Below are 70,865 nucleotides of genomic sequence, written 5' to 3'. Positions count from 1 at the left end.
TTTGTAGCAGTTACAGGACAGTAACCAGTCCCAGTAAAGTGAATCTAAACCAGTTAGTGGACAGTAACAAGTCCCAGTAAGGTGAATCTAAACCAGTTAGTGGACATTAACCAGTCCCAGTAAGGTGAATCTGTAGTGATTAGTGGACAGTAACCAGTCCCAGTAAGGTGAATTTGTAGTGGTTAGTGGACAGTAACAAGTCCCAGTAAGGTGAATCTAAACCAGTTAGTGGACAGTAACCAGTCCCAGTAAGGTGAATTTGTAGCAGTTACAGGACAGTAACCAGTCCCAGTAAAGTGAATCTAAACCAGTTAGTGGACAGTAACCAGTCCCAGTAAGGTGAATCTGTAGTGGTTAGTGGACAGTAACCAGTCCCAGTAAGGTGAATTTGTAGCAGTTACAGGACAGTAACCAGTCCCAGTAAAGTGAATCTAAACCAGTTAGTGGACAGTAACAAGTCCCAGTAAGGTGAATCTAAACCAGTTAGTGGACATTAACCAGTCCCAGTAAGGTGAATCTGTAGTGATTAGTGGACAGTAACCAGTCCCAGTAAGGTGAATTTGTAGTGGTTAGTGGACAGTAACAAGTCCCAGTAAGGTGAATCTAAACCAGTTAGTGGACAGTAACCAGTCCCAGTAAGGTGAATCTGTAGTGGTTAGTGGACAGTAACCAGTCCCAGTAAGGTGAATCTAAACCAGTTAGTGGACAGTAACCAGTTCCAGTAAGGTGAATCTGTAGTGATTAGTGGACAGTAACCAGTCCCAGTAAGGTGAATCTGTAGTGGTTAGTGGACAGTAACCAGTCCCAGTAAGGTGAATCTAAAACAGTTAGTGGACAGTAACGAGTCCCAGTAAGGTGAATCTGTAGTGGTTAGTGGACAGTAACCAGTCCCAGTAAGGTGATTCTAAACCAGTTAGTGGACAGTAACCAGTCCCAGTAAGGTGAATCTTAACCAGTTAGTGGAAAGTAACCAGTCCCAGATAGGTGAATCTGTAGTGGTTAGTGGACTGTAACCAGTCCCAGTAAGGTGAATCTAAACCAGTTAGTGGACAGTCACCAGTCCCAGTAAGGTGAATCTGTAGTGGTTAGTGGACAGTAACAAGTCCCAGTAAGGTTAATCTAAACCAGTTAGTGGACAGTAACCAGTCCCAGTAAGGTGAATCTAAACCAGTTAGTGGACAGTAACCAGTCCCAGTAAGGTGAATCTGTATTTGTTAGTGGACAGTAACCAGTCCCAGTAAGGTGAATCTAACCCAGTTAGTGGACAGTAACCAGTCCAAGTAAGGTGAATCTGTAGCAGTTACAGGACAGTAACCAGTCCCAGTAAGGTGAATCTAAACCAGTTTGTGGACAGTAACCAGTCCCAGTCAGGTGAATATGTAGCAGTTACAGGACAGTAACCAGTCCCAGTAAGGTGAATCTGTAGTGGTTAGTGGACATTAACCAGTCCCAGTAAGGTGAATCTGTAGCAGTTACAGGAAAGTAACCATTCCCAGTAAGGTGAATCTGTAGTGGTTAGTGGACAGTAACCAATCCCAGTAAGGTGAATCTGTAGTGGTTAGTGGACAGTAACCAGTCCCAGTAAGGTGAATCTAAACCAGTTAGTGGACAGTAACCAGTCCCAGTAAGGTGAATCTGTAGTGGTTAGTGGACAGTAACAAGTCCCAGTAAGGTGAATCTAAACCAGTTAGTGGACAGTAACCAGTCCCAGTAAGGTGAATCTAAACCAGTTAGTGGACAGTAACCAGTCCCAGTAAGGTGAATCTGTAGTGGTTAGTGGAAAGTAAGCAGTCCCAGTAAGTTGAATCTGTAGTGGTTAGTGGAAAGTAACCAGTCCCAGTAAGGTGAATCTGTAGTGGTCAGTGGACAGTAACAAGTCCCAGACAGGTGAATCTAAACCAGTTAGTGGACAGTAACCAGTCCCAGTAAGTTCAATCTGTAGTGGTTAGTGGACAGGAACCAGTCCCAGTAAGGTGAATCTGTAGTGGATAATGGAAAGTAACCAGTCCAAGTAAGGTGAATCTGTAGTGGTCAGTGGACAGTAACCAGTCCCAGTAAGGTGAATCTAAACCTGTTAGTGGACAGTAACGAGTCCCAGTAAGGTGAATCTAAACCAGTTAGTGGACAGTAACCAGTCCCAGTCAAGTGAATATGTAGCAGTTACAGGACAGTAACAAGTCCCAGTAAGGTGAATCTAAACCAGTTAGTGGACATTAACCAGTCCCAGTAAGGTGAATCTGTATTGATTAGTGGACAGTAACCAGTCCCAGTAAGGTGAATCTGTAGTGGTTAGTGGACAGTAACCAGTCCCAGTAAGGTGAATCTAAACCAGTTAGTGGACAGTGACCAGTCCCAGTAAGGTGAATCTGTAGTGGTTAGTGGACAGTAACCAGTCCCAGTAAGGTGAATCTAAACCAGTTAGTGGACAGTAACCAGTCCCAGTAAGGTGAATCTGTAGTGGTTAGTGGACAGTAACCAGTCCCAGCAAGGTGAATCTAAACATGTCAGTGGACAGTAACCAGTCCCAGTAAGGTGAATCTGTAGTGGTTAGTGGACAGTAACCAGTCCCAGTAAGGTGACTCTAAACCAGTTAGTGGATAGTAACCAGTCCAAGTAAGGTGAATCTGTAGCAGTTACAGGACAGTAACCAGTCCCAGTAAGGTGAATCTAAACCAGTTAGTGGACAGTAACCAGTCCCAGTCAGGTGAATATGTAGCAGTTACAGGACAGTAACAAGTCACAGTAAGGTGAATCTAAACCAGTTAGTGGACATTAACCAGTCCCAGTAAGGTGAATCTGTAGTGATTAGTGGACAGTAACCAGTCCCAGTAAAGTGAATCTAAACCAGTTAGTGGACAGTAACCAGTCCCAGTAAGGTGAATTTGTAGCAGTTACAGGACAGTAACCAGTCCCAGTAAAGTGAATCTAAACCAGTTAGTGGACAGTAACCAGTCCCAGTAAGGTGAATCTGTAGTGGTTAGTGGACAGTAACCAGTCCCAGTAAGGTGAATTTGTAGCAGTTACAGGACAGTAACCAGTCCCAGTAAAGTGAATCTAAACCAGTTAGTGGACAGTAACAAGTCCCAGTAAGGTGAATCTAAACCAGTTAGTGGACATTAACCAGTCCCAGTAAGGTGAATCTGTAGTGATTAGTGGACAGTAACCAGTCCCAGTAAGGTGAATTTGTAGTGGTTAGTGGACAGTAACAAGTCCCAGTAAGGTGAATCTAAACCAGTTAGTGGACAGTAACCAGTCCCAGTAAGGTGAATCTGTAGTGGTTAGTGGACAGTAACCAGTCCCAGTAAGGTGAATCTAAACCAGTTAGTGGACAGTAACCAGTCCCAGTAAGGTGAATCTGTAGTGGTTAGTGGACAGTAACCAGTCCCAGTAAGGTGACTCTAAACCAGTTTGTGGACAGTAACCAGTTCCAGTAAGGTGAATCTATAGTGGTTAGTGGACAGTAACCAGTCCCAGTAAGGTGAATCTGTAGTGGTTAGTGGACAGTAACCAGTCCAGTAAGGTGACTCTAAACCGGTTAGTGGACAGTAACCAGTCCCAGTAAGGTGAATCTGTAGTGGTTAGTGGACAGTAACCAGTCCCAGTAAGGTGAATCTGTAGTGGTTAGTGGACAGTAACCAGTCCCAGTAAGGTGAATCTAAACCAGTTAGTGGACAGTAACCAGTCCAAGTAAGGTGAATCTGTAGCAGTTACAGGACAGTAACCAGTCCCAGTAAGGTGAATCTAAACCAGTTAGTGGACAGTAACCAGTCCCAGTAAGGTGAATCTGTAGTGGTTAGTGGACAGTAACCAGTCCCAGTAAGGTGAATCTAAACCAGTTAGTGGACAGTAACCAGTCCCAGTAAGGTGAATCTGTAGTGGTTAGTGGACAGTAACCAGTCCCAGCAAGGTGAATCTAAACATGCCAGTGGACAGTAACGAGTCCCAGTAAGGTGAATAAGTAGTGGTTAGTGGACAGTAACCAGTCCCAGTAAGGTGAATCTAAACCAGTTAGTGGACAGTAACCAGTCCAAGTAAGGTGAATCTGTAGCAGTTACAGGACAGTAACCAGTCCCAGTAAAGTGAATCTAAACCAGTTAGTGGACAGTAACCAGTCCAAGTAAGGTGAATCTGTAGCAGTTACAGGACAGTAACCAGTCCCAGTAAGGTGAATCTAAACCAGTTAGTGGACAGTAACCAGTCCCAGTCAGGTGAATATGTAGCAGTTACAGGACAGTTACCAGTCCCAGTAAGGTGAATCTGTAGTGGTTAGTGGACATTAACCAGTCCCAGTAAGGTGAATCTGTAGCAGTTACAGGAAAGTAAACATTCCCAGTAAGGTGAATCTGTAGTGGTTAGTGGACAGTAACCAGTCCCAGTAAGGTGAATCTGTAGTGGTTAGTGGACAGTAACCAGTCCCAACAAGGTGAATCTAAACATGTCAGTGGACAGTAACCAGTCCCAGTAAGGTGAATCTGTAGTGGTTAGTGGACAGTAACCAGTCCCAGTAAGGTGACTCTAAACCAGTTAGTGGACAGTAACCAGTCCCAGTAAGGTGAATCTGTATTGGTTAGTGGACAGTAACCAGTCCCAGTAAGGTGAATCTGTAGCAGTTACAGGACAGTAACCAGTCCCAGTAAGGTGAATCTGTAGTGGTTAGTGGACAGTAACCAGTCCCAGTAAGGTGAATCTAAACCAGTTAGTGGACAGTACCCAGTCCCAGTAAGGTGAATCTCTAGTGGTTAGTGGACATTAACCAGTCCCAGTAAGGTGAATCTGTAGTGATTAGTGGACAGTAACCAGTCCCAGTAAGGTGAATCTCTAGTGGTTAGTGGACATTAACCAGTCCCAGTAAGGTGAATCTGTAGTGATTAGTGGACAGTAACCAGTCCCATTAAGGTGAATCTAAACCAGTTAGTGGACACTAACTAGTCCAAGTAAGGTGAATCTGTAGCAGTTACAGGACAGTAACCAGTCCCAGTAAAGTGAATCTAAACCAGTTAGTGGACAGTAACCAGTCCCAGTAAGGTGAATCTGTAGTGGTTAGTGGACAGTAACCAGTCCCAGTAAGGTGAATCTAAACCAGTTAGTGGACAGTAACCAGTTCCAGTAAGGGGAATCTGTAGTGGTTAGTGGACAGTAACCAGTCCCAGTAAGGTGAATCTAAACCAGTTAGTGCACAGTAACCAGTCCCAGTAAGGTGAATCTGTAGTGGTTAGTGGACAGTAACAAGTCCCAGACAGGTGAATCTAAACCAGTTAGTGGACAGTAACCAGTCCCAGTAAGTTCAATCTGAAGTGGTTAGTGGACAGGAACCAGTCCCAGTAAGGTGAATCTGTAGTGGATAGTGGAAAGTAACCAGTCCCAGTAAGGTGAATCTGTAGTGGTCAGTGGACAGTAACCAGTCCCAGTAAGGTGAATCTAAACCTGTTAGTGGACAGTAACCAGTCCCAGTAAGGTGAATCTAAACCAGTTAGTGGACAGTAACCAGTCCAAGTAAGGTGAATCTGTAGAAGTTACAGGACAGTAACCAGTCCCAGTAAGGTGAATCTAAACCAGTTAGTGGACAGTAACGAGTCCCGGTCAGTTTGAATATGTAGGAGTTACAGGACAGTAACCAGTCCCAGTAAGGTGAATCTAAACCAGTTAGTGGACAGTAACCAGTCCCAGTAAGGTGAATCTGTAGTGGTTAGTGGACATTAACCAGTCCCAGTAAGGTGAATCTGTAGTGATTAGTGGACAGTAACCAGTCCCAGTAAGGTGAATCTGTAGTGGTTAGTGGACAGTAACCAGTCCCAGTAAGGTGAATCTAAACCAGTTAGTGGACAGTAACCAGTCCCAGTAAGGTGAATCTGTAGTGGTTAGTGGACAGTAACCAGTCCCAGTAAGGTGAATCTAAACCAGTTAGTGGACAGTAACCAGTCCCAGTAAGGTGAATCTTTAGTGGTTAGTGGACAGTAACCAGTCCCAACAAGGTGAATCTAAACATGTCAGTGGACAGTAACCAGTCCCAGTAAGGTGAATCTGTAGTGGTTAGTTGACAGTAACCAGTCCCAGTAAGGTGACTCTAAACCAGTTAGTGGACAGTAACCAGTCCCAGTAAGGTGAATCTGTAGTGGTTAGTGGACAGTAACCAGTCCCAGTAAGGTGAATCTGTAGCAGTTACAGGACAGTAACCAGTCCCAGTAAGGTGAATCTAAACCAGTTAGTGGACAGTAACCAGTCCCAGTAAGGTGAATCTCTAGTGGTTAGTGGACATTAACCAGTCCCAGTAAGGTGAATCTGTAGTGATTAGTGGACAGTAACCAGTCCCAGTAAGGTGAATCTCTAGTGGTTAGTGGACATTAACCAGTCCCAGTAGAGTGAATCTGTAGTGATTAGTGGACAGTAACCAGTCCCATTAAGGTGAATCTAAACCAGTTAGTGGACACTAACTAGTCCAAGTAAGGTGAATCTGTAGCAGTTACAGGACAGTAACCAGTCCCAGTAAAGTGAATCTAAACCAGTTAGTGGACATCAACCATTCCCAGTAAGGTGAATCTGTAGCGGTTACAGGACAGTAACCAGTCCCAGTAAGGTGAATCTAAACCTGTTAGTGGACAGTAACCAGTCCCAGTAAGGTGAATCTGTAGTGGTTAGTGGACAGTAACCAGTCCCAGTAAGGTGAATCTAAACATGTTAGTGGACAGTAACCAGTCCCAGTAAAGGTAATCTGTAGTGGTTAGTGGACAGTAACCAGTCCCAGTAAGGTGAATCTAAACCAGTTAGTGGACAGTAACCAGTCCCAGTAAGGTGAATCTGTAGTGGTTAATTGGACAGTAACCAGTCACAGTAAGGTAAATCTGTAGTGGTTAGTGGAAAGTAACCAGTCCCAGTAAGGTGTATCTGTAGTGGTTAGCTGACAGTAACCAGTCCCAGACAGGTGAATCTAAACCAGTTAGTGGACAGTAACCAGTCCCAGTAAGGTGAATATGTAGTGGTTAGTGGACAGTAACCAGTCCCAGTAAGGTGAATCTAAACCAGTTAGTGGACAGTAACCAGTTCCAGTAAGGTGAATCTGTAGTGGTTAGTGGACAGTAACCAGTCCCAGTAAGGTGACTCTAAACCAGTTTGTGGACAGTAACCAGTCCCAGTAAGGTGAATCTATAGTGGTTAGTGGACAGTAACCAGTCCCAGTAAGGTGAATCTGTAGTGGTTAGTGGACAGTAACCAGTCCAGTAAGGTGACTCTAAACCGGTTAGTGGACAGTAACCAGTCCCAGTAAGGTGAATCTGTAGTGGTTAGTGGACAGTAACCAGTCCCAGTAAGGTGAATCTGTAGTGGTTAGTGGACAGTAACCAGTCCCAGTAAGGTGAATCTAAACCAGTTAGTGGACAGTAACCAGTCCAAGTAAGGTGAATCTGTAGCAGTTACAGGACAGTAACCAGTCCCAGTAAGGTGAATCTAAACCAGTTAGTGGACAGTAACCAGTCCCAGTAAGGTGAATCTGTAGTGGTTAGTGGACAGTAACCAGTCCCAGTAAGGTGAATCTAAACCAGTTAGTGGACAGTAACCAGTCCCAGTAAGGTGAATCTGTAGTGGTTAGTGGACAGTAACCAGTCCCAGCAAGGTGAATCTAAACATGTCAGTGGACAGTAACGAGTCCCAGTAAGGTGAATAAGTAGTGGTTAGTGGACAGTAACCAGTCCCAGTAAGGTGAATCTAAACCAGTTAGTGGACAGTAACCAGTCCAAGTAAGGTGAATCTGTAGCAGTTACAGGACAGTAACCAGTCCCAGTAAAGTGAATCTAAACCAGTTAGTGGACAGTAACCAGTCCAAGTAAGGTGAATCTGTAGCAGTTACAGGACAGTAACCAGTCCCAGTAAGGTGAATCTAAACCAGTTAGTGGACAGTAACCAGTCCCAGTCAGGTGAATATGTAGCAGTTACAGGACAGTTACCAGTCCCAGTAAGGTGAATCTGTAGTGGTTAGTGGACATTAACCAGTCCCAGTAAGGTGAATCTGTAGCAGTTACAGGAAAGTAAACATTCCCAGTAAGGTGAATCTGTAGTGGTTAGTGGACAGTAACCAGTCCCAGTAAGGTGAATCTGTAGTGGTTAGTGGACAGTAACCAGTCCCAACAAGGTGAATCTAAACATGTCAGTGGACAGTAACCAGTCCCAGTAAGGTGAATCTGTAGTGGTTAGTGGACAGTAACCAGTCCCAGTAAGGTGACTCTAAACCAGTTAGTGGACAGTAACCAGTCCCAGTAAGGTGAATCTGTATTGGTTAGTGGACAGTAACCAGTCCCAGTAAGGTGAATCTGTAGCAGTTACAGGACAGTAACCAGTCCCAGTAAGGTGAATCTGTAGTGGTTAGTGGACAGTAACCAGTCCCAGTAAGGTGAATCTAAACCAGTTAGTGGACAGTACCCAGTCCCAGTAAGGTGAATCTCTAGTGGTTAGTGGACATTAACCAGTCCCAGTAAGGTGAATCTGTAGTGATTAGTGGACAGTAACCAGTCCCAGTAAGGTGAATCTCTAGTGGTTAGTGGACATTAACCAGTCCCAGTAAGGTGAATCTGTAGTGATTAGTGGACAGTAACCAGTCCCATTAAGGTGAATCTAAACCAGTTAGTGGACACTAACTAGTCCAAGTAAGGTGAATCTGTAGCAGTTACAGGACAGTAACCAGTCCCAGTAAAGTGAATCTAAACCAGTTAGTGGACAGTAACCAGTCCCAGTAAGGTGAATCTGTAGTGGTTAGTGGACAGTAACCAGTCCCAGTAAGGTGAATCTAAACCAGTTAGTGGACAGTAACCAGTTCCAGTAAGGGGAATCTGTAGTGGTTAGTGGACAGTAACCAGTCCCAGTAAGGTGAATCTAAACCAGTTAGTGCACAGTAACCAGTCCCAGTAAGGTGAATCTGTAGTGGTTAGTGGACAGTAACAAGTCCCAGACAGGTGAATCTAAACCAGTTAGTGGACAGTAACCAGTCCCAGTAAGTTCAATCTGAAGTGGTTAGTGGACAGGAACCAGTCCCAGTAAGGTGAATCTGTAGTGGATAGTGGAAAGTAACCAGTCCCAGTAAGGTGAATCTGTAGTGGTCAGTGGACAGTAACCAGTCCCAGTAAGGTGAATCTAAACCTGTTAGTGGACAGTAACCAGTCCCAGTAAGGTGAATCTAAACCAGTTAGTGGACATTAACCAGTCCCAGTAAGGTGAATCTGTAGTGATTAGTGGACAGTAACCAGTCCCAGTAAAGTGAATCTAAACCAGTTAGTGGACAGTAACCAGTCCCAGTAAGGTGAATTTGTAGCAGTTACAGGACAGTAACCAGTCCCAGTAAAGTGAATCTAAACCAGTTAGTGGACAGTAACCAGTCCCAGTAAGGTGAATCTGTAGTGGTTAGTGGACAGTAACCAGTCCCAGTAAGGTGAATTTGTAGCAGTTACAGGACAGTAACCAGTCCCAGTAAAGTGAATCTAAACCAGTTAGTGGACAGTAACAAGTCCCAGTAAGGTGAATCTAAACCAGTTAGTGGACATTAACCAGTCCCAGTAAGGTGAATCTGTAGTGATTAGTGGACAGTAACCAGTCCCAGTAAGGTGAATTTGTAGTGGTTAGTGGACAGTAACAAGTCCCAGTAAGGTGAATCTAAACCAGTTAGTGGACAGTAACCAGTCCCAGTAAGGTGAATCTGTAGTGGTTAGTGGACAGTAACCAGTCCCAGTAAGGTGAATCTAAACCAGTTAGTGGACAGTAACCAGTCCCAGTAAGGTGAATCTGTAGTGGTTAGTGGACAGTAACCAGTCCCAGTAAGGTGACTCTAAACCAGTTTGTGGACAGTAACCAGTTCCAGTAAGGTGAATCTATAGTGGTTAGTGGACAGTAACCAGTCCCAGTAAGGTGAATCTGTAGTGGTTAGTGGACAGTAACCAGTCCAGTAAGGTGACTCTAAACCGGTTAGTGGACAGTAACCAGTCCCAGTAAGGTGAATCTGTAGTGGTTAGTGGACAGTAACCAGTCCCAGTAAGGTGAATCTGTAGTGGTTAGTGGACAGTAACCAGTCCCAGTAAGGTGAATCTAAACCAGTTAGTGGACAGTAACCAGTCCAAGTAAGGTGAATCTGTAGCAGTTACAGGACAGTAACCAGTCCCAGTAAGGTGAATCTAAACCAGTTAGTGGACAGTAACCAGTCCCAGTAAGGTGAATCTGTAGTGGTTAGTGGACAGTAACCAGTCCCAGTATGGTGAATCTAAACCAGTTAGTGGACAGTAACCAGTCCCAGTAAGGTGAATCTGTAGTGGTTAGTGGACAGTAACCAGTCCCAGCAAGGTGAATCTAAACATGTCAGTGGACAGTAACGAGTCCCAGTAAGGTGAATAAGTAGTGGTTAGTGGACAGTAACCAGTCCCAGTAAGGTGAATCTAAACCAGTTAGTGGACAGTAACCAGTCCAAGTAAGGTGAATCTGTAGCAGTTACAGGACAGTAACCAGTCCCAGTAAAGTGAATCTAAACCAGTTAGTGGACAGTAACCAGTCCAAGTAAGGTGAATCTGTAGCAGTTACAGGACAGTAACCAGTCCCAGTAAGGTGAATCTAAACCAGTTAGTGGACAGTAACCAGTCCCAGTCAGGTGAATATGTAGCAGTTACAGGACAGTTACCAGTCCCAGTAAGGTGAATCTGTAGTGGTTAGTGGACATTAACCAGTCCCAGTAAGGTGAATCTGTAGCAGTTACAGGAAAGTAAACATTCCCAGTAAGGTGAATCTGTAGTGGTTAGTGGACAGTAACCAGTCCCAGTAAGGTGAATCTGTAGTGGTTAGTGGACAGTAACCAGTCCCAACAAGGTGAATCTAAACATGTCAGTGGACAGTAACCAGTCCCAGTAAGGTGAATCTGTAGTGGTTAGTGGACAGTAACCAGTCCCAGTAAGGTGACTCTAAACCAGTTAGTGGACAGTAACCAGTCCCAGTAAGGTGAATCTGTATTGGTTAGTGGACAGTAACCAGTCCCAGTAAGGTGAATCTGTAGCAGTTACAGGACAGTAACCAGTCCCAGTAAGGTGAATCTGTAGTGGTTAGTGGACAGTAACCAGTCCCAGTAAGGTGAATCTAAACCAGTTAGTGGACAGTACCCAGTCCCAGTAAGGTGAATCTCTAGTGGTTAGTGGACATTAACCAGTCCCAGTAAGGTGAATCTGTAGTGATTAGTGGACAGTAACCAGTCCCAGTAAGGTGAATCTCTAGTGGTTAGTGGACATTAACCAGTCCCAGTAAGGTGAATCTGTAGTGATTAGTGGACAGTAACCAGTCCCATTAAGGTGAATCTAAACCAGTTAGTGGACACTAACTAGTCCAAGTAAGGTGAATCTGTAGCAGTTACAGGACAGTAACCAGTCCCAGTAAAGTGAATCTAAACCAGTTAGTGGACAGTAACCAGTCCCAGTAAGGTGAATCTGTAGTGGTTAGTGGACAGTAACCAGTCCCAGTAAGGTGAATCTAAACCAGTTAGTGGACAGTAACCAGTTCCAGTAAGGGGAATCTGTAGTGGTTAGTGGACAGTAACCAGTCCCAGTAAGGTGAATCTAAACCAGTTAGTGCACAGTAACCAGTCCCAGTAAGGTGAATCTGTAGTGGTTAGTGGACAGTAACAAGTCCCAGACAGGTGAATCTAAACCAGTTAGTGGACAGTAACCAGTCCCAGTAAGTTCAATCTGAAGTGGTTGGTGGACAGGAACCAGTCCCAGTAAGGTGAATCTGTAGTGGATAGTGGAAAGTAACCAGTCCCAGTAAGGTGAATCTGTAGTGGTCAGTGGACAGTAACCAGTCCCAGTAAGGTGAATCTAAACCTGTTAGTGGACAGTAACCAGTCCCAGTAAGGTGAATCTAAACCAGTTAGTGGACAGTAACCAGTCCAAGTAAGGTGAATCTGTAGAAGTTACAGGACAGTAACCAGTCCCAGTAAGGTGAATCTAAACCAGTTAGTGGACAGTAACGAGTCCCGGTCAGTTTGAATATGTAGGAGTTACAGGACAGTAACCAGTCCCAGTAAGGTGAATCTAAACCAGTTAGTGGACAGTAACCAGTCCCAGTAAGGTGAATCTGTAGTGGTTAGTGGACATTAACCAGTCCCAGTAAGGTGAATCTGTAGTGATTAGTGGACAGTAACCAGTCCCAGTAAGGTGAATCTGTAGTGGTTAGTGGACAGTAACCAGTCCCAGTAAGGTGAATCTAAACCAATTAGTGGACAGTAACCAGTCCCAGTAAGGTGAATCTGTAGTGGTTAGTGGACAGTAACCAGTCCCAGTAAGGTGAATCTAAACCAGTTAGTGGACAGTAACCAGTCCCAGTAAGGTGAATCTTTAGTGGTTAGTGGACAGTAACCAGTCCCAACAAGGTGAATCTAAACATGTCAGTGGACAGTAACCAGTCCCAGTAAGGTGAATCTGTAGTGGTTAGTTGACAGTAACCAGTCCCAGTAAGGTGACTCTAAACCAGTTAGTGGACAGTAACCAGTCCCAGTAAGGTGAATCTGTAGTGGTTAGTGGACAGTAACCAGTCCCAGTAAGGTGAATCTGTAGCAGTTACAGGACAGTAACCAGTCCCAGTAAGGTGAATCTAAACCAGTTAGTGGACAGTAACCAGTCCCAGTAAGGTGAATCTCTAGTGGTTAGTGGACATTAACCAGTCCCAGTAAGGTGAATCTGTAGTGATTAGTGGACAGTAACCAGTCCCAGTAAGGTGAATCTCTAGTGGTTAGTGGACATTAACCAGTCCCAGTAGAGTGAATCTGTAGTGATTAGTGGACAGTAACCAGTCCCATTAAGGTGAATCTAAACCAGTTAGTGGACACTAACTAGTCCAAGTAAGGTGAATCTGTAGCAGTTACAGGACAGTAACCAGTCCCAGTAAAGTGAATCTAAACCAGTTAGTGGACATCAACCATTCTCAGTAAGGTGAATCTGTAGCAGTTACAGGACAGTAACCAGTCCCAGTAAGGTGAATCTAAACCAGTTAGTGGACAGTAACCAGTCCCAGTAAGGTGAATCTGTAGTGGTTAGTGGACAGTAACCAGTCCCAGTAAGGTGAATCTAAACATGTTAGTGGACAGTAACCAGTCCCAGTAAAGGTAATCTGTAGTGGTTAGTGGACAGTAACCAGTCCCAGTAAGGTGAATCTAAACCAGTTAGTGGACAGTAACCAGTCCCAGTAAGGTGAATCTGTAGTGGTTAATTGGACAGTAACCAGTCACAGTAAGGTAAATCTGTAGTGGTTAGTGGAAAGTAACCAGTCCCAGTAAGGTGTATCTGTAGTGGTTAGCTGACAGTAACCAGTCCCAGACAGGTGAATCTAAACCAGTTAGTGGACAGTAACCAGTCCCAGTAAGGTGAATATGTAGTGGTTAGTGGACAGTAACCAGTCCCAGTAAGGTGAATCTAAACCAGTTAGTGGACAGTAACCAGTTCCAGTAAGGTGAATCTGTAGTGGTTAGTGGACAGTAACCAGTCCCAGTAAGGTGACTCTAAACCAGTTTGTGGACAGTAACCAGTTCCAGTAAGGTGAATCTATAGTGGTTAGTGGACAGTAACCAGTCCCAGTAAGGTGAATCTGTAGTGGTTAGTGGACAGTAACCAGTCCAGTAAGGTGACTCTAAACCGGTTAGTGGACAGTAACCAGTCCCAGTAAGGTGAATCTGTAGTGGTTAGTGGACAGTAACCAGTCCCAGTAAGGTGAATCTGTAGTGGTTAGTGGACAGTAACCAGTCCCAGTAAGGTGAATCTAAACCAGTTAGTGGACAGTAACCAGTCCAAGTAAGGTGAATCTGTAGCAGTTACAGGACAGTAACCAGTCCCAGTAAGGTGAATCTAAACCAGTTAGTGGACAGTAACCAGTCCCAGTAAGGTGAATCTGTAGTGGTTAGTGGACAGTAACCAGTCCCAGTAAGGTGAATCTAAACCAGTTAGTGGACAGTAACCAGTCCCAGTAAGGTGAATCTGTAGTGGTTAGTGGACAGTAACCAGTCCCAGCAAGGTGAATCTAAACATGTCAGTGGACAGTAACGAGTCCCAGTAAGGTGAATAAGTAGTGGTTAGTGGACAGTAACCAGTCCCAGTAAGGTGAATCTAAACCAGTTAGTGGACAGTAACCAGTCCAAGTAAGGTGAATCTGTAGCAGTTACAGGACAGTAACCAGTCCCAGTAAAGTGAATCTAAACCAGTTAGTGGACAGTAACCAGTCCAAGTAAGGTGAATCTGTAGCAGTTACAGGACAGTAACCAGTCCCAGTAAGGTGAATCTAAACCAGTTAGTGGACAGTAACCAGTCCCAGTCAGGTGAATATGTAGCAGTTACAGGACAGTTACCAGTCCCAGTAAGGTGAATCTGTAGTGGTTAGTGGACATTAACCAGTCCCAGTAAGGTGAATCTGTAGCAGTTACAGGAAAGTAAACATTCCCAGTAAGGTGAATCTGTAGTGGTTAGTGGACAGTAACCAGTCCCAGTAAGGTGAATCTGTAGTGGTTAGTGGACAGTAACCAGTCCCAGCAAGGTGAATCTAAACATGTCAGTGGACAGTAACCAGTCCCAGTAAGGTGAATCTGTAGTGGTTAGTGGACAGTAACCAGTCCCAGTAAGGTGACTCTAAACCAGTTAGTGGACAGTAACCAGTCCCAGTAAGGTGAATCTGTATTGGTTAGTGGACAGTAACCAGTCCCAGTAAGGTGAATCTGTAGCAGTTACAGGACAGTAACCAGTCCCAGTAAGGTGAATCTGTAGTGGTTAGTGGACAGTAACCAGTCCCAGTAAGGTGAATCTAAACCAGTTAGTGGACAGTACCCAGTCCCAGTAAGGTGAATCTCTAGTGGTTAGTGGACATTAACCAGTCCCAGTAAGGTGAATCTGTAGTGATTAGTGGACAGTAACCAGTCCCAGTAAGGTGAATCTCTAGTGGTTAGTGGACATTAACCAGTCCCAGTAAGGTGAATCTGTAGTGATTAGTGGACAGTAACCAGTCCCATTAAGGTGAATCTAAACCAGTTAGTGGACACTAACTAGTCCAAGTAAGGTGAATCTGTAGCAGTTACAGGACAGTAACCAGTCCCAGTAAAGTGAATCTAAACCAGTTAGTGGACAGTAACCAGTCCCAGTAAGGTGAATCTGTAGTGGTTAGTGGACAGTAACCAGTCCCAGTAAGGTGAATCTAAACCAGTTAGTGGACAGTAACCAGTTCCAGTAAGGGGAATCTGTAGTGGTTAGTGGACAGTAACCAGTCCCAGTAAGGTGAATCTAAACCAGTTAGTGCACAGTAACCAGTCCCAGTAAGGTGAATCTGTAGTGGTTAGTGGACAGTAACAAGTCCCAGACAGGTGAATCTAAACCAGTTAGTGGACAGTAACCAGTCCCAGTAAGTTCAATCTGAAGTGGTTAGTGGACAGGAACCAGTCCCAGTAAGGTGAATCTGTAGTGGATAGTGGAAAGTAACCAGTCCCAGTAAGGTGAATCTGTAGTGGTCAGTGGACAGTAACCAGTCCCAGTAAGGTGAATCTAAACCTGTTAGTGGACAGTAACCAGTCCCAGTAAGGTGAATCTAAACCAGTTAGTGGACAGTAACCAGTCCAAGTAAGGTGAATCTGTAGAAGTTACAGGACAGTAACCAGTCCCAGTAAGGTGAATCTAAACCAGTTAGTGGACAGTAACGAGTCCCGGTCAGTTTGAATATGTAGGAGTTACAGGACAGTAACCAGTCCCAGTAAGGTGAATCTAAACCAGTTAGTGGACAGTAACCAGTCCCAGTAAGGTGAATCTGTAGTGGTTAGTGGACATTAACCAGTCCCAGTAAGGTGAATCTGTAGTGATTAGTGGACAGTAACCAGTCCCAGTAAGGTGAATCTGTAGTGGTTAGTGGACAGTAACCAGTCCCAGTAAGGTGAATCTAAACCAGTTAGTGGACAGTAACCAGTCCCAGTAAGGTGAATCTGTAGTGGTTAGTGGACAGTAACCAGTCCCAGTAAGGTGAATCTAAACCAGTTAGTGGACAGTAACCAGTCCCAGTAAGGTGAATCTGTAGTGGTTAGTGGACAGTAACCAGTCCCAGTAAGGTGAATCTGTAGTGGTTAGTGGACAGTAACCAGTCCCAGTAAGGTGAATCTGTAGTGGTTGGTGGACAGTAACCAGTCCCAGTAAGGTGAATCTGAAGCTGTTAGTGGACAGTAACCAGTCCCAGTAAGGTGAATCTAGAACGTTAGTGGACAGTAACCAGTCCCAGTAAGGTGAATCTGTAGTGGTTAGTGGACAGTAACCAGTCCCAGTAAGGTGAATCTAAACCAGTTAGTGGACAGTAACCAGTCCCGGTAAGGTGAATATGTAGCAGTTACAGGACAGTAACCAGTCCCAGTAAGGTGAATCTAAACCGGTTAGTGGACAGTAACCAGTCCCAGTAAGGTGAATCTGTAGTGGTTAGTGGACAGTAACCAGTCCCAGTAAGGTGAATCTGTAGTGGTTGGTGGACAGTAACCAGTCCCAGTAAGGTGAATCTGTAGTGGTTAGTGGACAGTAACCAGTCCCAGTAAGGTGAATCTAAACCGTTAGTGGACAGTAACCAGTCCCAGTAAGGTGAATCTGTAGTGGTTAGTGGACAGTAACCAGTCCCAGTAAGGTGAATCTAAACCAGTTAGTGGACAGTAACCAGTCCCAGTAAGGTGAATCTTTAGTGGTTAGTGGACAGTAACCAGTCCCAACAAGGTGAATCTAAACATGTCAGTGGACAGTAACCAGTCCCAGTAAGGTGAATCTGTAGTGGTTAGTTGACAGTAACCAGTCCCAGTAAGGTGACTCTAAACCAGTTAGTGGACAGTAACCAGTCCCAGTAAGGTGAATCTGTAGTGGTTAGTGGACAGTAACCAGTCCCAGTAAGGTGAATCTGTAGCAGTTACAGGACAGTAACCAGTCCCAGTAAGGTGAATCTAAACCAGTTAGTGGACAGTAACCAGTCCCAGTAAGGTGAATCTCTAGTGGTTAGTGGACATTAACCAGTCCCAGTAAGGTGAATCTGTAGTGGTTAGTGGACAGTAACCAGTCCCAGTAAGGTGAATCTCTAGTGGTTAGTGGACATTAACCAGTCCCAGTAGAGTGAATCTGTAGTGATTAGTGGACAGTAACCAGTCCCATTAAGGTGAATCTAAACCAGTTAGTGGACACTAACTAGTCCAAGTAAGGTGAATCTGTAGCAGTTACAGGACAGTAACCAGTCCCAGTAAAGTGAATCTAAACCAGTTAGTGGACATCAACCATTCTCAGTAAGGTGAATCTGTAGCAGTTACAGGACAGTAACCAGTCCCAGTAAGGTGAATCTAAACCAGTTAGTGGACAGTAACCAGTCCCAGTAAGGTGAATCTGTAGTGGTTAGTGGACAGTAACCAGTCCCAGTAAGGTGAATCTAAACATGTTAGTGGACAGTAACCAGTCCCAGTAAAGGTAATCTGTAGTGGTTAGTGGACAGTAACCAGTCCCAGTAAGGTGAATCTAAACCAGTTAGTGGACAGTAACCAGTCCCAGTAAGGTGAATCTGTAGTGGTTAATTGGACAGTAACCAGTCACAGTAAGGTAAATCTGTAGTGGTTAGTGGAAAGTAACCAGTCCCAGTAAGGTGTATCTGTAGTGGTTAGCTGACAGTAACCAGTCCCAGACAGGTGAATCTAAACCAGTTAGTGGACAGTAACCAGTCCCAGTAAGGTGAATATGTAGTGGTTAGTGGACAGTAACCAGTCCCAGTAAGGTGAATCTAAACCAGTTAGTGGACAGTAACCAGTTCCAGTAAGGGGAATCTGTAGTGGTTAGTGGACAGTAACCAGTCCCAGTAAGGTGAATCTAAACCAGTTAGTGCACAGTAACCAGTCCCAGTAAGGTGAATCTGTAGTGGTTAGTGGACAGTAACAAGTCCCAGACAGGTGAATCTAAACCAGTTAGTGGACAGTAACCAGTCCCAGTAAGTTCAATCTGAAGTGGTTAGTGGACAGGAACCAGTCCCAGTAAGGTGAATCTGTAGTGGTCAGTTGACAGTAACCAGTCCCAGTAAGGTGAATCTAAACCTGTTAGTGGACAGTAACCAGTCCCAGTAAGTTGAATCTAAACCAGTTAGTGGACAGTAACCAGTCCAAGTAAGGTGAATCTGTAGTGGTTAGTGGACAGTAACCAGTCCCAGTAAGGTGAATCTAAACCAGTTAGTGGACAGTAACCAGTCCCAGTAAGGTGAATCTGTAGTGGTTAGTGGACAGTAACCAGTCCCAGTAAGGTGAATCTAAACCAGTTAGTGGACAGTAACCAGTCCCAGTAAGGTGAATCTGTAGTGGTTAGTGGACAGTAACCAGTCCCAACAAGGTAAATCTAAACATGTCAGTGGACAGTAACCAGTCCCAGTAACGGTGAATCTGTAGTGGTTAGTGGACAGTAACCAGTCCCAGTAAGGTGACTCTAAACCAGTTAGTGGACAGTAACCAGTCCCAGTAAGGTGAATCTGTAGTGGTTAGTGGACAGTAACCAGTCCCAGTAAGGTGAATCTGTAGCAGTTACAGGACAGTAACCAGTCCCAGTAAGGTGAATCTAAACCAGTTAGTGGACAGTAACCAGTCCCAGTAAGGTGAATCTCTAGTGGTTAGTGGACATTAACCAGTCCCAGTAAGGTGAATCTGTAGTGATTAGTGGACAGTAACCAGTCCCAGTAAGGTGAATCTCTACTGGTTAGTGGACATTAACCAGTCCCAGTAAGGTGAATCTGTAGTGATTAGTGGACAGTAACCAGTCCCATTAAGGTGAATCTAAACCAGTTAGTGGACACTAACTAGTCCAAGTAAGGTGAATCTGTAGCAGTTACAGGACAGTAACCAGTCCCAGTAAAGTGAATCTAAACCAGTTAGTGGACAGTAACCAGTCCCAGTAAGGTGAATCTGTAGCAGTTACAGGACAGTAACCAGTCCCAGTAAGGTGAATCTAAACCAGTTAGTGGACAGTAACCAGTCCCAGTAAGGTGAATCTGTAGTGGTTAGTGGACATTAACCAGTCCCAGTAAGGTGAATCTGTAGTGATTAGTGGACAGTAACCAGTCCCAGTAAGGTGAATCTGTAGTGGTTAGTGGACAGTAACCAGTCCCAGTAAGGTGAATCTAAACCAGTTAGTGGACAGTAACCAGTCCCAGTAAGGTGAATCTGTAGTGGTTTGTGGACAGTAACCAGTCCCAGTAAGGTGAATCTAAACATGTTAGTGGACAGTAACCAGTCCCAGTAAAGGTAATCTGTAGTGGTTAGTGGACAGTAACCAGTCCCAGTAAGGTGAATATGTAGTGGTTAGTGGACAGTAACCAGTCCCAGTAAGGTGAATCTGTAGTGGTTAGTGGAAAGTAACCAGTCCCAGTAAGGTGAATCTGTAGTGGTCAGTGGACAGTAACCAGTCCCAGAAAGGTGAATCTAAACCTGTTGGTGGACAGTAACCAGTCCCAGTAAGGTGAATCTAAACCAGTTAGTGGACAGTAACCAGTCCCAGTAAGGTGAATATGTAGTGGTTAGTGGACAGTAACCAGTCCCAGTAAGTGAATCTAAAACAGTTAGTGGACAGTAACCAGTCCCAGTAAGGTGAATCTGTAGTGGTTAGTGGACAGTAACCAGTCCCAGTAAGATGAATCTGTAGCAGTTACAGGACAGTAACCAGTCCCAGTAAGGTGAATCTAAACCAGTTTTTGGACAGTAACCAGTCCCAGTAAGGTGAATCTGTAGTGGTTAGTGGACATTAACCAGTCCCAGTAAGGGGAATCTGTAGTGATTAGTGGACAGTAACCAGTCCCAGTAAGGTGAATTTATGGTGGTTAGTGGACAGTAACCTGTCCCAGTAAGGTGAATCTAAACATGTTAGTGGACAGTAACCAGTCCCATTAAGGTGAATCTAAACCAGTTAGTGGACACTAACTAGTCCAAGTAAGGTGAATCTGTAGCAGTTACAGGACAGTAACCAGTCCCAGTAAAGTGAATCTAAACCAGTTAGTGGACAGTAACCAGTCCCAGTAAGGTGAATCTGTAGCAGTTACAGGACAGTAACCAGTCCCAGTAAGGTGAATCTAAACCAGTTAGTGGACAGTAACCAGTCCCAGTAATGTGAATCTGTAGTGGTTAGTGGACATTAACCAGTCCCAGTAAGGTGAATCTGTAGTGATTAGTGGACAGTAACCAGTCCCAGTAAGGTGAATCTGTAGTGGTTATTGGACAGTAACCAGTCCCAGTAAGGTGAATCTAAACCAGTTAGTGGACAGTAACCAGTCCCAGTAAGGTGAATCTGTAGTGGTTTGTGGACAGTAACCAGTCCCAGTAAGGTGAATCTAAACATGTTAGTGGACAGTAACCAGTCCCAGTAAAGGTAATCTGTAGTGGTTAGTGGACAGTAACCAGTCCCAGTAAGGTGAATATGTAGTGGTTAGTGGACAGTAACCAGTCCCAGTAAGGTGAATCTGTAGTGGTTAGTGGAAAGTAACCAGTCCCAGTAAGGTGAATCTGTAGTGGTCAGTGGACAGTAACCAGTCCCAGAAAGGTGAATCTAAACCTGTTAGTGGACAGTAACCAGTCCCAGTAAGGTGAATCTAAACCAGTTAGTGGACAGTAACCAGTCCCAGTAAGGTGAATATGTAGTGGTTAGTGGACAGTAACCAGTCCCAGTAAGTGAATCTAAAACAGTTAGTGGACAGTAACCAGTCCCAGTAAGGTGAATCTGTAGTGGTTAGTGGACAGTAACCAGTCCCAGTAAGATGAATCTGTAGCAGTTACAGGACAGTAACCAGTCCCAGTAAGGTGAATCTAAACCAGTTTTTGGACAGTAACCAGTCCCAGTAAGGTGAATCTGTAGTGGTTAGTGGACATTAACCAGTCCCAGTAAGGGGAATCTGTAGTGATTAGTGGACAGTAACCAGTCCCAGTAAGGTGAATTTATGGTGGTTAGTGGACAGTAACCTGTCCCAGTAAGGTGAATCTAAACATGTTAGTGGACAGTAACCAGTCCCAGTAAAGTGAATCTGTAGTGGTTAGTGGACAGTAACCAGTCCCAGTAAGGTGAATCTGTAGTGGTTAGTGGACAGTAACCAGTCCCAGTAAGGTGAATCTAAACCAGTTAGTGGACAGTAACCAGTCCAAGTAAGGTGAATCTGTAGCAGTTACAGGACAGTAACCAGTCCCAGTAAGGTGAATCTAAACCAGTTAGTGGACAGTAACCAGTCCCAGTAAGGTGAATCTGTAGCAGTTACAGGACAGTGACCAGTCCCAGTAAGGTGAATCTAAACCAGTTTGTGGACAGTAACCAGTCCCAGTAAGGTGAATCTGTAGTGGTTAGTGGACATTAACCAGTCCCAGTAAGGTGAATCTGTAGTGATTAGTGGACAGTAACCAGTCCCAGTAAGGTGAATCTGTGGTGGTTAGTGGACAGTAACCTGTCCCAGTAAGGTGAATCTAAACATGTTAATGGACAGTAACCAGTCCCAGTAAAGTGAATCTGTAGTGGTTAGTGGACAGTAACCAGTCCCAGTAAGGTGAATCTAAACCAGTTAGTGGACAGTAACCAGTCCCAGTAAGGTGAATCTGTAGTGGTTAGTGGACAGTAACCAGTCCCAGTAAGGTTAATCTGTAGTGGTTAGTGGAAAGTAACCAGTCCCAGTAAGGTGTATCTGTAGTGGTTAGCGGACAGTAACCAGTCCCAGACAGGTGAATCTAAACCAGTTAGTGGACAGTAACCAGTCCCATTAAGGTGAATATGTAGTGGTTAGTGGACAGTAACCAGTCCCAGTAAGGTGAATCTAAACCAGTTAGTGGACAGTAACCAGTTCCAGTAAGGGATCTGTAGTGGTTAGTGGACAGTAACCAGTCCCAGTGGTAATCTAAACCAGTTAGTGCACAGTAACCAGTCCCAGTAAGGTGAATCTGTAGTGGTTAGTGGACAGTAACAAGTCCCAGACAGGTGAATCTAAACCAGTTAGTGGACAGTAACCAGTCCCAGTAAGTTCAATCTGAAGTGGTTAGTGGACAGGAACCAGTCCCAGTAAGGTGAATCTGTAGTGGATAGTGGAAAGTAACCAGTCCCAGTAAGGTGAATCTGTAGTGGTCAGTGGACAGTAACCAGTCCCAGTAAGGTGAATCTAAACCTGTTAGTGGACAGTAACCAGTCCCAGTAAGGTGAATCTAAACCAGTTAGTGGACAGTAACCAGTCCAAGTAAGGTGAATCTGTAGAAGTTACAGGACAGTAACCAGTCCCAGTAAGGTGAATCTAAACCAGTTAGTGGACTGTAACCAGTCCCAGTAAGGTGAATCTGTAGTGGTTAGTGGACATTAACCAGTCCCAGTAAGGTGAATCTGTAGTGATTAGTGGACAGTAACCAGTCCCAGTAAGGTGAATCTGTAGTGGTTAGTGGACAGTAACCAGTCCCAGTAAGGTGAATCTAAACCAGTTAGTGGACAGTAACCAGTCCCAGTAAGGTGAATCTGTAGTGGTTAGTGGACAGTAACCAGTCCCAGTAAGGTGAATCTAAACCAGTTAGTGGACAGTAACCAGTCCCAGTAAGGTGAATCTGTAGTGGTTAGTGGACAGTAACCAGTCCCAACAAGGTGAATCTAAACATGTCAGTGGACAGTAACCAGTCCCAGTAAGGTGAATCTGTAGTGGTTAGTGGACAGTAACCAGTCCCAGTAAGGTGACTCTAAACCAGTTAGTGGACAGTAACCAGTCCCAGTAAGGTGAATCTGTAGTGGTTAGTGGACAGTAACCAGTCCCAGTAAGGTGAATCTGTAGCAGTTACAGGACAGTAACCAGTCCCAGTAAGGTGAATCTAAACCAGTTAGTGGACAGTAACCAGTCCCAGTAAGGTGAATCTCTAGTGGTTAGTGGACATTAACCAGTCCCAGTAAGGTGGATCTGTAGTGATTAGTGGACAGTAACCAGTCCCAGTAAGGTGAATCTCTAGTGGTTAGTGGACATTAACCAGTCCCAGTAAGGTGAATCTGTAGTGATTAGTGGACAGTAAACAGTCCCATTAAGGTGAATCTAAACCAGTTAGTGGACACTAACTAGTCCAAGAATAATCTGCAAACCAGTTGTGGACAGTAACCAGTCCCAGTAAGGTGAATCTGTTCCCAGTAAGGTGAATCTGTAGCAGTTACAGGACAGTAACCAGTCCCAGTAAGGTGAATCTAAACCAGTTAGTGGACAGTAACCAGTCCCAGTAAGGTGAATCTGTAGTGGTTAGTGGACATTAACCAGTCCCAGTAAGGTGAATCTGTAGTGATTAGTGGACAGTAACCAGTCCCAGTAAGGTGAATCTGTAGTGGTTAGTGGACAGTAACCAGTCCCAGTAAGGTGAATCTAAACCAGTTAGTGGACAGTAACCAGTCCCAGTAAGGTGAATCTGTAGTGGTTAGTGGACAGTAACCAGTCCCAGTAAGGTGAATCTAAACATGTTAGTGGACAGTAACCAGTCCCAGTAAAGGTAATCTGTAGTGGTTAGTGGACAGTAACCAGTCCCAGTAAGGTGAATATGTAGTGGTTAGTGGACAGTAACCAGTCCCAGTAAGGTGAATCTGTAGTGGTTAGTGGAACGTAACCAGTCCCAGTAAGGTGAATCTGTAGTGGTCAGTGGACAGTAACCAGTCCCAGAAAGGTGAATCTAAACCTGTTAGTGGACAGTAACCAGTCCCAGTAAGGTGAATCTAAACCAGTTAGTGGACAGTAACCAGTCCCAGTAAGGTGAATCTGTAGTGGTTAGTGGACAGTAACCAGTCCCAGTAAGGTGAATCTGTAGCAGTTACAGGACAGTTACCAGTCCCAGTAAGGTGAATCTAAACCAGTTAGTGGACAGTAACCAGTCCCAGTAAGGTGAATCTGTAGTGATTAGTGGACAGTAACCAGTCCCAGTAAGGTGAATATGTAGTGGTTAGTGGACAGTAACCAGTCCCAGTAAGTGAATCTAAAACAGTTAGTGGACAGTAACCAGTCCCAGTAAGGTGAATCTGTAGTGGTTAGTGGACAGTAACCAGTCCCAGTAAGATGAATCTGTAGCAGTTACAGGACAGTAACCAGTCCCAGTAAGGTGAATCTAAACCAGTTTTTGGACAGTAACCAGTCCCAGTAAGGTGAATCTGTAGTGGTTAGTGGACATTAACCAGTCCCAGTAAGGGGAATCTGTAGTGATTAGTGGACAGTAACCAGTCCCAGTAAGGTGAATCTGTGGTGGTTAGTGGACAGTAACCTGTCCCAGTAAGGTGAATCTAAACATGTTAGTGGACAGTAACCAGTCCCAGTAAAGTGAATCTGTAGTGGTTAGTGGACAGTAACCAGAACCAGTAAGGTGAATCTGTAGTGGTTAGTGGACAGTAACCAGTCCCAGTAAGGTGAATCTAAACCAGTTAGTGGACAGTAACCAGTCCAAGTTAGGTGAATCTGTAGCAGTTACAGGACAGTAACCAGTCCCAGTAAGGTGAATCTAAACCACTTAGTGCACAGTAAAAAGTCCCAGTAAGGTGAATCTGTAGCAGTTACAGGACAGTAACCAGTCCCAGTAAGGTGAATCTAAACTAGTTTGTGGACAGTAACCAGTCCCAGTAAGGTGAATCTGTAGTGGTTAGTGGACATTAACCAGTCCCAGTAAGGTGAATCTGTAGTGATTAGTGGACAGTAACCAGTCCCAGTAAGGTGAATCTGTGGTGGTTAGTGGACAGTAACCTGTCCCAGTAAGGTGAATCTAAACATGTTAATGGACAGTAACCAGTCCCAGTAAAGTGAATCTGTAGTGGTTAGTGGACAGTAACCAGTCCCAGTAAGGTGAATCTAAACCAGTTAGTGGACAGTAACCAGTCCCAGTAAGGTGAATCTGTAGTGGTTAGTGGACAGTAACCAGTCCCAGTAAGGTTAATCTAAACCAGTTAGTGGACAGTAACCAGTTCCAGTAAGGGGAATCTGTAGTGTTTAGTGGACAGTAACCAGTCCCAGTAAGGTGAATCTAAACCTGTTAGTGGACAGTAACCAGTCCCAGTAAGGTGAATCTAAACCAGTTAGTGGACAGTAACCAGTCCAAGTAAGGTGAATCTGTAGAAGTTACAGGACAGTAACCAGTCCCAGTAAGGTGAATCAAAACCAGTTAGTGGACAGTAACGAGTCCCGGTCAGGTGAATATGTAGCAGTTACAGGACAGTAACCAGTCCCAGTAAGGTGAATCTGTAGTGGTTAGTGGACATTAACCAGTCCCAGTAAGGTGAATCTGTAGTGATTAGTGGACAGTAACCAGTCCCAGTAAGGTGAATCTGTAGTGGTTAGTGGACAGTAACCAGTCCCAGTAAGGTGAATCTAAACCAGTTAGTGGACAGTAACCAGTCCCAGTAAGGTGAATCTGTAGTGGTTAGTGGACAGTAACCAGTCCCAGTAAGGTGAATCTAAACCAGTTAGTGGACAGTAACCAGTCCCAGTAAGGTGAATCTGTAGTGGTTAGTTGACAGTAACCAGTCCCAACAAGGTGAATCTAAACATGTCAGTGGACAGTAACCAGTCCCAGTAAGGTGAATCTGTAGTGGTTAGTGGACAGTAACCAGTCCCAGTAAGGTGACTCTAAACCAGTTAGTGGACAGTAACCAGTCCCAGTAAGGTGAATCTGTAGTGGTTAGTGGACAGTAACCAGTCCCAGTAAGGTGAATCTGTAGCAGTTACAGGACAGTAACCAGTCCCAGTAAGGTGAATTTAAACCAGTTAGTGGACAGTAACCAGTCCCAGTAAGGTGAATCTCTAGTGGTTAGTGGACATTAACCAGTCCCAGTAAGGTGAATCTGTAGTGATTAGTGGACAGTAACCAGTCCCAGTAAGGTGAATCTCTAGTGGTTAGTGGACATTAACCAGTCCCAGTAAGGTGAATCTGTAGTGATTAGTGGACAGTAACCAGTCCCATTAAGGTGAATCTAAACCAGTTAGTGGACACTAACTAGTCCAAGTAAGGTGAATCTGTAGCAGTTACAGGACAGTAACCAGTCCCAGTAAAGTGAATCTAAACCAGTTAGTGGACAGTAACCAGTCCCAGTAAGGTGAATCTGTAGCAGTTACAGGACAGTAACCAGTCCCAGTAAGGTGAATCTAAACCAGTTAGTGGACAGTAACCAGTCACAGTAAGGTGAATCTGTAGTGGTTAGTGGACATTACCCAGTCCCAGTAAGGTGAATCTGTAGTGATTAGTGGACAGTAACCTGTCCCAGTAAGGTGAATCTGTAGTGGTTAGTGGACAGTAACCAGTCCCAGTAAGGTGAATCTAAACATGTTAGTGGACAGTAACCAGTCCCAGTAAAGGTAATCTGTAGTGGTTAGTGGACAGTAACCAGTCCCAGTAAGGTGAATCTAAACCAGTTAGTGGACAGTAACCAGTCCCAGTAAGGTGAATATGTAGTGGTTAGTGGACAGAAACCAGTACCAGTAAGGTGAATCTAAACCTGTTAGTGGACAGCAACCAGTCCCAGTAAGGTGAATCTAAACCACTTAGTGGACAGTAACCAGTCCCAGTAAGGTGAATCTGTAGTGGTTAGTGGACAGTAACCAGTCCCAGTAAGGTTAATCTGTAGTGGTTAGTGGACAGTAACCAGTCCCAGTAAGGTGTATCTGTAGTGGTTAGCGGACGTGCAACGGTGAACTACAGTTAGTGGACAGTAACCAGTCCCAGTAAGGTTAATATGTAGTGGTTAGTGGACAGTAACCTGTCCCAGTAAGGTGAATCTAAACCAGTTAGTGGACAGTAACCAGTTCCAGTAAGGGGAATCTGTAGTGGTTAGTGGACAGTAACCAGTCCCAGTAAGGTGAATCTAAACCAGTTAGTGCACAGTAACCAGTCCCAGTAAGGTGAATCTGTAGTGGTTAGTGGACAGTAACAAGTCCCAGACAGGTGAATCTAAACCAGTTAGTGGACAGTAACCAGTCCCATTAAGTTCAATCTGAAGTGGTTAGTGGACAGGAACCAGTCCCAGTAAGGTTAATCTGTAGTGGATAGTGGAAAGTAACCAGTCCCAGTAAGGTGAATCTGTAGTGGTCAGTTGACAGTAACCAGTCCCAGTAAGGTGAATCTAAACCTGTTAGTGGACAGTAACCAGTCCCAGTAAGTTGAATCTAAACCAGTTAGTGGACAGTAACCAGTCCAAGTAAGGTGAATCTGTAGAAGTTACAGGACAGTAACCAGTCCCAGTAAGGTGAATCTAAACCAGTTAGTGGACAGTAACGAGTCCCGGTCAGGTGAATATGTAGCAGTTACAGGACAGTAACCAGTCCCAGTAAGGTGAATCTAAACCAGTTAGTGGACAGTAACCAGTCCCAGTAAGGTGAATCTGTAGTGGTTAGTGGACAGTAACCAGTCCCAGTAAGGTGAATCTAAACCAGTTAGTGGACAGTAACCAGTCCCAGTAAGGTGAATCTGTAGTGGTTAGTGGACAGTAACCAGTCCCAGTAAGGTGAATCTAAACCAGTTAGTGGACAGTAACCAGTCCCAGTAAGGTGAATCTGTAGTGGTTAGTGGACAGTAACCAGTCCCAACAAGGTGAATCTAAACATGTCAGTGGACAGTAACCAGTCCCAGTAACGGTGAATCTGTAGTGGTTAGTGGACAGTAACCAGTCCCAGTAAGGTGACTCTAAACCAGTTATTGGACAGTAACCAGTCCCAGTAAGGTGAATCTGTAGTGGTTAGTGGACAGTAACCAGTCCCAGTAAGGTGAATCTGTAGCAGTTACAGGACAGTAACCAGTCCCAGTAAGGTGAATCTAAACCAGTTAGTGGACAGTAACCAGTCCCAGTAAGGTGAATCTCTAGTGGTTAGTGGACATTAACCAGTCCCAGTAAGGTGAATCTGTAGTGATTAGTGGACAGTAACCAGTCCCAGTAAGGTGAATCTCTACTGGTTAGTGGACATTAACCAGTCCCATTAAGGTGAATCTGTAGTGATTAGTGGACAGTAACCAGTCCCATTAAGGTGAATCTAAACCAGTTAGTGGACACTAACTAGTCCAAGTAAGGTGAATCTGTAGCAGTTACAGGACAGTAACCAGTCCCAGTAAAGTGAATCTAAACCAGTTAGTGGACAGTAACCAGTCCCAGTAAGGTGAATCTGTAGCAGTTACAGGACAGTAACCAGTCCCAGTAAGGTCAATCTAAACCAGTTAGTGGACAGTAACCAGTCCCAGTAAGGTGAATCTGTAGTGATTAGTGGACTGTAACCAGTCCCAGTAAGGTGAATCTGTAGTGGTTAGTGGATAGTAACCAGTCCCAGTAAGATGAATCTGTAGCAGTTACAGGACAGTAACCAGTCCCAGTAAGGTGAATCTAAACCAGTTTTTGGACAGTAACCAGTCCCAGTAAGGTGAATCTGTAGTGGTTAGTGGACATTAACCAGTCCCAGTAAGGGGAATCTGTATTGATTAGTGGACAGTAACCAGTCCCAGTAAGGTGAATCTGTGGTGGTTAGTGGACAGTAACCTGTCCCAGTAAGGTGAATCTAAACATGTTAGTGGACAGTAACCAGTCCCAGTAAAGTGAATCTGTAGTGGTTAGTGGACAGTAACCAGTAACATTAAGGTGAATCTAAACCAGTTAGAGGACAGTAATCAGTCCCAGTAAGGTGAATCTGTAGTGGTTAGTGGACAGTAACCAGTCCCAATAAGGTTAATCTGTAGTGGTTAGTGGAAAGTAACCAGTCCCAGTAAGGTGTATCTGAAGTGGTTAGCGGACAATAACCAGTCCCAGACAGGTGAATCTAAACAAGTTAGTGGACAGTAACCAGTCCCAGTAAGGTGAATATGTAGTGGTTAGTGGACAGTAACCAGTCCCAGTAAGGTGAATCTAAACCAGTTAGTGGACAGTAACCAGTTCCAGTAAGGAGAATCTGTAGTGGTTAGTGGACAGTAACCAGTCCCAGTAAGGTGAATCTGTAGTGGTTAGTGGACAGTAACAAGTCTCAGACAAGTGAATCTAAACCAGTTAGTGGACAGTAACCAGTCCCAGTAAGGTGAATCTGTAGTGGTTAGTGGACAGAAACCAGACCCAGTAAGGTGAAACTAAACCAGTTAGTGGACAGTAACGCGTCCCGGTCAGGTGAATATGTAGCAGTTACAGGACAGTAACCAGTCCCAGTAAGGTGAATCTAAACCAGTTAGTGGACAGTAACCAGTCCCAGCAAGGTGAATCTGTAGTGGTTAGTGGACAGTAACCAGTCCCAGTAAGGTGAATCTAAACCAGTTAGTGGACAGTAACCAGTCCCAGTAAGGTGAATCTGTAGTGGTTAGTGGACAGTAACCAGTCCCAGTAAGGTGAATCTAAACCAGTTAGTGGACAGTAACCAGTCCCAGTAAGGTGAATCTGTAGTGGTTAGTGGACAGTAACCAGTCCCAGTAAGGTGAATCTGTAGTGGTTAGTGGACAGTAACCAGTCCCAGTAAGGTGAATCTAAACCAGTTAGTGGACAGTAACCAGTCCCAGTAAGGTGAATCTGTAGTGGTTAGTGGACAGTAACCAGTCCCAACAAGGTGAATCTAAACATGTCAGTGGACAGTAACCAGTCCCAGTAACGGTGAATCTATAGTGGTTAGTGGACAGTAACCAGTCCCAGTAATGTGACTCTAAACCAGTTAGTGGACAGTAACCAGTCCCAGTAAGGTGAATCTGTAGTGGTTAGTGGACAGTAACCAGTCCCAGTAAGGTGAATCTGTAGCAGTTACAGGACAGTAACCAGTCCCAGTAAGGTGAATCTAAACCAGTTAGTGGACAGTAACCAGTCCCAGTAAGGTGAATCTCTACTGGTTAGTGGACATTAACCAGTCCCAGTAAGGTGAATCTGTAGTGATTAGTGGACAGTAACCAGTCCCATTAAGGTGAATCTAAACCAGTTAGTGGACACTAACTAGTCCAAGTAAGGTGAATCTGTAGCAGTTACAGGACAGTAAACAGTCCCAGTAAAGTGAATCTAAACCAGTTAGTGGACAGTAACCAGTCCCAGTAAGGTGAATCTATAGCAGTTACAGGACAGTAACCAGTCCCAGTAAGGTCAATCTAAACCAGTTAGTGGACAGTAACCAGTCCCAGTAAGGTGAATCTGTAGTGATTATTGGACAGTAACCAGTCCCAGTAAGGTGAATCTGTAGTGGTTAGTGGACAGTAACCAGTCCCAGTAAGATGAATCTGTAGCAGTTACAGGACAGTAACCAGTCCCAGTAAGGTGAATCTAAACCAGTTTTTGGACAGTAACCAGTCCCAGTAAGGTGAATCTGTAGTGGTTAGTGGACATTAACCAGTCCCAGTAAGGGGAATCTGTAGTGATTAGTGGACAGTAACCAGTCCCAGTAAGGTGAATCTGTGGTGGTTAGTGGACAGTAACCTGTCCCAGTAAGGTGAATCTAAACATGTTAGTGGACAGTAACCAGTCCCAGTAAAGTGAATCTGTAGTGGTTAGTGGACAGTAACCAGTCCCAGTAAGGTGAATCTAAACCAGTTAGAGGACAGTAATCAGTCCCAGTAAGGTGAATCTGTAGTGGTTAGTGGACAGTAACCAGTCCCAATAAGGTTAATCTGTAGTGGTTAGTGGAAAGTAACCAGTCCCAGTAAGGTGTATCTGAAGTGGTTAGCGGACAATAACCAGTCCCAGACAGGTGAATCTAAACAAGTTAGTGGACAGTAACCAGTCCCAGTAAGGTGAATATGTAGTGGTTAGTGGACAGTAACCAGTCCCAGTAAGGTGAATCTAAACCAGTTAGTGGACAGTAACCAGTTCCAGTAAGGAGAATCTGTAGTGGTTAGTGGACAGTAACCAGTCCCAGTAAGGTGAATCTAAACCAGTTAGTGGACAGTAACCAGTCCCAGTAAGGTGAATCTGTAGTGGTTAGTGGACAGTAACAAGTCTCAGACAAGTGAATCTAAACCAGTTAGTGGACAGTAACCAGTCCCAGTAAGGTGAATCTGTAGTGGTTAGTGGACAGAAACCAGACCCAGTAAGGTGAATCTGTAGTGGTTAGTGGACAGTAACATGTCCCAGTAAGGTGAATATGTAGTGGTTAGTGGAAAGTAACCAGTCACAGTAAGGTGAATCTGTAGTGGTTAGTGGACAGTAACCAGTCCCAGTAAGGTGAATCTGTAGTGGTTAGCGGAAAGTAAGCAGTCCCAGTAAGGTGAATCTGTAGTGGTTAGTGGAAAGTAACCAGTCCCAGTAAGGTGAATATGTAGTGGTTAGTGGACAGTAACATGTCCCAGTAAGGTGCATCTAAAGATGTTAGTGGACAGTAACCAGTCCCAGTAAGGTGAATCTAAACCTGTTAGTGGACAGTAACCAGTCCCAGTAATGTGAATCTAAACCTGTTAGTGGACAGTAACCAGTCCCAGTAAGGTGAATCTAAACCTGTTAGTGGACAGTATCCAGTCCCAGTAAGGTGAATCTAAACCTGTTAGTGGACAGTAACCAGTCCCAGTAAGCTGAATCTAAACCTGTTAGTGGACAGTAACCAGTCCAAGTAAGGTGAATCTAAACCTGTTAGTTGACAGTAACCAGTACCAGTAAGGTTAATCTAAACCAGTTAGTGGACAGTAACCAGTCCCAGTAAGGTGAATCTGTAGTGGTTAGTGGACATTAACCAGTCCCAGTAAGGTGAATCTGTAGTGATTAGTGGACAGTAACCAGTCCCAGTAAGGTGAATCTCTAGTGGTTAGTGGACAGTAACCAGTCCCAGTAAGGTGAATCTGTAGTGGTTAGTGGACAGTAACCAGTCCCAGTAAGGTGAATCTAAACCAGTAAGTGGACAGTAACCAGTCCCAGGAAGGTGAATCTGTAGTGGTTAGTGGACAGTAACCAGTCCCAGTAAGGTGAATCTGTAGTGGTTAGTGGACAGTAACATGTCCCAGTAAGGTGCATCTAAAGATGTTAGTGGACAGTAACCAGTCCCAGTAAGGTGAATCTAAACCTGTTAGTGGACAGTAACCAGTCCCAGTAAGGTGAATCTAAACCTGTTAGTGGACAGTAACCAGTCCCAGTAAGGTGAATCTAAACCTGCTAGTGGACAGTATCCAGTCCCAGTAAGGTGAATCTAAACCTGTTAGTGGACAGTAACCAGTCCCAGTAAGCTGAATCTAAACCTGTTAGTGGACAGTAACCAGTCCCAGTAAGGTGAATCTAAACCTGTTAGTTGACAGTAACCAGTCCCAGTAAGGTGAATCTAAACCAGTTAGTGGACAGTAACCAGTCCCAGTAAGGTGAATATGTAGCAGTTACAGGACAGTAACCAGTCCCAGTAAGGTGAATCTAAACCAGTTAGTGGACAGTAACCAGTCCCAGTAAGGTGAATCTGTAGTGGTTAGTGGACATTAACCAGTCCCAGTAAGGGGAATCTGTAGTGATTAGTGGACAGTAACCAGTCCCAGTAAGTTGAATCTGTGGTGGTTAGTGGACAGTAACCTGTCCCAGTAAGGTGAATCTAAACATGTTAGTGGACAGTAACCAGTCCCAGTAAAGTGAATCTATAGTGGTTAGTGGACAGTAACCAGTCCCAGTAAGGTGAATCTAAACCAGTTAGAGGACAGTAATCAGTCCCAGTAAGGTGAATCTGTAGTGGTTAGTGGACAGTAACCAGTCCCAATAAGGTTAATCTGTAGTGGTTAGTGGAAAGTAACCATACCCAGTAAGGTGTATCTGAAGTGGTTAGCGGACAGTAACCAGTCCCAGACAGGTGAATCTAAACAAGTTAGTGGACAGTAACCAGTCCCAGTAAGGTGAATCTGTAGTGGTTAGTGGACATTAACCAGTCCCAGTAAGGTGAATCTGTAGTGATTAGTGGACAGTAACCAGTCCCAGTAAGGTGAATCTGTAGTGGTTAGTTGACAGTAACCAGTCCCAGGAAGGTGAATCTAAACCAGTTAGTGGACAGTAACCAGTCCCAGTAAGGTGAATCTGTAGTGGTTAGTGGACAGTAACCAGTCCCAGTAAGGTGAATCTGTAGTGGTTAGTGGACAGTAACCAGTACCAGTAAGGTGAATCTAAACCTGTTAGTGGACAGTAACCAGTCCCAGTAAGGTGAATCTAAACCTGTTAGTGGACAGTAACCAGTCCCAGTAAGGTGAATCTAAACCTGCTAGTGGACAGTAACCAGTCCCAGTAAGGTGAATCTAAACCTGTTAGTGGACAGTAACCAGTCCCAGTAAGCTGAATCTAAACCTGTTAGTGGACAGTAACCAGTCCCAGTAAGGTGAATCTAAACCTGTTAGTTGACAGTAACCAGTCCCAGTAAGGTGAATCTAAACCAGTTAGTGGACAGTAACCAGTCCCAGTAAGGTGAATATGGCAGTTAGGACGTACGTCCCAGTAAGGTGAAACTAAACCAGTTATTGGACAGTAACCAGTCCCAGTAAGGTGAATATGTAGTGGTTAGTGGACAGTAACCAGTCCCAGTAAGGTGAATCTGTAGTGGTTAGTGGAACGTAACCAGTCCCAGTAAGGTGAATCTGTAGTGGTCAGTGGACAGTAACCAGTCCCAGAAAGGTGAATCTAAACCTGTTAGTGGACAGTAACCAGTCCCAGTAAGGTGAATCTAAACCAGTTAGTGGACAGTAACCAGTCCCAGTAAGGTGAATCTGTAGTGGTTAGTGGACAGTAACCAGTCCCAGTAAGGTGAATCTGTAGCAGTTACAGGGCAGTAACCAGTCCCAGTAAGGTGAATCTGTAGTGGTTAGCGGAAAGTAAGCAGTCCCAGTAAGGTGAATCTGTAGTGGTTAGTGGAAAGTAACCAGTCCCAGTAAGGTGAATCTGTAGTGGTTAGTGGACAGTAACATGTCCCAGTAAGGTGCATCTAAAGATGTTAGTGGACAGTAACCAGTCCCAGTAAGGTGAATCTAAACCTGTTAGTGGACAGTAACCAGTCCCAGTAAGGTGAATCTAAACCTGTTAGTGGACAGTAACCAGTCCCAGTAAGGTGAATCTAAACCTGTTAGTGGACAGTAACATGTCCCAGTAAGGTGAATCTAAACCTGTTAGTGGACAGTATCCAGTCCCAGTAAGGTGAATCTAAACCTGTTAGTGGACAGTAACCAGTCCCAGTAAGCTGAATCTAAACCTGTTAGTGGACAGTAACCAGTCCTAGTAAGGTGAATCTAAACCTGTTAGTTGACAGTAACCAGTCCCAGTAAGATTAATCTAAACCAGTTAGTGGACAGTAACCAGTCCCAGTAAGGTGAATCTGTAGTGGTTAGTGGACATTAACCAGTCCCAGTAAGGTGAATCTGTAGTGATTAGTGGACAGTAACCAGTCCCAGTAAGGTGAATCTGTAGTGGTTAGTTGACAGTAACCAGTCCCAGGAAGGTGAATCTAAACCAGTTAGTGGACAGTAACCAGTCCCAGTAAGGTGAATCTGTAGTGGTTAGTGGACAGTAACCAGTCCCAGTAAGGTGAATCTGTAGTGGTTAGTGGACAGTAACCAGTCCCAGTAAGGTGAATCTAAACCAGTTAGTGGACAGTAACCAGTCCCAGTAAGGTGAATCTGTAGTGGTTAGTGGACAGTAACCAGTCCCAGTAAGGTGAATCTGTAGTGGTTAGTGGACAGTAACATGTCCCAGTAAGGTGCATCTAAAGATGTTAGTGGACAGTAACCAGTCCCAGTAAGGTGAATCTAAACCTGTTAGTGGACAGTAACCAGTCCCAGTAAGGTGAATCTAAACCTGTTAGTGGACAGTAACCAGTCCCAGTTATGTGAATCTAAACCTGCTAGTGGACAGTATCCAGTCCCAGTAAGGTGAATCTAAACCTGTTAGTGGACAGTAACCAGTCCCAGTAAGCTGAATCTAAACCTGTTAGTGGACAGTAACCAGTCCCAGTAAGGTGAATCTAAACCTGTTAGTTGACAGTAACCAGTCCCAGTAAGGTGAATCTAAACCAGTTAGTGGACAGTAACCAGTCCCAGTAAGGTGAATATGTAGCAGTTACAGGACAGTAACCAGTCCCAGTAAGGTGAAACTAAACCAGTTATTGGACAGTAACCAGTCCCAGTAAGGTGAATATGTAGTGGTTAGTGGACAGTAACCAGTCCCAGTAAGGTGAATCTGTAGTGGTTAGTGGAACGTAACCAGTCCCAGTAAGGTGAATCTGTAGTGGTCAGTGGACAGTAACCAGTCCCAGAAAGGTGAATCTAAACCTGTTAGTGGACAGTAACCAGTCCCAGTAAGGTGAATCTAAACCAGTTAGTGGACAGTAACCAGTCCCAGTAAGGTGAATCTGTAGTGGTTAGTGGACAGTAACCAGTCCCAGTAAGGTGAATCTGTAGCAGTTACAGGACAGTAACCAGTCCCAGTAAGGTGAATCTAAACCAGTTAGTGGACAGTAACCAGTCCCAGTAAGGTGAATCTGTAGTGATTAGTGGACAGTAACTAGTCCCAGTAAGGTGAATATGTAGTGCTTAGTGGACAGTAACCAGTCCCAGTAAGTGAATCTAAAACAGTTAGTGGACAGTAACCAGTCCCAGTAAGGTGAATCTGTAGTGGTTAGTGGACAGTAACCAGTCCCAGTAAGATGGATCTGTAGCAGTTACAGGACAATAACCAGTCCCAGTAAGGTGAATCTAAACCAGTTTTTGGACAGTAACCAGTCCCAGTAAGGTGAATCTGTAGTGGTTAGTGGACATTAACCAGTCCCAGTAAGGGGAATCTGTAGTGATTAGTGGACAGTAACCAGTCCCAGTAAGGTGAATCTGTGGTGGTTAGTGGACAGTAACCTGTCCCAGTAAGGTGAATCTAAACATGTTAGTGGACAGTAACCAGTCCCAGTAAGGTGAATCTGTAGCGGTTAGTGGACAGTAACCAGAACCAGTAAGGTGAATCTGTAGTGGTTAGTGGACAGTAACCAGTCCCAGTAAGGTGAATCTAAACCAGTTAGTGGACAGTAACCAGTCCAAGTAAGGTGAATCTGTAGCAGTTACAGGACAGTAACCAGTCCCAGTAAGGTGAATCTAAACCAGTTAGTGCACAGTAAAAAGTCCCAGTAAGGTGAATCTGTAGCAGTTACAGGACAGTAACCAGTCCCAGTAAGGTGAATCTAAACTAGTTTGTGGACAGTAACCAGTCCCAGTAAGGTGAATCTGTAGCGGTTAGTGGACATTAACCAGTCCCAGGAAGGTGAATCTGTAGTGATTAGTGGACAGTAACCAGTCCCAGTAAGGTGAATCTGTGGTGGTTAGTGGACAGTAACCTGTCCCAGTAAGGTGAATCTAAACATGTTAATGGACAGTAACCAGTCCCAGTAAAGTGAATCTGTAGTGGTTGGTGGACAGTAACCAGTCCCAGTAAGGTGAATCTAAACCAGTTAGTGGACAGTAACCAGTCCCAGTAAAGTGAATCTGTAGTGGTTAGTGGACAGTAACCAGTCACAGTAAGGTTAATCTAAACCAGTTAGTGGACAGTAACCAGTTCCAGTAAGGGGAATCTGTAGTGTTTAGTGGACAGTAACCAGTCCCAGTAAGGTGAATCTAAACCAGTTAGTGCACAGTAACCAGTCCCAGTAAGGTGAATCTGTAGTGGTTAGTGGACAGTAACAAGTCCCAGACAGGTGAATCTAAACCAGTTAGTGGACAGTAACCAGTCCCAGTAAGGTCAATCTGAAGTGGTTAGTGGACAGGAACCAGTCCCAGTAAGGTGAATCTGTAGTGGATAGTGGAAAGTAACCAGTCCCAGTAAGGTGAATCTGTAGTGGTCAGTGGACAGTAACCAGTCCCAGTAAGGTGAATCTAAACCTGTTAGTGGACAGTAACCAGTCCCAGTAAGGTGAATCTAAACCAGTTAGTGGACAGTAACCAGTCCCAGTAAGGTGAATCTGTAGAAGTTACAGGACAGTAACCAGTCCCAGTAAGGTGAATCTAAACCAGTTAGTGGACAGTAACGAGTCCCGGTCAGGTGAATATGTAGCAGTTACAGGACAGTAACCAGTCCCAGTAAGGTGAATCTAAACCAGTTAGTGGACAGTAACCAGTCCCAGTAAGGTGAATCTAAACCAGTTAGTGAACAGTAACCAGTCCCAGTAAGGTGAATCTGTAGTGGTTAGTGGACAGTAACCAGTCCCAGTAAGGTGAATCTGTAGTGGTTAGTGGACAGTAACCAGTCCCAGTAAGGTGAATCTGTAGCAGTTACAGGACAGTAACCAGTCCCAGTAAGGTGAATCTAAACCAGTTAGTGGACAGTAACCAGTCCCAGTAAGGTGAATCTGTAGTGATTAGTGGACAGTAACCAGTATCAGTAAGGTGAATATGTAGTGGTTAGTGGACAGTAACCAGTCCCAGTAAGTGAATCTAAAACAGTTAGTGGACAGTACCCAGTCCCAGTAAGGTGAATCTGTAGTGGTTAGTGGACAGTAACCAGTCCCAGTAAGATGAATCTGTAGCAGTTACAGGACAGTAACCAGTCCCAGTAAGGTGAATCTAAACCAGTTTTTGGACAGTAACCAGTCCCAGTAAGGTGAATCTGTAGTGGTTAGTGGACATTAACCAGTCCCAGTAAGGGGAATCTGTAGTGATTAGTGGACAGTAACCAGTCCCAGTAAGGTGAATCTGTGGTGGTTAGTGGACAGTAACCTGTCCCAGTAAGGTGAATCTAAACATGTTAGTGGACACTAACCAGTCCCAGTAAAGTGAATCTGTAGTGGTTAGTGGACAGTAACCAGAACCAGTAAGGTGAATCTGTAGTGGTTAGTGGACAGTAACCAGTCCCAGTAAGGTGAATCTAAACCAGTTAGTGGACAGTAACCAGTCCAAGTAAGGTGAATCTGTAGCAGTTACAGGACAGTAACCAGTCCCAGTAAGGTGAATCTAAACCAGTTAGTGCACAGTAAAAAGTCCCAGTAAGGTGAATCTGTAGCAGTTACAGGACAGTAACCAGTCCCAGTAAGGTGAATCTAAACTAGTTTGTGGACAGTAACCAGTCCCAGTAAGGTGAATCTGTAGTGGTTAGTGGACATTAACCAGTCCCAGGAAGGTGAATCTGTAGTGATTAGTGGACAGTAACCAGTCCCAGTAAGGTGAATCTGTGGTGGTTAGTGGACAGTAACCTGTCCCAGTAAGGTGAATCTAAACATGTTAATGGACAGTAACCAGTCCCAGTAAAGTGAATCTGTAGTGGTTAGTGGACAGTAACCAGTCCCAGTAAGGTGAATCTAAACCAGTTAGTGGACAGTAACCAGTCCCAGTAAAGTGAATCTGTAGTGGTTAGTGGACAGTAACCAGTCACAGTAAGGTTAATCTAAACCAGTTAGTGGACAGTAACCAGTTCCAGTAAGGGGAATCTGTAGTGTTTAGTGGACAGTAACCAGTCCCAGTAAGGTGAATCTAAACCAGTTAGTGCACAGTAACCAGTCCCAGTAAGGTGAATCTGTAGTGGTTAGTGGACAGTAACAAGTCCCAGACAGGTGAATCTAAACCAGTTAGTGGACAGTAACCAGTCCCAGTAAGTTCAATCTGAAGTGGTTAGTGGACAGGAACCAGTCCCAGTAAGGTGAATCTGTAGTGGATAGTGGAAAGTAACCAGTCCCAGTAAGGTGAATCTGTAGTGGTCGGTGGACAGTAACCAGTCCCAGTAAGGTGAATCTAAACCTGTTAGTGGACAGTAACCAGTCCCAGTAAGGTGAATCTAAACCAGTTAGTGGACAGTAACCAGTCCAAGTAAGGTGAATCTGTAGAAGTTATAGGACAGTAACCAGTCCCAGTAAGGTGAATCTAAACCAGTTAGTGGACAGTAACGAGTCCCGGTCAGGTGAATATGTAGCAGTTACAGGACAGTAACCAGTCCCAGTAAGGTGAATCTAAACCAGTTAGTGGACAGTAACCAGTCCCAGTAAGGTGAATCTAAACCAGTTAGTGAACAGTAACCAGTCCCAGTAAGGTGAATCTGTAGTGGTTAGTGGACAGTAACCAGTCCCAGTAAGGTGAATCTGTAGTGGTTAGTGGACAGTAACCAGTCCCAGTAAGGTGAATCTGTAGGAGTTACAGGACAGTAACCAGTCCCAGTAAGGTGAATCTAAACCAGTTAGTGGACAGTAACCAGTCCCAGTAAGGTGAATCTGTAGTGATTAGTGGACAGTAACCAGTATCAGTAAGGTGAATATGTAGTGGTTAGTGGACAGTAACCAGTCCCAGTAAGTGAATCTAAAACAGTTAGTGGACAGTAACCAGTCCCAGTAAGGTGAATCTGTAGTGGTTAGTGGACAGTAACCAGTCCCAGTAAGATGAATCTGTAGCAGTTACAGGACAGTAACCAGTCCCAGTAAGGTGAATCTAAACCAGTTTTTGGACAGAAACCAGTCCCAGTAAGGTGAATCTGTAGTGGTTAGTGGACATTAACCAGTCCCAGTAAGGGGAATCTGTAGTGATTAGTGGACAGTAACCAGTCCCAGTAAGGTGAATCTGTGGTGGTTAGTGGACAGTAACCTGTCCCAGTAAGGTGAATCTAAACATGTTATTGGACATTAACCAGTCCCAGTAAAGTGAATCTGTAGTGGTTAGTGGACAGTAACCAGTCCCAGTAAGGTGAATCTGTAGTGGTTAGTGGACAGTAACCAGTCCCAGTAAGGTGAATCTAAACCAGTTAGTGGACAGTAACCAGTCCAAGTAAGGTGAATCTGTAGCAGTTACAGGACAGTAACCAGTCCCAGTAAGGTGAATCTAAACCAGTTTGTGGACAGTAACCAGTCCCAGTAAGGTGAATCTGTAGTGGTTAGTGGACTTTAACCAGTCCCAGTAAGGTGAATCTGTAGTGATTAGTGGACAGTAACCAGTCCCAGTAAGGTGAATCTGTGGTGGTTAGTGGACAGTAACCTGTCCCAGTAAGGTGAATCTAAACATGTTAATGGACAGTAACCAGTCCCAGTAAAGTGAATCTGTAGTGGTTAGTGGACAGTAACCAGTCCCAGTAAGGTGAATCTAAACCAGTTAGTGGACAGTAACCAGTCCCAGTAAGGTGAATCAGTAGTGGTTAGTGGACAGTAACCAGTCCCAGTAAGGTTAATCTAAACCAGTTAGTGGACAGTAACCAGTTCCAGTAAGGGGAATCTGTAGTGGTTAGTGGACAGTAACCAGTCCCAGTAAGGTGAATCTAAACCAGTTAGTGCACAGTAACCAGTCCCAGTAAGGTGAATCTGTAGTGGTTAGTGGACAGTAACAAGTCCCAGACAGGTGAATCTAAACCAGTTAGTGGACAGTAACCAGTCCCAGTAAGTTCAATCTGAAGTGGTTAGTGGACAGGAACCAGTCCCAGTAAGGTGAATCTGTAGTGGATAGTGGAAAGTAACGAGTCCCAGTAAGGTGAATCTGTAGTGGTCAGTGGACAGTAACCAGTCCCAGTAAGGTGAATCTAAACCTGTTAGTGGACAGTAACCAGTCCCAGTAAGGTGAATCTAAACCAGTTAGTGGACAGTAACCAGTCCAAGTAAGGTGAATCTGTAGAAGTTACAGGACAGTAACCAGTCCCAGTAAGGTGAATCAAAACCAGTTAGTGGACAGTAACGAGTCCCGGTCAGGTGAATATGTAGCAGTTACAGGACAGTAACCAGTCCCAGTAAGGTGAATCTAAACCAGTTAGTGGACAGTAACCAGTCCCAGTAAGGTGAATCTGTAGTGGTTAGTGGACATTAACCAGTCCCAGTAAGGTGAATCTGTAGTGATTGGTGGACAGTAACCAGTCCCAGTAAGGTGAATCTGTAGTGGTTAGTGGACAGTAACCAGTCCCAGTAAGGTGAATCTAAACCAGTTAGTGGACAGTAACCAGTCCCAGTAAGGTGAATCTTTAGTGGTTAGTGGACAGTAACCAGTCCCAGTAAGGTGAATCTAAACCAGTTAGTGGACAGTAACCAGTCCCAGTAAGGTGAATCTGTAGTGGTTAGTGGACAGTAACCAGTCCCAACAAGGTGAATCTAAACATGTCAGTGGACAGTAACCAGTCCCAGTAAGGTGAATCTGTAGTGGTTAGTGGACAGTAACCAGTCCCAGTAAGGTGACTCTAAACCAGTTAGTGGACAGTAACCAGTCCCAGTAAGGTGAATCTGTAGTGGTTAGTGGACAGTAACCAGTCCCAGTAAGGTGAATCTGTAGCAGTTACAGGACAGTAACCAGTCCCAGTAAGGTGAATCTAAACCAGTTAGTGGACAGTAACCAGTCCCAGTAAGGTGAATCTCTAGTGGTTAGTGGACATTAACCAGTCCCAGTAAGGTGAATCTGTAGTGATTAGTGGACAGTAACCAGTCCCAGTAAGGTGAATCTCTAGTGGTTAGTGGACATTAACCAGTCCCAGTAAGGTGAATCTGTAGTGATTAGTGGACAGTAACCAGTCCCATTAAGGTGAATCTAAACCAGTTAGTGGACACTAACTAGTCCAAGTAAGGTGAATCTGTAGCAGTTACAGGACAGTAACCAGTCCCAGTAAAGTGAATCTAAACCAGTTAGTGGACAGTAACCAGTCCCAGTAAGGTGAATCTGTAGCAGTTACAGGACAGTAACCAGTCCCAGTAAGGTGAATCTAAACCAGTTAGTGGACAGTAACCAGTCCCAGTAAGGTGAATCTGTAGTGGTTAGTGGACATTAACCAGTCCCAGTAAGGTGAATCTGTAGTGATTAGTTGACAGTAACCAGTCCCAGTAAGGTGAATCTGTAGTGGTTAGCGGACAGTAACCAGTCCCAGTAAGGTGAATCTAAACCAGTTAGTGGACAGTAACCAGTCCCAGTAAGGTGAATCTGTAGTGGTTAGTGGACAGTAATCAGTCCCAGTAAGGTGAATCTAAACATGTTAGTGGACAGTAACCAGTCCCAGTAAAGGTAATCTGTAGTGGTTAGTGGACAGTAACCAGTCCCAGTAAGGTGAATCTAAACCAGTTAGTGGACAGTAACCAGTCCCAGTAAGGTGAATCTGTAGTGGTTAGTGGACAGTAACCAGTCCCAGTAAGGTGAATCTGTAGTGGTTAGTGGACAGTAACCAGTCCCAATAAGGTTAATCTGTAGTGGTTGGTGGAAAGTAACCAGTCCCAGTAAGGTGTATCTGTAGTGGTTAGCGGACAGTAACCAGTCCCAGACAGGTGAATCTAAACCAGTTAGTGGACAGTAACCAGTCCCAGTAAGGTGAATATGTAGTGGTTAGTGGACAGTAACCAGTCCCAGTAAGGTGAATCTAAACCAGTTAGTGGACAGTAACCAGTTCCAGTAAGGGTAATCTGTAGTGGTTAGTGGACAGTAACCAGTCCGAGTAAGGTGAATCTAAACCAGTTAGTGCACAGTAACAAGTCCCAGTAAGGTGAATCTGTAGTGGTTAGTGGACAGTAACAAGTCCCAGACAGGTGAATCTAAACCAGTTAGTGGACAGTAACCAGTCCCATTAAGTTCAATCTGAAGTGGTTAGTGGACAGGAACCAGTCCCAGTAAGGTGAATCTGTAGTGGATAGTGGAAAGTAACCAGTCCAAGTAAGGTGAATCTGTAGTGGTCAGTTGACAGTAACCAGTCCCAGTAAGGTGAATCTAAACCTGTTAGTGGACAGTAACCAGTCCCAGTAAGTTGAATCTAAACCAGTTAGTGGACAGTAACCAGTCCAAGTAAGGTTAATCTGTAGTGGTTAGTGGAAAGTAACCAGTCCCAGTAAGGTGTATCTGTAGTGGTTAGCGGACAGTAACCAGTCCCAGACAGGTGAATCTAAACCAGTTAGTGGACAGTAACCAGTCCCATTAAGTTCAATCTGAAGTGGTTAGTGGACAGGAACCAGTCCCAGTAAGGTGAATCTGTAGTGGATAGTGGAAAGTAACCAGTCCAAGTAAGGTGAATCTGTAGTGGTCAGTTGACAGTAACCAGTCCCAGTAAGGTGAATCTAAACCTGTTAGTGGACAGTAACCAGTCCCAGTAAGTTGAATCTAAACCAGTTAGTGGACAGTAACCAGTCCAAGTAAGGTGAATCTGTAGAAGTTACAGGACAGTAACCAGTCCCAGTAAGGTGAATCTAAACCAGTTAGTGGACAGTAACGAGTCCCGGTCAGGTGAATATGTAGCAGTTACAGGACAGTAACCAGTCCCAGTAAGGTGAATCTAAACCAGTTAGTGGACAGTAACCAGTCCCAGTAAGGTGAATCTGTAGTGGTTAGTCGACAGTAACCAGTCCCAGTAAGGTGAATCTAAACCAGTTAGTGGACAGTAACCAGTCCCAGTAAGGTGAATCTGTAGTGGTTAGTGGACAGTAACCAGTCCCAGTAAGGTGAATCTAAACCAGTTAGTGGACAGTAACCAGTCCCAGTAAGGTGAATCTGTAGTGGTTAGTGGACAGTAACCAGTCCCAGTAAGGTGACTCTAAACCAGTTAGTGGACAGTAACCAGTCCCAGTAAGGTGAATCTGTAGTGGTTAGTGGACAGTAACCAGTCCCAGTAACGTGAATCTGTATCAGTTACAGGACAGTAACCAGTCCCAGTAAGGAGAATCTAAACCAGTTAGTGGACAGTAACCAGTCCCAGTAAGGTGAATCTTTAGTGGTTAGTGGACAGTAACCAGTCCCAGTAAGGTGAATCTAAACCAGTTAGTGGACAGTAACCAGTCCCAGTAAGGTGAATCTGTAGTGGTTAGTGGACAGTAACCAGTCCCAACAAGGTGAATCTAAACATGTCAGTGGACAGTAACCAGTCCCAGTAAGGTGAATCTGTAGTGGTTAGTGGACAGTAACCAGTCCCAGTAAGGTGACTCTAAACCAGTTAGTGGACAGTAACCAGTCCCAGTAAGGTGAATCTGTAGTGGTTAGTGGACAGTAACCAGTCCTAGTAAGGTGAATCTGTAGCAGTTACAGGACAGTAACCAGTCCCAGTAAGGTGAATCTAAACCAGTTAGTGGACAGTAACCAGTCCCAGTAAGGTGAATCTCTAGTGGTTAGTGGACATTAACCAGTCCCAGTAAGGTGAATCTGTAGTGATTAGTGGACAGTAACCAGTCCCAGTAAGGTGAATCTCTAGTGGTTAGTGGACATTAACCAGTCCCAGTAAGGTGAATCTGTAGTGATTAGTGGACAGTAACCAGTCCCATTAAGGTGAATCTAAACCAGTTAGTGGACACTAACTAGTCCAAGTAAGGTGAATCTGTAGCAGTTACAGGACAGTAACCAGTCCCAGTAAAGTGAATCTAAACCAGTTAGTGGACAGTAACCAGTCCCAGTAAGGTGAATCTGTAGCAGTTACAGGACAGTAACCAGTCCCAGTAAGGTGAATCTAAACCAGTTAGTGGACAGTAACCAGTCCCAGTAAGGTGAATCTGTAGTGGTTAGTGGACATTAACCAGTCCCAGTAAGGTGAATCTGTAGTGATTAGTTGACAGTAACCAGTCCCAGTAAGGTGAATCTGTAGTGGTTAGCGGACAGTAACCAGTCCCAGTAAGGTGAATCTAAACCAGTTAGTGGACAGTAACCAGTCCCAGTAAGGTGAATCTGTAGTGGTTAGTGGACAGTAATCAGTCCCAGTAAGGTGAATCTAAACATGTTAGTGGACAGTAACCAGTCCCAGTAAAGGTAATCTGTAGTGGTTAGTGGACAGTAACCAGTCCCAGTAAGGTGAATCTGTAGTGGTTAGTGGACAGTAACCAGTCCCAGTAAGGTTAATCTGTAGTGGTTGGTGGAAAGTAACCAGTCCCAGTAAGGTGTATCTGTAGTGGTTAGCGGACAGTAACCAGTCCCAGACAGGTGAATCTAAACCAGTTAGTGGACAGTAACCAGTCCCAGTAAGGTGAATATGTAGTGGTTAGTGGACAGTAACCAGTCCCAGTAAGGTGAATCTAAACCAGTTAGTGGACAGTAACCAGTTCCAGTAAGGGGAATCTGTAGTGGTTAGTGGACAGTAACCAGTCCGAGTAAGGTGAATCTAAACCAGTTGGTGCACAGTAACCAGTCCCAGTAAGGTGAATCTGTAGTGGTTGGTGGACAGTAACAAGTCCCAGACAGGTGAATCTAAACCAGTTAGTGGACAGTAACCAGTCCCATTAAGTTCAATCTGAAGTGGTTAGTGGACAGGAACCAGTCCCAGTAAGGTGAATCTGTAGTGGATAGTGGAAAGTAACCAGTCCAAGTAAGGTGAATCTAAACCTGTTAGTGGACAGTAACCAGTCCCAGTAAGTTGAATCTAAACCAGGTAGTGGACAGTAACCAGTCCAAGTAAGGTGAATCTGTAGAAGTTACAGGACAGTAACCAGTCCCAGTAAGGTGAATCTAAACCAGTTAGTGGACAGTAACGAGTCCCGGTCAGGTGAATATGTAGCAGTTACAGGACAGTAACCAGTCCCAGTAAGGTGAATCTAAACCAGTTAGTGGACAGTAACCAGTCCCAGTAAGGTGAATCTGTAGTGGTTAGTCGACAGTAACCAGTCCCAGTAAGGTGAATCTAAACCAGTTAGTGGACAGTAACCAGTCCCAGTAAGGTGAATCTGTAGTGGTTAGTGGACAGTAACCAGTCCCGGTAAGGTGAATCTAAACCAGTTAGTGGACAGTAACCAGTCCCAGTAAGGTGAATCTGTAGTGGTTAGTGGACAGTAACCAGTCCCAACAAGGTGAATCTAAACATGTCAGTGGACAGTAACCAGTCCCAGTAACGGTGAATCTGTAGTGGTTAGTGGACAGTAACCAGTCCCAGTAAGGTGACTCTAAACCAGTTAGTGGACAGTAACCAGTCCTAGTAAGGTGAATCTGTAGTGGTTAGTGGACAGTAACCAGTCCCAGTAACGTGAATCTGTATCAGTTACAGGACAGTAACCAGTCCCAGTAAGGAGAATCTAAACCAGTTAGTGGACAGTAACCAGTCCCAGTAAGGTGAATCTCTAGTGGTTAGTGGACATTAACCAGTCCCAGTAAGGTGAATCTGTAGTGATTAGTGGACAGTAACCAGTCCCAGTAAGGTGAATCTCTACTGGTTAGTGGACATTAACCAGTCCCAGTAAGGTGAATCTGTAGTGATTAGTGGACAGTAACCAGTCCCATTAAGGTGAATCTAAACCAGTTAGTGGACACTAACTAGTCCAAGTAAGGTGAATCTGTAGCAGTTACAGGACAGTAACCAGTCCCAGTAAAGTGAATCTAAACCAGTTAGTGGACAGTAACCAGTCCCAGTAAGGTGAATCTGTAGCAGTTACAGGACAGTAACCAGTCCCAGTAAGGTCAATCTAAACCAGTTAGTGGACAGTAACCAGTCCCAGTAAGGTGAATCTGTAGTGATTAGTGGACAGTAACCAGTCCCAGTAAGGTGAATCTGTAGTGGTTAGTGGACAGTAACCAGTCCCAGTAAGATGAATCTGTAGCAGTTACAGGACAGTAACCAGTCCCAGTAAGGTGAATCTAAACCAGTTTTTGGACAGTAACCAGTCCCAGTAAGGTGAATCTGTAGTGGTTAGTGGACATTAACCAGTTCCAGTAAGGGGAATCTGTAGTGATTAGTGGACAGTAACCAGTCCCAGTAAGGTGAATCTGTGGTGGTTAGTGGACAGTAACCAGTCCCAGTAAGTTGAATCTAAACCAGTTAGTGGACAGTAACCAGTCCAAGTAAGGTGAATCTGTAGAAGTTACAGGACAGTAACCAGTCCCAGTAAGGTGAATCTAAACCAGTTAGTGGACAGTAACCAGTCCCAGTAAAGTGAATCTGTAGTGGTTAGTGGACAGTAACCAGTCACAGTAAGGTTAATCTAAACCAGTTAGTGGACAGTAACCAGTTCCAGTAAGGGGAATCTGTAGTGTTTAGTGGACAGTAACCAGTCCCAGTAAGGTGAATCTAAACCAGTTAGTGCACAGTAACCAGTCCCAGTAAGGTGAATCTGTAGTGGTTAGTGGACAGTAACAAGTCCCAGACAGGTGAATCTAAACCAGTTAGTGGACAGTAACCAGTCCCAGTAAGTTCAATCTGAAGTGGTTAGTGGACAGGAACCAGTCCCAGTAAGGTGAATCTGTAGTGGATAGTGGAAAGTAACCAGTCCCAGTAAGGTGAATCTGTAGTGGTCAGTGGACAGTAACCAGTCCCAGTAAGGTGAATCTAAACCTGTTAGTGGACAGTAACCAGTCCCAGTAAGGTGAATCTAAACCAGTTAGTGGACAGTAACCAGTCCAAGTAAGGTGAATCTGTAGAAGTTATAGGACAGTAACCAGTCCCAGTAAGGTGAATCTAAACCAGTTAGTGGACAGTAACGAGTCCCGGTCAGGTGAATATGTAGCAGTTACAGGACAGTAACCAGTCCCAGTAAGGTGAATCTAAACCAGTTAGTGGACAGTAACCAGTCCCAGTAAGGTGAATCTAAACCAGTTAGTGAACAGTAACCAGTCCCAGTAAGGTGAATCTGTAGTGGTTAGTGGACAGTAACCAGTCCCAGTAAGGTGAATCTGTAGTGGTTAGTGGACAGTAACCAGTCCCAGTAAGGTGAATCTGTAGGAGTTACAGGACAGTAACCAGTCCCAGTAAGGTGAATCTAAACCAGTTAGTGGACAGTAACCAGTCCCAGTAAGGTGAATCTGTAGTGATTAGTGGACAGTAACCAGTATCAGTAAGGTGAATATGTAGTGGTTAGTGGACAGTAACCAGTCCCAGTAAGTGAATCTAAAACAGTTAGTGGACAGTAACCAGTCCCAGTAAGGTGAATCTGTAGTGGTTAGTGGACAGTAACCAGTCCCAGTAAGATGAATCTGTAGCAGTTACAGGACAGTAACCAGTCCCAGTAAGGTGAATCTAAACCAGTTTTTGGACAGAAACCAGTCCCAGTAAGGTGAATCTGTAGTGGTTAGTGGACATTAACCAGTCCCAGTAAGGGGAATCTGTAGTGATTAGTGGACAGTAACCAGTCCCAGTAAGGTGAATCTGTGGTGGTTAGTGGACAGTAACCTGTCCCAGTAAGGTGAATCTAAACATGTTATTGGACATTAACCAGTCCCAGTAAAGTGAATCTGTAGTGGTTAGTGGACAGTAACCAGTCCCAGTAAGGTGAATCTGTAGTGGTTAGTGGACAGTAACCAGTCCCAGTAAGGTGAATCTAAACCAGTTAGTGGACAGTAACCAGTCCAAGTAAGGTGAATCTGTAGCAGTTACAGGACAGTAACCAGTCCCAGTAAGGTGAATCTAAACCAGTTTGTGGACAGTAACCAGTCCCAGTAAGGTGAATCTGTAGTGGTTAGTGGACTTTAACCAGTCCCAGTAAGGTGAATCTGTAGTGATTAGTGGACAGTAACCAGTCCCAGTAAGGTGAATCTGTGGTGGTTAGTGGACAGTAACCTGTCCCAGTAAGGTGAATCTAAACATGTTAATGGACAGTAACCAGTCCCAGTAAAGTGAATCTGTAGTGGTTAGTGGACAGTAACCAGTCCCAGTAAGGTGAATCTAAACCAGTTAGTGGACAGTAACCAGTCCCAGTAAGGTGAATCAGTAGTGGTTAGTGGACAGTAACCAGTCCCAGTAAGGTTAATCTAAACCAGTTAGTGGACAGTAACCAGTTCCAGTAAGGGGAATCTGTAGTGGTTAGTGGACAGTAACCAGTCCCAGTAAGGTGAATCTAAACCAGTTAGTGCACAGTAACCAGTCCCAGTAAGGTGAATCTGTAGTGGTTAGTGGACAGTAACAAGTCCCAGACAGGTGAATCTAAACCAGTTAGTGGACAGTAACCAGTCCCAGTAAGTTCAATCTGAAGTGGTTAGTGGACAGGAACCAGTCCCAGTAAGGTGAATCTGTAGTGGATAGTGGAAAGTAACGAGTCCCAGTAAGGTGAATCTGTAGTGGTCAGTGGACAGTAACCAGTCCCAGTAAGGTGAATCTAAACCTGTTAGTGGACAGTAACCAGTCCCAGTAAGGTGAATCTAAACCAGTTAGTGGACAGTAACCAGTCCAAGTAAGGTGAATCTGTAGAAGTTACAGGACAGTAACCAGTCCCAGTAAGGTGAATCAAAACCAGTTAGTGGACAGTAACGAGTCCCGGTCAGGTGAATATGTAGCAGTTACAGGACAGTAACCAGTCCCAGTAAGGTGAATCTAAACCAGTTAGTGGACAGTAACCAGTCCCAGTAAGGTGAATCTGTAGTGGTTAGTGGACATTAACCAGTCCCAGTAAGGTGAATCTGTAGTGATTAGTGGACAGTAACCAGTCCCAGTAAGGTGAATCTGTAGTGGTTAGTGGACAGTAACCAGTCCCAGTAAGGTGAATCTAAACCAGTTAGTGGACAGTAACCAGTCCCAGTAAGGTGAATCTTTAGTGGTTAGTGGACAGTAACCAGTCCCAGTAAGGTGAATCTAAACCAGTTAGTGGACAGTAACCAGTCCCAGTAAGGTGAATCTGTAGTGGTTAGTGGACAGTAACCAGTCCCAACAAGGTGAATCTAAACATGTCAGTGGACAGTAACCAGTCCCAGTAAGGTGAATCTGTAGTGGTTAGTGGACAGTAACCAGTCCCAGTAAGGTGACTCTAAACCAGTTAGTGGACAGTAACCAGTCCCAGTAAGGTGAATCTGTAGTGGTTAGTGGACAGTAACCAGTCCCAGTAAGGTGAATCTGTAGCAGTTACAGGACAGTAACCAGTCCCAGTAAGGTGAATCTAAACCAGTTAGTGGACAGTAACCAGTCCCAGTAAGGTGAATCTCTAGTGGTTAGTGGACATTAACCAGTCCCAGTAAGGTGAATCTGTAGTGATTAGTGGACAGTAACCAGTCCCAGTAAGGTGAATCTCTAGTGGTTAGTGGACATTAACCAGTCCCAGTAAGGTGAATCTGTAGTGATTAGTGGACAGTAACCAGTCCCATTAAGGTGAATCTAAACCAGTTAGTGGACACTAACTAGTCCAAGTAAGGTGAATCTGTAGCAGTTACAGGACAGTAACCAGTCCCAGTAAAGTGAATCTAAACCAGTTAGTGGACAGTAACCAGTCCCAGTAAGGTGAATCTGTAGCAGTTACAGGACAGTAACCAGTCCCAGTAAGGTGAATCTAAACCAGTTAGTGGACAGTAACCAGTCCCAGTAAGGTGAATCTGTAGTGGTTAGTGGACATTAACCAGTCCCAGTAAGGTGAATCTGTAGTGATTAGTTGACAGTAACCAGTCCCAGTAAGGTGAATCTGTAGTGGTTAGCGGACAGTAACCAGTCCCAGTAAGGTGAATCTAAACCAGTTAGTGGACAGTAACCAGTCCCAGTAAGGTGAATCTGTAGTGGTTAGTGGACAGTAATCAGTCCCAGTAAGGTGAATCTAAACATGTTAGTGGACAGTAACCAGTCCCAGTAAAGGTAATCTGTAGTGGTTAGTGGACAGTAACCAGTCCCAGTAAGGTGAATCTAAACCAGTTAGTGGACAGTAACCAGTCCCAGTAAGGTGAATCTGTAGTGGTTAGTGGACAGTAACCAGTCCCAGTAAGGTGAATCTGTAGTGGTTAGTGGACAGTAACCAGTCCCAATAAGGTTAATCTGTAGTGGTTAGTGGAAAGTAACCAGTCCCAGTAAGGTGTATCTGTAGTGGTTAGCGGACAGTAACCAGTCCCAGACAGGTGAATCTAAACCAGTTAGTGGACAGTAACCAGTCCCAGTAAGGTGAATATGTAGTGGTTAGTGGACAGTAACCAGTCCCAGTAAGGTGAATCTAAACCAGTTAGTGGACAGTAACCAGTTCCAGTAAGGGTAATCTGTAGTGGTTAGTGGACAGTAACCAGTCCGAGTAAGGTGAATCTAAACCAGTTAGTGCACAGTAACAAGTCCCAGTAAGGTGAATCTGTAGTGGTTAGTGGACAGTAACAAGTCCCAGACAGGTGAATCTAAACCAGTTAGTGGACAGTAACCAGTCCCATTAAGTTCAATCTGAAGTGGTTAGTGGACAGGAACCAGTCCCAGTAAGGTGAATCTGTAGTGGATAGTGGAAAGTAACCAGTCCAAGTAAGGTGAATCTGTAGTGGTCAGTTGACAGTAACCAGTCCCAGTAAGGTGAATCTAAACCTGTTAGTGGACAGTAACCAGTCCCAGTAAGTTGAATCTAAACCAGTTAGTGGACAGTAACCAGTCCAAGTAAGGTTAATCTGTAGTGGTTAGTGGAAAGTAACCAGTCCCAGTAAGGTGTATCTGTAGTGGTTAGCGGACAGTAACCAGTCCCAGACAGGTGAATCTAAACCAGTTAGTGGACAGTAACCAGTCCCATTAAGTTCAATCTGAAGTGGTTAGTGGACAGGAACCAGTCCCAGTAAGGTGAATCTGTAGTGGATAGTGGAAAGTAACCAGTCCAAGTAAGGTGAATCTGTAGTGGTCAGTTGACAGTAACCAGTCCCAGTAAGGTGAATCTAAACCTGTTAGTGGACAGTAACCAGTCCCAGTAAGTTGAATCTAAACCAGTTAGTGGACAGTAACCAGTCCAAGTAAGGTGAATCTGTAGAAGTTACAGGACAGTAACCAGTCCCAGTAAGGTGAATCTAAACCAGTTAGTGGACAGTAACGAGTCCCGGTCAGGTGAATATGTAGCAGTTACAGGACAGTAACCAGTCCCAGTAAGGTGAATCTAAACCAGTTAGTGGACAGTAACCAGTCCCAGTAAGGTGAATCTGTAGTGGTTAGTCGACAGTAACCAGTCCCAGTAAGGTGAATCTAAACCAGTTAGTGGACAGTAACCAGTCCCAGTAAGGTGAATCTGTAGTGGTTAGTGGACAGTAACCAGTCCCAGTAAGGTGAATCTAAACCAGTTAGTGGACAGTAACCAGTCCCAGTAAGGTGAATCTGTAGTGGTTAGTGGACAGTAACCAGTCCCAGTAAGGTGACTCTAAACCAGTTAGTGGACAGTAACCAGTCCCAGTAAGGTGAATCTGTAGTGGTTAGTGGACAGTAACCAGTCCCAGTAACGTGAATCTGTATCAGTTACAGGACAGTAACCAGTCCCAGTAAGGAGAATCTAAACCAGTTAGTGGACAGTAACCAGTCCCAGTAAGGTGAATCTTTAGTGGTTAGTGGACAGTAACCAGTCCCAGTAAGGTGAATCTAAACCAGTTAGTGGACAGTAACCAGTCCCAGTAAGGTGAATCTGTAGTGGTTAGTGGACAGTAACCAGTCCCAACAAGGTGAATCTAAACATGTCAGTGGACAGTAACCAGTCCCAGTAAGGTGAATCTGTAGTGGTTAGTGGACAGTAACCAGTCCCAGTAAGGTGACTCTAAACCAGTTAGTGGACAGTAACCAGTCCCAGTAAGGTGAATCTGTAGTGGTTAGTGGACAGTAACCAGTCCTAGTAAGGTGAATCTGTAGCAGTTACAGGACAGTAACCAGTCCCAGTAAGGTGAATCTAAACCAGTTAGTGGACAGTAACCAGTCCCAGTAAGGTGAATCTCTAGTGGTTAGTGGACATTAACCAGTCCCAGTAAGGTGAATCTGTAGTGATTAGTGGACAGTAACCAGTCCCAGTAAGGTGAATCTCTAGTGGTTAGTGGACATTAACCAGTCCCAGTAAGGTGAATCTGTAGTGATTAGTGGACAGTAACCAGTCCCATTAAGGTGAATCTAAACCAGTTAGTGGACACTAACTAGTCCAAGTAAGGTGAATCTGTAGCAGTTACAGGACAGTAACCAGTCCCAGTAAAGTGAATCTAAACCAGTTAGTGGACAGTAACCAGTCCCAGTAAGGTGAATCTGTAGCAGTTACAGGACAGTAACCAGTCCCAGTAAGGTGAATCTAAACCAGTTAGTGGACAGTAACCAGTCCCAGTAAGGTGAATCTGTAGTGGTTAGTGGACATTAACCAGTCCCAGTAAGGTGAATCTGTAGTGATTAGTTGACAGTAACCAGTCCCAGTAAGGTGAATCTGTAGTGGTTAGCGGACAGTAACCAGTCCCAGTAAGGTGAATCTAAACCAGTTAGTGGACAGTAACCAGTCCCAGTAAGGTGAATCTGTAGTGGTTAGTGGACAGTAATCAGTCCCAGTAAGGTGAATCTAAACATGTTAGTGGACAGTAACCAGTCCCAGTAAAGGTAATCTGTAGTGGTTAGTGGACAGTAACCAGTCCCAGTAAGGTGAATCTGTAGTGGTTAGTGGACAGTAACCAGTCCCAGTAAGGTTAATCTGTAGTGGTTAGTGGAAAGTAACCAGTCCCAGTAAGGTGTATCTGTAGTGGTTAGCGGACAGTAACCAGTCCCAGACAGGTGAATCTAAACCAGTTAGTGGACAGTAACCAGTCCCAGTAAGGTGAATATGTAGTGGTTAGTGGACAGTAACCAGTCCCAGTAAGGTGAATCTAAACCAGTTAGTGGACAGTAACCAGTTCCAGTAAGGGGAATCTGTAGTGGTTAGTGGACAGTAACCAGTCCGAGTAAGGTGAATCTAAACCAGTTAGTGCACAGTAACCAGTCCCAGTAAGGTGAATCTGTAGTGGTTAGTGGACAGTAACAAGTCCCAGACAGGTGAATCTAAACCAGTTAGTGGACAGTAACCAGTCCCATTAAGTTCAATCTGAAGTGGTTAGTGGACAGGAACCAGTCCCAGTAAGGTGAATCTGTAGTGGATAGTGGAAAGTAACCAGTCCAAGTAAGGTGAATCTAAACCTGTTAGTGGACAGTAACCAGTCCCAGTAAGTTGAATCTAAACCAGGTAGTGGACAGTAACCAGTCCAAGTAAGGTGAATCTGTAGAAGTTACAGGACAGTAACCAGTCCCAGTAAGGTGAATCTAAACCAGTTAGTGGACAGTAACGAGTCCCGGTCAGGTGAATATGTAGCAGTTACAGGACAGTAACCAGTCCCAGTAAGGTGAATCTAAACCAGTTAGTGGACAGTAACCAGTCCCAGTAAGGTGAATCTGTAGTGGTTAGTCGACAGTAACCAGTCCCAGTAAGGTGAATCTAAACCAGTTAGTGGACAGTAACCAGTCCCAGTAAGGTGAATCTGTAGTGGTTAGTGGACAGTAACCAGTCCCGGTAAGGTGAATCTAAACCAGTTAGTGGACAGTAACCAGTCCCAGTAAGGTGAATCTGTAGTGGTTAGTGGACAGTAACCAGTCCCAACAAGGTGAATCTAAACATGTCAGTGGACAGTAACCAGTCCCAGTAACGGTGAATCTGTAGTGGTTAGTGGACAGTAACCAGTCCCAGTAAGGTGACTCTAAACCAGTTAGTGGACAGTAACCAGTCCTAGTAAGGTGAATCTGTAGTGGTTAGTGGACAGTAACCAGTCCCAGTAACGTGAATCTGTATCAGTTACAGGACAGTAACCAGTCCCAGTAAGGAGAATCTAAACCAGTTAGTGGACAGTAACCAGTCCCAGTAAGGTGAATCTCTAGTGGTTAGTGGACATTAACCAGTCCCAGTAAGGTGAATCTGTAGTGATTAGTGGACAGTAACCAGTCCCAGTAAGGTGAATCTCTACTGGTTAGTGGACATTAACCAGTCCCAGTAAGGTGAATCTGTAGTGATTAGTGGACAGTAACCAGTCCCATTAAGGTGAATCTAAACCAGTTAGTGGACACTAACTAGTCCAAGTAAGGTGAATCTGTAGCAGTTACAGGACAGTAACCAGTCCCAGTAAAGTGAATCTAAACCAGTTAGTGGACAGTAACCAGTCCCAGTAAGGTGAATCTGTAGCAGTTACAGGACAGTAACCAGTCCCAGTAAGGTCAATCTAAACCAGTTAGTGGACAGTAACCAGTCCCAGTAAGGTGAATCTGTAGTGATTAGTGGACAGTAACCAGTCCCAGTAAGGTGAATCTGTAGTGGTTAGTGGACAGTAACCAGTCCCAGTAAGATGAATCTGTAGCAGTTACAGGACAGTAACCAGTCCCAGTAAGGTGAATCTAAACCAGTTTTTGGACAGTAACCAGTCCCAGTAAGGTGAATCTGTAGTGGTTAGTGGACATTAACCAGTTCCAGTAAGGGGAATCTGTAGTGATTAGTGGACAGTAACCAGTCCCAGTAAGGTGAATCTGTGGTGGTTAGTGGACAGTAACCAGTCCCAGTAAGTTGAATCTAAACCAGTTAGTGGACAGTAACCAGTCCAAGTAAGGTGAATCTGTAGAAGTTACAGGACAGTAACCAGTCCCAGTAAGGTGAATCTAAACCAGTTAGTGGACAGTAACGAGTCCCGGTCAGGTGAATATGTAGCAGTTACAGGACAGTAACCAGTCCCAGTAAGGTGAATCTAAACCAGTTAGTGGACAGTAACCAGTCCCAGTAAGGTGAATCTGTAGTGGTTAGTGGACAGTAACCAGTCCCAGTAAGGTGAATCTAAACCAGTTAGTGGACAGTAACCAGTCCCAGTAAGGTGAATCTGTAGTGGTTAGTGGACAGTAACCAGTCCCAGTAAGGTGAATCTAAACCAGTTAGTGGACAGTAACCAGTCCCAGTAAGGTGAATCTGTAGTGGTTAGTGGACAGTAACCAGTCCCAACAAGGTGAATCTAAACATGTCAGTGGACAGTAACCAGTCCCAGTAACGGTGAATCTGTAGTGGTTAGTGGACAGTAACCAGTCCCAGTAAGGTGACTCTAAACCAGTTAGTGGACAGTAACCAGTCCCAGTAAGGTGAATCTGTAGTGGTTAGTGGACAGTAACCAGTCCCAGTAAAGGTAATCTGTAGTGGTTAGTGGACAGTAACCAGTCCCAGTAAGGTGAATCTAAACCAGTTAGTGGACAGTAACCAGTCCCAGTAAGGTGAATATGTAGAAGTTAGTGGACAGAAACCAGTACCAGTAAGGTGAATCTAAACCTGTTAGTGGACAGTAACCAGTCCCAGTAAGGTGAATCTAAACCAGTTAGTGGACAGTAACCAGTCCCAGTAAGGTGAATCTGTAGTGGTTAGTGGACAGTAACCAGTCCCAGTAAGGTTAATCTGTAGTGGTTAGTGGAAAGTAACCAGTCCCAGTAAGGTGTATCTGTAGTGGTTAGCGGACAGTAACCAGTCCCAGACAGGTGAATCTAAACCAGTTAGTGGACAGTAACCAGTCCCAGTAAGGTGAATATGTAGTGGTTAGTGGACAGTAACCAGTCCCAGTAAGGTGAATCTAAACCAGTTAGTGGACAGTAACCAGTTCCAGTAAGGGGAATCTGTAGTGGTTAGTGGACAGTAACCAGTCCGAGTAAGGTGAATCTAAACCAGTTAGTGCACAGTAACCAGTCCCAGTAAGGTGAATCTGTAGTGGTTAGTGGACAGTAACAAGTCCCAGACAGGTGAATCTAAACCAGTTAGTGGACAGTAACCAGTCCCATTAAGTTCAATCTGAAGTGGTTAGTGGACAGGAACCAGTCCCAGTAAGGTGAATCTGTAGTGGATAGTGGAAAGTAACCAGTCCAAGTAAGGTGAATCTGTAGTGGTCAGTTGACAGTAACCAGTCCCAGTAAGGTGAATCTAAACCTGTTAGTGGACAGTAACCAGTCCCAGTAAGTTGAATCTAAACCAGTTAGTGGACAGTAACCAGTCCAAGTAAGGTGAATCTGTAGAAGTTACAGGACAGTAACCAGTCCCAGTAAGGTGAATCTAAACCAGTTAGTGGACAGTAACGAGTCCCGGGCAGGTGAATATGTAGCAGTTACAGGACAGTAACCAGTCCCAGTAAGGTGAATCTAAACCAGTTAGTGGACAGTAACCAGTCCCAGTAAGGTGAATCTGTAGTGGTTAGTCGACAGTAACCAGTCCCAGTAAGGTGAATCTAAACCAGTTAGTGGACAGTAACCAGTCCCAGTAAGGTGAATCTGTAGTGGTTAGTGGACTGTAACCAGTCCCAGTAAGGTGAATCTAAACCAGTTAGAGGACAGTAACCAGTCCCATTAAGGTGAATCTGTAGTGGTTAGTGGACAGTAACCAGTCCCAACAAGGTGAATCTAAACATGTCAGTGGACATCAACCAGTCCCAGTAACGGTGAATCTGTAGTGGTTAGTGGACAGTAACCAGTCCCAGTAAGGTGACTCTAAACCAGTTAGTGGACAGTAACCAGTCCCAGTAAGGTGAATCTGTAGTGGTTAGTGGACAGTAACCAGTCCCAGTAACGTGAATCTGTATCAGTTACAGGACAGTAACCAGTCCCAGTAAGGAGAATCTAAACCAGTTAGTGGACAGTAACCAGTCCCAGTAAGGTGAATCTCTAGTGATTAGTGGACAGTAACCAGTCCCAGTAAGGTGAATCTCTACTGGTTAGTGGACATTAACCAGTCCCAGTAAGGTGAATCTGTAGTGATTAGTGGACAGTAACCAGTCCCATTAAGGTGAATCTAAACCAGTTAGTGGACACTAACTAGTCCAAGTAAGGTGAATCTGTAGCAGTTACAGGACAGTAACCAGTCCCAGTAAAGTGAATCTAAACCAGTTAGTGGACAGTAACCAGTCCCAGTAAGGTGAATCTGTAGCAGTTACAGGACAGTAACCAGTCCCAGTAAGGTCAATCTAAACCAGTTAGTGGACAGTAACCAGTCCCAGTAAGGTGAATCTGTAGTGATTAGTGGACAGTAACCAGTCCCAGTAAGGTGAATCTGTAGTGGTTAGTGGACAGTAACCAGTCCCAGTAAGATGAATCTGTAGCAGTTACAGGACAGTAACCAGTCCCAGTAAGGTGAATCTAAACCAGTTTTTGGACAGTAACCAGTCCCAGTAAGGTGAATCTGTAGTGGTTAGTGGACATTAACCAGTCCCAGTAAGGGGAATCTGTAGTGATTAGTGGACAGTAACCAGTCCCAGTAAGGTGAATCTGTGGTGGTTAGTGGACAGTAACCAGTCCCAGTAAGTTGAATCTAAACCAGTTAGTGGACAGTAACCAGTCCAAGTAAGGTGAATCTGTAGAAGTTACAGGACAGTAACCAGTCCCAGTAAGGTGAATCTAAACCAGTTAGTGGACAGTAACGAGTCCCGGTCAGGTGAATATGTAGCAGTTACAGGACAGTAACCAGTCCCAGTAAGGTGAATCTAAACCAGTTAGTGGACAGTAACCAGTCCCAGTAAGGTGAATCTAAACCAGTTAGTGGACAGTAACCAGTCCCAGTAAGGTGAATCTGTAGTGGTTAGTGGACAGTAACCAGTCCCAGTAAGGTGAATCTAAACCAGTTAGTGGACAGTAACCAGTCCCAGTAAGGTGAATCTGTAGTGGTTAGTGGACAGTAACCAGTCCCAACAAGGTGAATCTAAACCAGTTAGTGGACAGTAACCAGTCCCAGTAAGGTGAATCTGTAGTGGTTAGTGGACAGTAACCAGTCCCAGTAAGGTGAATCTAAACATGTTAGTGGACAGTAACCAGTCCCAGTAAAGGTAATCTGTAGTGGTTAGTGGACATTAACCAGTCCCAGTAAGGTGAATCTAAACCAGTTAGTGGACAGTAACCAGTCCCAGTAAGGTGAATATGTAGTGGTTAGTGGACAGAAACCAGTACCAGTAAGGTGAATCTAAACCTGTTAGTGGACAGTAACCAGTCCCAGTAAGGTGAATCTAAACCAGTTAGTGGACAGTAACCAGTCCCAGTAAGGTGAATCTGTAGTGGTTAGTGGACAGTAACCAGTCCCAGTAAGGTTAATCTGTAGTGGTTAGTGGAAAGTAACCAGTCCCAGTAAGGTGTATCTGTAGTGGTTAGCGGACAGTAACCAGTCTCAGACAGGTGAATCTAAACCAGTTAGTGGACAGTAACCAGTCCCAGTAAGGTGAATATGTAGTGGTTAGTGGACAGTAACCAGTCCCAGTAAGGTGAATCTAAACCAGTTAGTGGACAGTAACCAGTTCCAGTAAGGAGAATCTGTAGTGGTTAGTGGACAGTAACCAGTCCCAGTAAGGTGAATCTAAACCAGTTAGTGGACAGTAACCAGTCCCAGTAAGGTGAATCTGTAGTGGTTAGTGGACAGTAACAAGTCTCAGACAAGTGAATCTAAACCAGTTAGTGGACAGTAACCAGTCCCAGTAAGGTGAATCTGTAGTGGTTAGTGGACAGAAACCAGACCCAGTAAGGTGAATCTAAACCAGTTAGTGGACAGTAACGAGTCCCGGTCAGGTGAATATGTAGCAGTTACAGGACAGTAACCAGTCCCAGTAAGGTGAATCTAAACCAGTTAGTGGACAGTAACCAGTCCTAGTAAGGTGAATCTGTAGTGGTTAGTGGACAGTAACCAGTCCCAGTAACGTGAATCTGTATCAGTTACAGGACAGTAACCAGTCCCAGTAAGGAGAATCTGTAGTGATTAGTGGACAGTAACCAGTCCCAGTAAGGTGAATCTCTACTGGTTAGTGGACATTAACCAGTCCCAGTAAGGTGAATCTGTAGTGATTAGTGGACAGTAACCAGTCCCATTAAGGTGAATCTAAACCAGTTAGTGGACACTAACTAGTCCAAGTAAGGTGAATCTGTAGCAGTTACAGGACAGTAACCAGTCCCAGTAAAGTGAATCTAAACCAGTTAGTGGACACTAACCAGTCCCAGTAAGGTGAATCTGTAGCAGTTACAGGACAGTAACCAGTCCCAGTAAGGTCAATCTAAACCAGTTAGTGGACAGTAACCAGTCCCAGTAAGGTGAATCTGTAGTGATTAGTGGACAGTAACCAGTCCCAGTAAGGTGAATCTGTAGTGGTTAGTGGACAGTAACCAGTCCCAGTAAGATGAATCTGTAGCAGTTACAGGACAGTAACCAGTCCCAGTAAGGTGAATCTAAACCAGTTTTTGGACAGTAACCAGTCCCAGTAAGGTGAATCTGTAGTGGTTAGTGGACATTAACCAGTCCCAGTAAGGGGAATCTGTAGTGATTAGTGGACAGTAACCAGTCCCAGTAAGGTGAATCTGTGGTGGTTAGTGGACAGTAACCAGTCCCAGTAAGTTGAATCTAAACCAGTTAGTGGACAGTAACCAGTCCAAGTAAGGTGAATCTGTAGAAGTTACAGGACAGTAACCAGTCCCAGTAAGGTGAATCTAAACCAGTTAGTGGACAGTAACGAGTCCCGGTCAGGTGAATATGTAGCAGTTACAGGACAGTAACCAGTCCCAGTAAGGTGAATCTAAACCAGTTAGTGGACAGTAACCAGTCCCAGTAAGGTGAATCTGTAGTGGTTAGTGGACAGTAACCAGTCCCAGTAAGGTGAATCTAAACCAGTTAGTGGACAGTAACCAGTCCCAGTAAGGTTAATCTGTAGTGGTTAGTGGACAGTAACCAGTCCCAGTAAGGTGAATCTAAACCAGTTAGTGGACAGTAACCAGTCCCAGTAAGGTGAATCTGTAGTGGTTAGTGGACAGTAACCAGTCCCAACAAGGTGAATCTAAACATGTCAGTGGACAGTAACCAGTCCCAGTAACGGTGAATCTGTAGTGGTTAGTGGACAGTAACCAGTCCCAGTAAGGTGACTCTAAACCAGTTAGTGGACAGTAACCAGTCCCAGTAAGGTGAATCTGTAGTGGTTAGTGGACAGTAACCAGTCCCAGTAAAGGTAATCTGTAGTGGTTAGTGGACAGTAACCAGTCCCAGTAAGGTGAATCTAAACCAGTTAGTGGACAGTAACCAGTCCCAGTAAGGTGAATATGTAGAAGTTAGTGGACAGAAACCAGTACCAGTAAGGTGAATCTAAACCTGTTAGTGGACAGTAACCAGTCCCAGTAAGGTGAATCTAAACCAGTTAGTGGACAGTAACCAGTCCCAGTAAGGTGAATCTGTAGTGGTTAGTGGACAGTAACCAGTCCCAGTAAGGTTAATCTGTAGTGGTTAGTGGAAAGTAACCAGTCCCAGTAAGGTGTATCTGTAGTGGTTAGCGGACAGTAACCAGTCCCAGACAGGTGAATCTAAACCAGTTAGTGGACAGTAACCAGTCCCAGTAAGGTGAATATGTAGTGGTTAGTGGACAGTAACCAGTCCCAGTAAGGTGAATCTAAACCAGTTAGTGGACAGTAACCAGTTCCAGTAAGGGGAATCTGTAGTGGTTAGTGGACAGTAACCAGTCCGAGTAAGGTGAATCTAAACCAGTTAGTGCACAGTAACCAGTCCCAGTAAGGTGAATCTGTAGTGGTTAGTGGACAGTAACAAGTCCCAGACAGGTGAATCTAAACCAGTTAGTGGACAGTAACCAGTCCCATTAAGTTCAATCTGAAGTGGTTAGTGGACAGGAACCAGTCCCAGTAAGGTGAATCTGTAGTGGATAGTGGAAAGTAACCAGTCCAAGTAAGGTGAATCTGTAGTGGTCAGTTGACAGTAACCAGTCCCAGTAAGGTGAATCTAAACCTGTTAGTGGACAGTAACCAGTCCCAGTAAGTTGAATCTAAACCAGTTAGTGGACAGTAACCAGTCCAAGTAAGGTGAATCTGTAGAAGTTACAGGACAGTAACCAGTCCCAGTAAGGTGAATCTAAACCAGTTAGTGGACAGTAACGAGTCCCGGTCAGGTGAATATGTAGCAGTTACAGGACAGTAACCAGTCCCAGTAAGGTGAATCTAAACCAGTTAGTGGACAGTAACCAGTCCCAGTAAGGTGAATCTGTAGTGGTTAGTCGACAGTAACCAGTCCCAGTAAGGTGAATCTAAACCAGTTAGTGGACAGTAACCAGTCCCAGTAAGGTGAATCTGTAGTGGTTAGTGGACAGTAACCAGTCCCAGTAAGGTGAATCTAAACCAGTTAGAGGACAGTAACCAGTCCCAGTAAGGTGAATCTGTAGTGGTTAGTGGACAGTAACCAGTCCCAACAAGGTGAATCTAAACATGTCAGTGGACAGTAACCAGTCCCAGTAACGGTGAATCTGTAGTGGTTAGTGGACAGTAACCAGTCCCAGTAAGGTGACTCTAAACCAGTTAGTGGACAGTAACCAGTCCCAGTAAGGTGAATCTGTAGTGGTTAGTGGACAGTAACCAGTCCCAGTAAGGTGAATCTGTATCAGTTACAGGACAGTAACCAGTCCCAGTAAGGAGAATCTAAACCAGTTAGTGGACAGTAACCAGTCCCAGTAAGGTGAATCTCTAGTGGTTAGTGGACATTAACCAGTCCCAGTAAGGTGAATCTGTAGTGATTAGTGGACAGTAACCAGTCCCAGTAAGGTGAATCTCTACTGGTTAGTGGACATTAACCAGTCCCAGTAAGGTGAATCTGTAGTGATTAGTGGACAGTAACCAGTCCCATTAAGGTGAATCTAAACCAGTTAGTGGACACTAACTAGTCCAAGTAAGGTGAATCTGTAGCAGTTACAGGACAGTAACCAGTCCCAGTAAAGTGAATCTAAACCAGTTAGTGGACAGTAACCAGTCCCAGTAAGGTGAATCTGTAGCAGTTACAGGACAGTAACCAGTCCCAGTAAGGTCAATCTAAACCAGTTAGTGGACAGTAACCAGTCCCAGTAAGGTGAATCTGTAGTGATTAGTGGACAGTAACCAGTCCCAGTAAGGTGAATCTGTAGTGGTTAGTGGACAGTAACCAGTCCCAGTAAGATGAATCTGTAGCAGTTACAGGACAGTAACCAGTCCCAGTAAGGTGAATCTAAACCAGTTTTTGGACAGTAACCAGTCCCAGTAAGGTGAATCTGTAGTGGTTAGTGGACATTAACCAGTCCCAGTAAGGGGAATCTGTAGTGATTAGTGGACAGTAACCAGTCCCAGTAAGGTGAATCTGTGGTGGTTAGTGGACAGTAACCTGTCCCAGTAAGGTGAATCTAAACATGTTAGTGGACAGTAACCAGTCCCAGTAAAGTGAATCTGTAGTGGTTAGTGGACAGTAACCAGTCCCAGTAAGGTGAATCTAAACCAGTTAGAGGACAGTAATCAGTCCCAGTAAGGTGAATCTGTAGTGGTTAGTGGACAGTAACCAGTCCCAATAAGGTTAATCTGTAGTGGTTAGTGGAAAGTAACCAGTCCCAGTAACGTGTATCTGAAGTGGTTAGCGGACAATAACCAGTCCCAGACAGGTGAATCTAAACAAGTTAGTGGACAGTAACCAGTCCCAGTAACGTGAATCTGTAGTGGTTAGTGGACAGTAACAAGTCTCAGACAAGTGAATCTAAACCAGTTAGTGGACAGTAACCAGTCCCAGTAAGGTGAATCTGTAGTGGTTAGTGGACAGAAACCAGACCCAGTAAGGTGAATCTAAACCAGTTAGTGGACAGTAACGAGTCCCGGTCAGGTGAATATGTAGCAGTTACAGGACAGTAACCAGTCCCAGTAAGGTGAATCTAAACCAGTTAGTGGACAGTAACCAGTCCCAGTAAGGTGAATCTGTAGTGGTTAGTGGACAGTAACCAGTCCCAGTAAGGTGAATCTAAACCAGTTAGTGGACAGTAACCAGTCCCAGTAAGGTGAATCTGTAGTGGTTAGTGGACAGTAACCAGTCCCAGTAAGGTGAATCTAAACCAGTTAGTGGACAGTAACCAGTCCCAGTAAGGTGAATCTGTAGTGGTTAGTGGACAGTAACCAGTCCCAGTAAGGTGAATCTAAACCAGTTAGTGGACAGTAACCAGTCCCAGTAAGGTGAATCTCTAGTGGTTAGTGGACATTAACCAGTCCCAGTAAGGTGAATCTGTAGTGATTAGTGGACAGTAACCAGTCCCAGTAAGGTGAATCTCTACTGGTTAGTGGACATTAACCAGTCCCAGTAAGGTGAATCTGTAGTGATTAGTGGACAGTAACCAGTCCCATTAAGGTGAATCTAAACCAGTTAGTGGACACTAACTAGTCCAAGTAAGGTGAATCTGTAGCAGTTACAGGACAGTAACCAGTCCCAGTAAAGTGAATCTAAACCAGTTAGTGGACAGTAACCAGTCCCAGTAAGGTGAATCTGTAGCAGTTACAGGACAGTAACAAGTCCCAGTAAGGTCAATCTAAACCAGTTAGTGGACAGTAACCAGTCCCAGTAAGGTGAATCTGTAGTGATTAGTGGACAGTAACCAGTCCCAGTAAGGTGAATCTGTAGTGGTTAGTGGACAGTAACCAGTCCCAGTAAGATGAATCTGTAGCAGTTACAGGACAGTAACCAGTCCCAGTAAGGTGAATCTAAACCAGTTTTTGGACAGTAACCAGTCCCAGTAAGGTGAATCTGTAGTGGTTAGTGGACATTAACCAGTCCCAGTAAGGGGAATCTGTAGTGATTAGTGGACAGTAACCAGTCCCAGTAAGGTGAATCTGTGGTGGTTAGTGGACAGTAACCTGTCCCAGTAAGGTGAATCTAAACATGTTAGTGGACAGTAACCAGTCCCAGTAAAGGGAATCTGTAGTGGTTAGTGGACAGTAACCAGTCCCAGTAAGGTGAATCTAAACCAGTTAGAGGACAGTAATCAGTCCCAGTAAGGTGAATCTGTAGTGGTTAGTGGACAGTAACCAGTCCCAATAAGGTTAATCTGTAGTGGTTAGTGGAAAGTAACCAGTCCCAGTAAGGTGTATCTGAAGTGGTTAGCGGACAATAACCAGTCCCAGACAGGTGAATCTAAACAAGTTAGTGGACAGTAACCAGTCCCAGTAAGGTGAATATGTAGTGGTTAGTGGACAGTAACCAGTCCAAGTAAGGTGAATCTAAACCAGTTAGTGGACAGTAACCAGTTCCAGTAAGGAGAATCTGTAGTGGTTAGTGGACAGTAACCAGTCCCAGTAAGGTGAATCTAAACCAGTTAGTGGACAGTAACCAGTCCCAGTAAGGTGAATCTGTAGTGGTTAGTGGACAGTAACAAGTCTCAGACAAGTGAATCTAAACCAGTTAGTGGACAGTAACCAGTCCCAGTAAGGTGAATCTGTAGTGGTTAGTGGACAGAAACCAGACCCAGTAAGGTGAATCTAAACCAGTTAGTGGACAGTAACGAGTCCCGGTCAGGTGAAAATGTAGCAGTTACAGGACAGTAACCAGTCCCAGTAAGGTGAATCTAAACCAGTTAGTGGACAGTAACCAGTCCCAGTAAGGTGAATCTGTAGTGGTTAGTGGACAGTAACCAGTCCCAGTAAGGTGAATCTAAACCAGTTAGTGGACAGTAACCAGTCCCAGTAAGGTGAATCTGTAGTGGTTAGTGGACAGTAACCAGTCCCAGTAAGGTGAATCTAAACCAGTTAATGGACAGTAACCAGTCCCAGTAAGGTGAATCTGTAGTGGTTAGTGGACAGTAACCAGTCCCAACAAGGTGAATCTAAACATGTCAGTGGACAGTAACCAGTCCCAGTAACGGTGAATCTGTAGTGGTTAGTGGACAGTAACCAGTCCCAGTAAGGTGACTCTAAACCAGTTAGTGGACAGTAACCAGTCCCAGTAAGGTGAATCTGTAGTGGTTAGTGGACAGTAACCAGTCCCAGTAAGGTGAATCTGTAGCAGTTACAGGACAGTAACCAGTCCCAGTAAGGTGAATCTAAACCAGTTAGTGGACAGTAACCAGTCCCAGTAAGGTGAATCTGTAGTGGTTAGTGGACAGTAACAAGTCTCAGACAAGTGAATCTAAACCAGTTAGTGGACAGTAACCAGTCCCAGTAAGGTGAATCTGTAGAGGTTAGTGGACAGAAACCAGACCCAGTAAGGTGAATCTAAACCAGTTAGTGGACAGTAACGAGTCCCGGTCAGGTGAATATGTAGCAGTTACAGGACAGTAACCAGTCCCAGTAAGGTGAATCTAAACCAGTTAGTGGACAGTAACCAGTCCCAGTAAGGTGAATCTGTAGTGGTTAGTGGACAGTAACCAGTCCCAGTAAGGTGAATCTAAACCAGTTAGTGGACAGTAACCAGTCCCAGTAAGGTGAATCTGTAGTGGGTAGTGGACAGTAACCAGTCCCAGTAAGGTGAATCTAAACCAGTTAGTGGACAGTAACCAGTCCCAGTAAGGTGAATCTGTAGTGGTTAGTGGACAGTAACCAGTCCCAGTAAGGTGAATCTGTAGTGGTTAGTGGACAGTAACCAGTCCCAGTAAGGTGAATCTGTAGTGGTTAGTGGACATTAACCAGTCCCAGTAAGGTGAATCTGTAGTGATTAGTGGACAGTAACCAGTCCCAGTAAGGTGAATCTCTACTGGTTAGTGGACATTAACCAGTCCCAGTAAGGTGAATCTGTAGTGATTAGTGGACAGTAACCAGTCCCATTAAGGTGAATCTAAACCAGTTAGTGGACACTAACTAGTCCAAGTAAGGTGAATCTGTAGCAGTTACAGGACAGTAACCAGTCCCAGTAAAGTGAATCTAAACCAGTTAGTGGACAGTAACCAGTCCCAGTAAGGTGAATCTGTAGCAGTTACAGGACAGTAACAAGTCCCAGTAAGGTCAATCTAAACCAGTTAGTGGACAGTAACCAGTCCCAGTAAGGTGAATCTGTAGTGATTAGTGGACAGTAACCAGTCCCAGTAAGGTGAATCTGTAGTGGTTAGTGGACAGTAACCAGTCCCAGTAAGATGAATCTGTAGCAGTTACAGGACAGTAACCAGTCCCAGTAAGGTGAATCTAAACCAGTTTTTGGACAGTAACCAGTCCCAGTAAGGTGAATCTGTAGTGGTTAGTGGACATTAACCAGTCCCAGTAAGGGGAATCTGTAGTGATTAGTGGACAGTAACCAGTCCCAGTAAGGTGAATCTGTGGTGGTTAGTGGACAGTAACCTGTCCCAGTAAGGTGAATCTAAACATGTTAGTGGACAGTAACCAGTCCCAGTAAAGTGAATCTGTAGTGGTTAGTGGACAGTAACCAGTCCCAGTAAGGTGAATCTAAACCAGTTAGAGGACAGTAATCAGTCCCAGTAAGGTGAATCTGTAGTGGTTAGTGGACAGTAACCAGTCCCAATAAGGTTAATCTGTAGTGGTTAGTGGAAAGTAACCAGTCCCAGTAAGGTGTATCTGAAGTGGTTAGCGGACAATAACCAGTCCCAGACAGGTGAATCTAAACAAGTTAGTGGACAGTAACCAGTCCCAGTAAGGTGAATATGTAGTGGTTAGTGGACAGTAACCAGTCCCAGTAAGGTGAATCTAAACCAGTTAGTGGACAGTAACCAGTTCCAGTAAGGAGAATCTGTAGTGGTTAGTGGACAGTAACCAGTCCCAGTAAGGTGAATCTAAACCAGTTAGTGGACAGTAACCAGTCCCAGTAAGGTGAATCTGTAGTGGTTAGTGGACAGTAACAAGTCTCAGACAAGTGAATCTAAACCAGTTAGTGGACAGTAACCAGTCCCAGTAAGGTGAATCTGTAGTGGTTAGTGGACAGAAACCAGACCCAGTAAGGTGAATCTAAACCAGTTAGTGGACAGTAACGAGTCCCGGTCAGGTGAATATGTAGCAGTTACAGGACAGTAACCAGTCCCAGTAAGGTGAATCTAAACCAGTTAGTGGACAGTAACCAGTCCCAGTAAGGTGAATCTGTAGTGGTTAGTGGACAGTAACCAGTCCCAGTAAGGTGAATCTAAACCAGTTAGTGGACAGTAACCAGTCCCAGTAAGGTGAATCTGTAGTGGTTAGTGGACAGTAACCAGTCCCAGTAAGGTGAATCTAAACCAGTTAGTGGACAGTAACCAGTCCCAGTAAGGTGAATCTGTAGTGGTTAGTGGACAGTAACCAGTCCCAACAAGGTGAATCTAAACATGTCAGTGGACAGTAACCAGTCCCAGTAACGGTGAATCTGTAGTGGTTAGTGGACAGTAACCAGTCCCAGTAAGGTGACTCTAAACCAGTTAGTGGACAGTAACCAGTCCCAGTAAGGTGAATCTGTAGTGGTTAGTGGACAGTAACCAGTCCCAGTAAGGTGAATCTGTAGCAGTTACAGGACAGTAACCAGTCCCAGTAAGGTGAATCTAAACCAGTTAGTGGACAGTAACCAGTCCCAGTAAGGTGAATCTCTAGTGGTTAGTGGACATTAACCAGTCCCAGTAAGGTGAATCTGTAGTGATTAGTGGACAGTAACCAGTCCCAGTAAGGTGAATCTCTACTGGTTAGTGGACATTAACCAGTCCCAGTAAGGTGAATCTGTAGTGATTAGTGGACAGTAACCAGTCCCATTAAGGTGAATCTAAACCAGTTAGTGGACACTAACTAGTCCAAGTAAGGTGAATCTGTAGCAGTTACAGGACAGTAACCAGTCCCAGTAAAGTGAATCTAAACCAGTTAGTGGACAGTAACCAGTCCCAGTAAGGTGAATCTGTAGCAGTTACAGGACAGTAACCAGTCCCAGTAAGGTCAATCTAAACCAGTTAGTGGACAGTAACCAGTCCCAGTAAGGTGAATCTGTAGTGATTAGTGGACAGTAACCAGTCCCAGTAAGGTGAATCTGTAGTGGTTAGTGGACAGTAACCAGTCCCAGTAAGGTGAATCTAAACCAGTTAGTGGACAGTAACCAGTCCCAGTAAGGTGAATCTGTAGTGGTTAGTGGACAGTAACCAGTCCCAGTAAGGTGAATCTAAACATGTTAGTGGACAGTAACCAGTCCCAGTAAAGGTAATCTGTAGTGGTTAGTGGACATTAACCAGTCCCAGTAAGGTGAATCTAAACCAGTTAGTGGACAGTAACCAGTCCCAGTAAGGTGAATATGTAGTGGTTAGTGGACAGAAACCAGTACCAGTAAGGTGAATCTAAACCTGTTAGTGGACAGTAACCAGTCCCAGTAAGGTGAATCTAAACCAGTTAGTGGACAGTAACCAGTCCCAGTAAGGTGAATCTGTAGTGGTTAGTGGACAGTAACCAGTCCCAGTAAGGTTAATCTGTAGTGGTTAGTGGAAAGTAACCAGTCCTAGTAAGGTGTATCTGTAGTGGTTAGCGGACAGTAACCAGTCCCAGACAGGTGAATCTAAACCAGTTAGTGGACAGTAACCAGTCCCAGTAAGGTGAATATGTAGTGGTTAGTGGACAGTAACCAGTCCCAGTAAGGTGAATCTTAACCAGTTAGTGGACAGTAACCAGTTCCAGTAAGGGGAATCTGTAGTGGTTAGTGGACAGTAACCAGTCCCAGTAAGGTGAATCTAAACCAGTTAGTGCACAGTAACCAGTCCCAGTAAGGTGAATCTGTAGTGGTTAGTGGACAGTAACAAGTCCCAGACAGGTGAATCTAAACCAGTTAGTGGACAGTAACCAGTCCCATTAAGTTCAATCTGAAGTGGTTAGTGGACAGGAACCAGTCCCAGTAAGGTGAATCTAAACCAGTTAGTGGACACTAACTAGTCCAAGTAAGGTGAATCTGTAGCAGTTACAGGAAAGTAACCAGTCACAGTAAAGTGAATCTAAACCAGTTAGTGCACAGTAACCAGTCCCAGTAAGGTGAATCTGTAGTGGTCAGTTGACAGTAACCAGTCCCAGTAAGGTGAATCTAAACCTGTTAGTGGACAGTAACCAGTCCCAGTAAGTTGAATCTAAACCAGTTAGTGGACAGTAACCAGTCCAAGTAAGGTGAATCTGTAGAAGTTACAGGACAGTAACCAGTCCCAGCAAGGTGAATCTAAACCAGTTAGTGGACAGTAACGAGTCCCGGTCAGGTGAATATGTAGCAGTTACAGGACAGTAACCAGTCCCAGTAAGGTGAATCTAAACCAGTTAGTGGACAGTAACCAGTCCCAGTAAGGTGAATCTGTAGTGGTTAGTGGACAGTAACCAGTCCCAGTAAGGTGAATCTAAACCAGTTAGTGGACAGTAACCAGTCCCAGTAAGGTGAATCTGTAGTGGTTAGTGGACAGTAACCAGTCCCAGTAAGGTGAATCTAAACCAGTTAGTGGACAGTAACCAGTCCCAGTAAGTTGAATCTGTAGTGGTTAGTGGACAGTAACCAGTCCCAACAAGGTGAATCTAAACATGTCAGTGGACAGTAACCAGTCCCAGTAACGGTGAATCTGTAGTGGTTAGTGGACAGTAACCAGTCCCAGTAAGGTGACTCTAAACCAGTTAGTGGACAGTAACCAGTCCCAGTAAGGTGAATCTGTAGTGGTTAGTGGACAGTAACCAGTCCCAGTAAGGTGAATCTGTAGCAGTTACAGGACAGTAACCAGTCCCAGTAAGGTGAATCTAAACCAGTTAGTGGACAGTAACCAGTCCCAGTAAGGTGAATCTCTAGTGGTTAGTGGACATTAACCAGTCCCAGTAAGGTGAATCTGTAGTGATTAGTGGACAGTAACCAGTCCCAGTAAGGTGAATCTCTACTGGTTAGTGGACATTAACCAGTTCCAGTAAGGTGAACCTGTAGTGATTAGTGGACAGTAACCAGTCCCATTAAGGTGAATCTAAACCAGTTAGTGGACACTAACTAGTCCAAGTAAGGTGAATCTGTAGCAGTTACAGGACAGTAACCAGTCCCAGTAAAGTGAATCTAAACCAGTTAGTGGACAGTAACCAGTCCCAGTAAGGTGAATCTGTAGCAGTTACAGGACAGTAACCAGTCCCAGTAAGGTCAATCTAAACCAGTTAGTGGACAGTAACCAGTCCAAGTAAGGTGAATCTGTAGTGATTAGTGGACAGTAACCAGTCCCAGTAAGGTGAATCTGTAGTGGTTAGTGGACAGTAACCAGTCCCAGTAAGATGAATCTGTAGCAGTTACAGGACAGTAACCAGTCCCAGTAAGGTGAATCTAAACCAGTTAGTGGACAGTAACCAGTTCCAGTAAGGAGAATCTGTAGTGGTTAGTGGACAGTAACCAGTCCCAGTAAGGTGAATCTAAACCAGTAAGTGGACAGTAACCAGTCCCAGTAAGGTGAATCTGTAGTGGTTAGTGGACAGTAACCAGTCCCAGTAAGGTGAATCTGTAGTGGTTAGTGGACAGTAACATGTCCCAGTAAGGTGCATCTAAAGATGTTAGTGGACAGTAACCAGTCCCAGTAAGGTGAATCTAAACCTGTTAGTGGACAGTAACCAGTCCCAGTAAGGTGAATCTAAACCTGTTAGTGGACAGTAACCAGTCCCAGTAAGGTGAATCTAAACCTGCTAGTGGACAGTATCCAGTCCCAGTAAGGTGAATCTAAACCTGTTAGTGGACAGTAACCAGTCCCAGTAAGCTGAATCTAAACCTGTTAGTGGACAGTAACCAGTCCCAGTAAGGTGAATCTAAAC

The sequence above is a fragment of the Salmo salar genome, chromosome ssa19 (assembly GCF_905237065.1).
Source record: "Salmo salar chromosome ssa19, Ssal_v3.1, whole genome shotgun sequence".
Lineage (NCBI taxonomy): Eukaryota > Metazoa > Chordata > Actinopteri > Salmoniformes > Salmonidae > Salmo > Salmo salar.
The sequence above is the reverse complement of the archived record's forward strand: the minus strand, read 5'-3'. Positions refer to the sequence as shown.